The sequence below is a fragment of the Sapajus apella genome, unplaced genomic scaffold (genome assembly GCF_009761245.1).
Source record: "Sapajus apella isolate SASKATOON/1434 unplaced genomic scaffold, GSC_monkey_1.0 scaffold43, whole genome shotgun sequence".
Classification (NCBI taxonomy): Eukaryota; Metazoa; Chordata; class Mammalia; order Primates; family Cebidae; genus Sapajus; species Sapajus apella.
This window is the reverse complement of record NW_022436983.1, coordinates 15,059,688-15,126,706: the sequence shown is the minus strand read 5'-3', so window position 1 is coordinate 15,126,706 and position 67,019 is coordinate 15,059,688. Positions and strand designations below refer to the sequence as shown.

General features: G+C 49.4%; 1 protein-coding gene and 3 non-coding genes across 4 annotated transcripts; 2 read left to right on the top strand and 2 right to left on the bottom strand.

Annotated features, from left to right (window-relative positions):
• Window positions 1-22,505: 22,505 nt before the first annotated feature.
• LOC116566420 (chymotrypsin-like elastase family member 3B) lies at window positions 22,506-34,259 on the bottom strand. Its single transcript, XM_032300722.1, has 8 exons — window positions 34,082-34,259; window positions 32,718-32,803; window positions 29,729-29,826; window positions 29,478-29,612; window positions 27,444-27,580; window positions 26,950-27,092; window positions 24,904-25,056; window positions 22,506-22,593 (listed from the first exon to the last, which is right to left on the bottom strand). Exons 1-8 carry the CDS (start codon window positions 34,206-34,208, stop codon window positions 22,576-22,578), a joined length of 897 nt encoding a protein of 298 aa, XP_032156613.1. The 5' UTR covers window positions 34,209-34,259; the 3' UTR covers window positions 22,506-22,575.
• LOC116566710 lies at window positions 23,705-23,812 on the bottom strand. The gene has a single exon (XR_004275988.1). It is a non-coding gene; the product is annotated as a U6 spliceosomal RNA (small nuclear RNA).
• LOC116566694 lies at window positions 31,491-31,600 on the top strand. The gene has a single exon (XR_004275976.1). It is a non-coding gene; the product is annotated as a U6 spliceosomal RNA (small nuclear RNA).
• Window positions 34,260-44,752: 10,493 nt separating the features above from the next.
• LOC116566679 lies at window positions 44,753-44,893 on the top strand. The gene has a single exon (XR_004275962.1). It is a non-coding gene; the product is annotated as a U4 spliceosomal RNA (small nuclear RNA).
• The last annotated feature ends 22,126 nt before the right edge of the window (window positions 44,894-67,019 follow it).

Genomic DNA, 67,019 nt, shown 5'->3' with positions numbered 1-67,019 from the left:
TAGTAGAGACGGGGTTTTACCATGTTGGCCAGGCTGGTCTAGAACTCCTGACCTCAAGTGATCCGCCCACCTTGGCCTCCCAAAGTGCTGGGATGACAAGCGTGAGCCACCGTGCCCGGCCACATAATGGGAATTTTAAAGACCAATTTAATATATATACCACTCTTCCTACAGCATTCTTAGTTCAATGTTAAGCCTAAGGCCAGGGATAAGAGGGCTGAGCTCCATGACCCACCAAATGGCCATGATGAACTCTCCTACATAATCAGTGGTTCTTGACCAGGGGCAATTTTGCGCACTCCCTCTCATGCCGACCCCCAGGACATTTGGCAATGTCCGGAAACATATTTGGTTGTCACATCCAGACAGGTGCTACTGGCATCTAGCAGGTAGAGGGTAGGGATGCTGCTGAACATCCTTCAATGCACAGGGCATGCCCCCAAACAAAGTTATCTGGCCCAAAATGTCAATAGTGCCAAGGCTGAGGAACCCTGTGCTAGAGTCACTCAATTCAAGAAACCTCTGCTGACCAGGTGTGGTAGCTCGTGCCTATAATCCTAGCACTTTGGGAGGCCGAGGTAGGAAGACCATTTGAGCACAGGATTTCGAGACAAGTCTGGGCAACATAACAAGGTCCTGTCTCTACAAAAAAAATTAAAAATTAGTTGGGTTTGGTGGCATATGCCTGTAGTCCTAGCTACTTGTGAGGCTGAGGTAGAAGACTGCCTGAGCCCAGGAAGTCGAGGCTGCAGTGGGCAGTAATCCTACCCTTGAACTCCAGCTTGAGTGACAGAGTAAGACCCTGTCTCAAAAAAAAAAAAAAAAAAAAAAAGGCCCAGCTCAATATCTCATGCCTATACTCCCAGCACTTAGGGAAGCCAAGGCAGGTGGATCACCTGAGGTCAGGAGATCGAGACCAGCCTGGCCAATATGGTGAAACCCTGTCTCTACTAAAAATACAAAAATTTGCCAGGCGTGGTGGCATGCCTGTGATCTCAGCTACTTGGGAAGCTGAGGCAGGAGAATCATTTGATCCTGAGAGTCAGAGGTTGCAGTGAGCCAAGATCGTGCCATTGAACTCCAGCCTGGGTGACAAGAGCAAAACTCTATCTCAAAAAAAAAAGGAAAGAAATCTCAGCTGTTGTGCCATAAAATCCCTGAGGCGAAAACCTCTGAGTCCACCTATAAACCCAGGTCCTTTACTTGCATATCAAATCCTAAAGCAGCTGAGAAACTGATGGAGGCCAGGAAATTCCTGAACGCCAGGAGATCTGGATCCCTGCAAACTAAAGGAAATATCTTCAGAATGTTTCAAAATACTACAACCCTATCAGAGTTACCAATTCCTTTGCCAATGTTAAATTTTACTATTCAAATTAAGGATAGGAAAGCTTACCTTACAGTGGCCAGACATGGTGACTCATGCCTGTCATCCCAGCACTTTGGGAGGCCAAGGTGGGTGGATCACGAGGTCAGGAGTTCAAGATCAGTCTGGCCAACACAGTGAAACCCCATCTCTACTAAAAATGCAAAAAATTAGCCAGGTTTTGTGGCATGCACCTGTAATCCCAGCAACCCAGGAGGATGAGCCAGGATAATCGTGTGAACCTGGGAGGTGGAGGTTGCAGTGAGCCAAGGTTGTGCCATTACACTCCAACCTGGGTGATAGTGCGAGACTCCATCTCAAAAAGAAAGAAAAAAGCTTACCTTACAGTTAATAAAAGGCATAATTCATTCATCTTATGGTCACTATTCCCCAAACACTATAGACCTTTGCATTCCCATGCTTTTACCTTCTGTCCAAAGATCTCCTAATTCTCTTCCAAAATTCCATTAAAATGTCACTTCTCCACCTTGACTGTCCTCTCTCCTCTGCTTGTAATATTTTTAAAAATAGGAAATGTTTCTTCTTGGTGCTATTTCAAAACCAGATACCAAAAGCAAGGTTAGTTTTACTCTGACATTTCTAACAATATTTTTTTAATGCTTTTTCCTGTCTTCAAAAATGACACACTTCCTTAAAAGTAGGTTTTACATTTCTGTTCTAGAACAGTCACAGAAGCACAGGAAGTACTCAACAAACCCGAGCAGAATCAGCAAGAGTTCCAGCATGCAGCTGACCAGTCCCTGTACCAAAACCTGTTTCTGAAGTGGCACCAAGTTTGTCACAGGAGGAACAGAGCTACAAGTCCTGGAGCCAGGCCTCAAAAGCAGACAGGTTCCTCCAAACAGGGTCGTGCTGGGGAGCAGCTGCTGTCTGCTTGTCACAGATACAGCTACTGCGCTATCTCAGCTGTGAGCCACATAACAGGTCTCCACACACAGAAACAAGGATGACCTCTGTTGTGAGAAAACCAAGACACAATAGTGTCAGGGAGCTTTACACTAAGCTCTCTTGCAGAAAGGCAAGCTATAGAACAAACGTGATGGACATGGTGAAACAGTCAATCAAACAATTCTGTGTACGGGTTACTTACCTCTTATGACCCTGTTTTGACCCCATTCTCAGTTTTGTACAGTCTGCATCCTGACTTTGAAAACAAAGGCCAGGACTGTTCCTATTTCCCAGCGTAATAAACACCATAGCCATAGTTCGTATCTCTAGCTCATATCTACACCTGATCATTATCTCACCTGTCTCCAACTGCTGACTACTAAGAGCTAACCTGATTAACCACCACAGGATGTATTTATTGAGGCCCAAACTTTCACATTTCAAGGGCACCCCAAATGAGTTACTGGTGGGGCTACATAAGCTTTCATTCATGCCACCAAACCAAGATTCATGAATTCTGAAAGTTAAAGCTGATTACCTCTTTGGATCATAAAAGACTATACATAGTCTTTTTTATATGTGTGTGTGTATATATACACATAATATTTTTTTTTTTTGAGACAGAGTTTCACTCTTGTCGCCCAGGCGGGAGTGCCGTGGTGCAACCCCGGCTCACCGCAACCTCCGCCTCCTGGGTTCAAGTGATTCTCTTGCCTCAGCCTCCCAAGTAGCTGGGATTACAGGCATGTGCCACCATGCCTGGCTAATTTTTGTATTTTTAGTAAAGATGGGGTTTCTCCATGTTGGTCAGGCTGGTCTCAAACTCCCAACCTCAGGCAATCCGCCAGCCTCGGCCTCCCAAAGTGCTGGGATTACAGGCGTGACCCATGGTGCCCGGCCAAAAACAATATATTAAAGCATGTCACAAAGTGCCAAAAAAAAAAAAAAAAAAAGAGGCATCCAGCAGATGAAACACAGGCTCTTGGAAGAGCCCAAGGCAGCCGGATGATCATCCTAACAAGAGAACAGAGAAACTCTTTCTGTCCCAGGAACTAAAGTTGCCTCAGCCAAAAAGCGGTCCAGACATGGGTTTTGATGGATTCTTATTACAACCAGTCAAAAACAAGCCTGAAGAAAACGGAGGTTCAGATTTCCCATGGGCGCAGCTGGATCTTGATCCAAGAGAACCCCTGGTTGACTTCTCAGATGTAGGCTGAGCAAGAAGCAAGCAGCGAGACTTGGCCAGTGATTCTGATTCCAGCCTGACATCTCTGTGCTTGAGCTCTGAGCACCTTGGGCAGGACAGTCTGGAATTGCTCCTGCGCCAGCATTTCCACAATCTGCTCCTTTATGTGAATATCAGGTCTCAGCCACTGTCCAGCAAGGTCCTGGAGATGTCTGAGGCCATCCCTGGAGCCAGCTGCATCCTCATAGTGGAACTTCCTGAACCTGTGCCCAGAGGCTACAGAATTGGTAGGATTTCTTCCTGGCATGGTCTCAAGGTCTTCGACAGAGTCTTCATTGAGGCTCTCTGGTAGGAGCCCAGAATGCTTTCATGGAACCTGGACCTAAGAAGCAGACAGTGGAACAACTTCTGGCTCCTCAGCCAACATCTCATCAGGTAGTGGCCTCATTTGACCATTCTGGATCATTCTTTGTGTCTCTGGGTACACTTCAGTCTTCATTCCGGAACTGTAAGAAAAAACATTTCTGACTTTAAGGCACAAAGATAAAAGAAAGAATCAGCAAAAACAGACCACAAAAGCTGTTAAACCACTCTGATCTCATGGATCTGGTCCAGACCCAGATTCCATAAGCCTTCCAGTCTTAACAGAGTTTCTTAATGAAGCTACTAGAAATTTTATTTTTCTTTTCTTGCTGGATCCACTGACACAATTGAGAAAACATCCAGTGGGTTACCAAAATAAGAAATGTAGGTTCTCAAAGCAGATTGAATACTGGCCTTGCTAGAGAATCTGGCATCCATTTAGTCCCTCGCTATGAAGTATTTTACAGTATGTTGAAACAATAATTGTATATGCACATGATTTGCTTTGCAGAGGGCTTTAAAATCATAGGTGTTTGCTTCCACCAACCATTTTTTTTTTTCGAGATAGAGTTTCACTCTTGTTGCCCAGGCTGGAGTGCAGCGGCACGATCTCGGCTCATGGCAACCTCTACCTCCCAGGTTCAAGTGATTCTGCTGCCTCAGCCTTCCAAGTAGCTGGGATTACAGGCATGCGCCACCACACCCAGCTAACTGTATTTTTAGTAGAGACGAGGTTTCTCCATGTTGGTGAGGCAGGTCTTGAACTCCCGACCTCAGGTGATCCGCCCACCTCAGCCTCCCCAAAGTGCTGGGATTATAGGCATGAGCCACCGAGCCCAGCCCCACCAACCATTTTTATACAACATTTGCTATATCTACAAAACCATTTATGAAGAGATGCTAAAAGAGGAGAAAAAGGTCAGTTCGTTTACATCTACTCCACTGACTTTATACCGCCCTCCATCTCTTTCATCACGATTAAGGAATAGCAAACATTAAAAGTACTTCAAGGCAGCAGTGTGCTATGATTGCACCTGTGAATAGCCACTGCACACCAGCCTGAGCAATATAGCGAGATCTCTTTAAAAAAAAAATAGGTGGGTCACTTGAGCCCGGGAGTTTGAGACCAGCCTGGGTAACATGGCAAAACCCTGTCTCTACAAAAAATACAAAAAGTACTTGAGTGTGATGATGCATGTCTGTAGTCCCAGCTACTCAGGAGGCTGAGATGGGAGAACCACCTGACCCCAGGAGACAGAGGCTGCAGTGAGCCATGATCACGCCACTGCACTCCAGCATGGGTTGACAGAGGGAGTCCCTGTCTCAAAATAAGAAAAAAAAAATGATCCCAGGTTAACATCAAGAATGAAGCTCCTCTGATCGGTATATGGGACTTGTCAAAATCCCAGTAGAGGCCAGGCATGGTGGCTCATGCCAGTAATCCCAGCACTTTGAGAGGCCAAGGTGGGTGGATCACCTGAGGTCAGGAATTCGAGCCCAGCCTGGCCAACATGGTGAAACCCCACCTCTACTAAAAATACAAAAATTAACCACCCATGGTAGCAGGTTCCTATAATCCCAGCTACTCAGGAGGCTGAGGCAGAAGAATCGCTTGAACCCAGGAGGCAGAGATTGCAGTGAGCTGAGATCATGCCACTGCACTCAAGCCTAGGCAACAAGAGTGAAATTCCACCTCCAAAAAAAAAAAAAAAAAACCTAATAGAGTACACTTCCAACCCTTTTTATATTTGAGAGCTCTAGGATTATCAAACCAGCTGTAATGGGGATGCGGTAGCCAAATTAAATACCTGTAAAATGCCAGAAAAAAAAAAAGTCCTTACTTTATTTGGGCTCGGGCCCCAGTTCAAAAGAGGGTTTATTTACAGGAAAACACATCCTATGTTAATTAACTTAAAATGATGTAGTCACTTTTCAAGGATCATCTTTTTCTTTAACACCCTCTTCCCTCAAAGAGCTAATCCCTTCCTTATATGTAAGACATAGCAGGAGAGTTGACATTTAAAATCCTTCCCACCTCAGAGAATCTCTCAAATCTGTTTCCTGGGCAACAATTGACAAAAGCCAACAATCACTAACACTGACCAGCTGCCATGCACCTAGCACCTAGTCACCCCTCCTCTAAAGGTTCCCTGACACATTTCTTTTTTTTTTTCTTGAGATAGAGCTTCGCTGCATCACCCAGGCTGGAGTGCAGTGGCATGATCTCAGCTCACCACAACCTTTGCCTCCCGGGTTCAGGCAATTCTCTGCCTCAGCCTCCCAAATAGCTGGGATTACAGGTGCCTGCCACCACACCTAGCTAATTTTTTGTATTTTTAGTAGAGATGGGGTTTCACCATCTTGGCCAGGCTGGTCTTGAACTCCTGACCTTGTGGATCCACCCACCTCGGGCTCCCAAAGTGCTGGGATTACAGGCATGAGCCGCTGTGCCCAGTCAGCTCCCTGACCTATTTCTTAAGAGCCTTGAATTAATTCTAAACCCAGTAGCTCGGATATTCTTGGAGTACCTGAATTCTTCTCATATTATCTTGGTTTTTGCTCAGTTAAAACTGGTGTGTTCATCCCCCAGGGTGTGGTCATCCCCCAAAGTAAGCAGTTACTAACTTACGGTGGTGAGTAGGGAAAAGCAGAATCATTTAGAGGGTGCCTGGGACTAAAATATTTAGTCTGAGAAAGGTTGGGTGAAACCCTGTGGAAAAGCAAAATCTTGGGAACAACCTAAGTGACCATCAACAGGGAAATGACTGAAGTACAGTCAACTACTCAGTGCTGCCACCATGTAAAAAATGAAGCAGGCCTCTGAGTACAGAGAAGTAAAGCTGTCCATATCACAACATGACTAAGGTCCAGATCAATGTGTAGTATGACCCCCCATTCTGAGGAAATTAAAAATACATACATATAAACAAATATTACCTGATATATCCAAAGAATATATGGAAGGTTATCAAAGAAATTAATTGCATTTACTTCTGAAGAGCAGAAACAGTAGAAGGGGAAAACACTTTTCATTTTACATCTTTCTGTATTGTTTTTTTTTTTTTTTTTTGAGACGGAGTTTCGCTCATGTTACCCATGCTGGAGTGCAATGGTGCGATCTCAGCTCACCGCAACCTCCGCCTCCCAGGTTCAGGCAATTCTCCTGCCTCAGCCTCCTGAGTCGCTGTGATTACAGGCACGTGCCACCATGCCCAGCTAATTTTTTGTATTTTTAGTAGAGACGGGGTTTCACCATGTTGACCAGGATGGTCTCGATCTCTTGACCTCATGATCCACCCGCCTCGGCCTCCCACAGTGCTGGGATTACAGGTTTGAGCCACCGCGCCCGGCCTTCTGTATTGTTTTCTAACTACAAACATGTATTACTTTTACGACAACTCAAGAGGAAGAAAACTTTGCAGGCTTTCCCCTCCTGCCCAAAAACCTTTCCGAGTGAAAACCCCTAACCCACTTAGGAAAACACCCTTTTGTTACTTCTTCCAGCTCCCAGCACCCAAAGTCTTTACCACCAGGCTTCTAGGAACAGTCTGAGGCCGGGCGCGGTGGCTCAAGCCTGTAATCCCAGCACTTTGGGAGGCCGAGGCGGGTGGATCACGAGGTCAAGAGATCAAGACCATCCTGGTCAACATGGTGAAACCCCGTCTCTACTAAAAATACAAAAAATTAGCTGGGCATGGTGGTGTGTGCCTGTAATCCCAGCTACTCAGGAGGCTGAGGCAGGAGAATTGCCTGAACCCGGGAGGCGGAGGTTGCGGTGAGCCGAGATCGCGCCATTGCACTCCAGCCTGGGTAACAAGAGCGAAACTCCGTCTCAAAAAAAAAAAAAACAGTCTGTTGGTGAGCCAATTTTTTTTTTTTTTTTTTTGAGATGGTATCTTGCTCTGTCGCCCAGGCTGGAGTGCAGTGGTACGATCTCGGCTCAGTGCCACCTCCGCCTCCCAGGTTCAAGTGATTCTCCTGCCTCAGCTTCCCGAGTAGCTAGGATTCCAGGCACACACCATCACGCCCTACTAATTTTTGTATTTTTAGTAGAAATATAAATCCAAATTTAGTAGAAATACAAATACAAATCCTGGTGGATCAAAAACCAGGACTCCTTGCTCGGGCCCTAGTAGAGAAAGGGTTTCGCCATGTTGGTCGGGCTGGTCTCAAACTCCTGTCCTCTTTATCTGCCTGTCTCAGCCTCCCAGAGTGCTGGGATTGGGCCGGGCAGTGCCTAATACCACCGCGCCCGGCCATGGTGGGCCAATTCTTAAGGCTGGCTCTGAAAGACGGACCAGTACCACAATTTACCCGGCTTATAAATCCTATCAGCTTCAGAAGACGACTTGCCAAACACAGACTTATCCTCATCAGTTAATTACTCCAGTTTTCTCTTCTCAAAAACTCAACGTGAAAAAATAACTCCAGGCCAGATGCGGTGGCTCACACCTGTAATTCTAGCACTTTGGAAAGCTGAGTCGGGTGGATCACTTGAGGTCAGGAGTTCATGACCAGCGTGGCCAACATAGTGAAACCATCTCTACTAAAAATACAAAAAATTAGCCAGGCATGGTGGCACGCAACTGTAATCCCTGTTACTCAGGAGGCTGGGGCAGGAGAATCACTTGAACCCAGGTGGCAGAGGTTGTAGTGGGCTGAGATCATTCCACTGCTCTCCAGCCTGGGCAACACAGCAAGACTCCATCTCAAAAAAAGAAAAAATAACTCCAGTGTACTGCGCCCTTATTTCCTATCTGACATGGTGCTGAAAGTTATACACAGATCCTCCTCTGTATGATCCTCTTAGTTCAGGTTAAACTCTTGATAAATTACTGCCCTAGGAGCCTTCACTGGCAACAACCGCTGCTAGCATTTGTGGAATTCCGCCGGCCAGACAGCCCATGGCCAGACACCCCACGCTGCATTCCCTCACAGCTGATCCCCCGATAGCCCATGGGGTAGACACTGTTATTTCCATTTACAGATAAGCAAAGTGAGGTTCGGAGGGAGGGGACTTGCCCAGGGCCACAAGGCTGGAAGGTACTGCGATGACTCAACCTATAAAAAAAAAAAATCTCGGGGTCGGGCGCGGGGAGCTGAGCCGGACTCCTCCCACTATGCGGCCGCGGCTGTGAAGGCCTAGCCCAGTTCCGGAAATAGGCTTCTAGGGCTCCAGGACCAGGTCCACCTCCAGAGCTGAAGTGAGGTGCGAGCCAGCCCAAGGAGCCCGCAGGTCCCACATTTCAATCATTTCCCTACCCCATGGGCAGGGACTCCCGCTCCTGGAGCAGGCAGCCACCGTGGCCGCGAGTGTGAGCGAGATAGAAAAAAAGAAGGAAGGTGACAGAGAGGGAAGTTCACCTGCGCAGGTGCCACCTCGGAGGACTGGGGAGCGGGGGACGAGGGAGGATCAGGATAAGACTCTAACACCCACAACCGACTCCAGGAAAAGGAGACCACCGCTCTCTCCCAGAGCTTTGGAGCGCCCCGCGGGAACCGGAAGTCGCGTCCCGCCCGGAAGTTAAAAGGAGGAGCGTTGGTAGGGGGGCCGGGTTTCTCTAGGCCTCCGCGCTGCTCTGCAGCTTCATGATTTTAACCCTTGGTGGTGTTTTGACCTCATTCAGTCCTTACTGTGTGGAGTTTTGGATGCATTCTAAGCAGCTTTTTCGCTCCGGAGAAGTTCTTTGTCTTTTTGAGCCGCAGTTTGCGCAACTGGAAAATGGAAAGAGATGAGGCAGGAATTAAGATACTCCGGGAGCTCGCCCGCAGCTGAGTTAGGGCCCCATTCTGAGGTTGCACCCGTGAACCTTTGCACCACTCAAAGGAAGGAAACCAAGAGAGAGGGCTGGCTGGCTGCTGTCTGGAGGCAGTGGTCCTTTATGGGCGCCCCGCGGAATCCAGATGAGTCAGTGGACACGATCTATAGGCCCTGCCTCAGTGTATGCAGACAGCAGTGAGCGTATGGCCGTGGGGGTTTGATACAGGCTGTCCGGTATGGGACTCTGTGTATAGGAGGCTAAATCTCAGCAGGACTTTTCCAGTTGCTACCAGACTACGCACTGTCGCCTGATGTTTGAGAACCGAAGCTTTGAAGTCATTCTGATCTGGTTTGCGTCTGATCACACAGGTTCAATGACACAGCCGCCTACAGGAAACAGAGATGCTAACCACTGTAGCCGCGATCTTAACCCTGAGGGGGAGGGATTCAGCTGTTAGAGAGAGGTACTCAGTTGACTTATCCCTCTCTCTTTCCAATTGGCGTATCCGAATGGGCTGAGCTACGGGATTAAGAGGGACACCCCAAAGCCCCCAAAGCTGGGTTATTGCTCCAGAGCCATTGTCCTTAGGGAAAGGACAATGCCTACACTGCCACTGCTGGACTGTAGACTCCTAGACGGCCAGCTGGTGGTTCAAAAACCAGGACTCCTTGCTCGGGCCCTACTCCTACCTACCAGAACGACCGTGAATCCTTCCCCACTCACTCCTACAACCGGGTTTCCACCTCCTCTCTCAGCTTTGGTTTCTCCCTCTGTAAAATAAGAGGGTTGGAATAGATTAAGGACTTCGAACTGTTTCTCTCTCCCAGACTCTAAGGTTCTTAATGTTTCACAAAACAGTAGGGGCTTGGGGGAAGGATGCCGCTTGAATCCCAGAGCAACTCCAATTTTATAGATACATAAATGTATGTGAAAATATATATGTTTAGGCTTGTGTAAGATTATTTTAGGCCGGGCGTGGTGGCTCATGCCTGCAATACCAGCACTTTGGAAGGCCAAGGCAGGCAGATAACAAGGTCAGCAGTTTGAGACCAGCCGGGCCAATATGGTGAAACCCCATCTCTACTAAAAATACAAAAATTAGCAGGGCGTGGTGGTGGGCGCCTATAGTCCCAGCTACTCAGGAGGCTGAGACAGGAGAATTCCTTGAACTCAGGAGGTGGAGGTTGCAGTGAGCTGAGATCACTGCACTCCAGCCTTGGCGACAGAGTGAGATTCTGTCTCAAAAAAAAAAAAAAAAAAAAAAAAGATTATTTTATTATCCAAGATAAAATTAGGACTTTGTGCTTCATATTTCCCCACCCTCCCGCTCACTCAGTTTGCTCCAAGAACACTGGCCTTCTTGTTATTTTGCAAATCCAACAAGCTCTTCTTCATTTCTCTTTTTTTTTTTGAGACAGATTCTCACTCTGTCACTCAGGCTGGAATGCAATGGCATGATCTCAGCTCACTATAACTTCCACCTCCTGGGTTCAAGCATTTCTTATGCCTCAGCCTCCCGAGTAGCTGGGATTACAGGTATGCACCACCATGTCTGGCTAATTTTTGTATTTTCAGTAGAGACAGAGTTTTGCCATGTTGGCCAGGCTGGTCTGGAATTCCTGGCCTCAAGTGATCCACCCGCCTCGGCCTCCCAAAGTGCTGGGATTACAGGCATGAGCCACCACACCTGGCCTCATCTTCACTTCTTTTGCTGATCTCTGATTGCAGTGCTCTTTCCTGAGATCTGTTCACCCAGGTTCCAGTTCAATTGCAGCATCTCCTTTGCTGCCCATCTCCCCCAACCCCGCCAATCCTGGGTTCCCATCCAATCCCTTTATAACCCGTTACTTTGCTTTTGTGATTACCTGTTTATTTTCTATGTCATCCACTAGAGGCAGAGTCTACAAAGCCAAGAACCTTGTCTGCCCTGTCACCACCATGTCCCCAGTACTTATAACTGAGCATAGCGGCTGGGTGCGGTGGTCACTCCTATAATCCCAGCACTTTTCGAGGCCAAAACAGGCGGATCACCTGAGGTCAGGAGTTCGAGACCAGCCTGGCTTACATGGTGAAACCCTGTCTCTTCTAAAAATTAAATAAATTATCTGGGTGTGGTGGCAGGTGCCTGTAATCCTAGCTATTTGGAAGGCTGAGGTAGGAGAATCACTTGAACCTGGGAGATGGGAGGTTTCAGTGAGCCGAGATCGCACCACTGCACTCCAGCCTGGGCAACAGAGTGAGACTCCGTCTCAAAAGAAAAAAAAAAAAGAGAAGGCTTGAATTTTACAACAAAGCCAATCTAATAAAGACCACCAGGGATATAGATGTAGTTGAACAAAATTAGGCTCATTAACTTGATATAGCAAGAGAGACAACACACCAGAGAAACTGTGGAGGGTCTCACCAAACAAAGGAAGAAACAGGGTTATCATAGGATGGGGGGAGGGCGGAGTTTAGGCGAAATTGAAATACGCTGTGCTGGTAGGTCCAAAGCAAAGTCAGCACTGTGTAAAGGGGTTAACATCTGGCTTGGGCTGAGAATCAGACCCAGAGTCTTGTTTCCTTGGACACCACAAAAGTAAGATAAATATAGACCATTGTGTTCAAAAACCTTTCATATGAAGCTCTGTATCTGGGTAGAAAAATCCAGGCCGTGTCTCTGTGTCAAACCTGGCTCTTCTGACCCACCAGAGAAGAGTGAGATGTTCTGCTCTCACTGATGTGATTTCAAACAGCAAAGTTTCTAACAGTGTCTGATTTTAGAGAACAAGATTTCTTTCTTTTTAGACAGAGTTTTGCTCTTGTCGCCCAGGCTGGAGGGCAATGGTGTGATCTCAGCTCACTGCAACCTTCGCCTCCCAGGTTCAAGCAGTTCTCCTGCCTCAGTCTCCCAAGTAGCTGGGATTACAGGTGACAGCCACCACGACCAGAAAATTTTTGTATTTTAGTAGAGATGGGGTTTCACCATGTTGACCAGACAGAGAATGAGATTTCTCAGCACTGTCTTTTTTTCTTTTTCTTTTTTTGAGACAGAGTTTCACTCTCGTCACCCAGGCTGGAGTACAGTGGTGCAATCTTGTCTCATTGCAATCTCCACCCACCTGGTTCAAGCAATTCTCCTGCCTCAGCCTCCAGAGTAGCTGGGATTATAGGTGCCCACCACCATATCTGGCTAATTTTTATATTTTTAGTAGAGACAGGGTTTCACCAGGTTGGCCAGGCTGGTCTCGAGCTCTTGACCTAAGGTGATTCACCCTGCTCAGCCTCCCAAAGTGCTGGAATAGCACTATGTCTTTGATGTTAATTGACAAAAGAAGGTTTGAAAGATTCACTTTTTTTTTTTTTTTTTTGGACACAGAGCCTTGCTATGTGTCCCAGGCTGGAGTGCAGTGGCATGATCTCAGGTCATTGCAACTTTCTCCTCCTGGGTTCAAGCAATTCTCCTGCCTCAGCCTCCTGAGTAGCTGGGACTACAGGTGCTTGCCACCACATCCAGCTAATTTTTTTTTCTTAATTCACCTGGGTGCAGGTGGGCTGAGGTTGAAAACAGCATCAGCCAATTTTTGTATTTTTAATAGAGACAGGGTTTCACCATGTTGGCCAGGCTGGTCTCGAACTCCTGACCTCAAGTGATCCACCTGCCTCAGCATCCCAAAGTTCTGGGATTTTAGGTGCAAGCCACTGCACCCGACCCAGATTCACATTTGATAGAAAGTCCTTGATGCCTCAATTATCTGGATGTGAAGGCCCTCGAGAGTGCCAATCTTCCCCTCCCAGTGTGACCCCAGCTCCCTGGACCCCACATCAGCCTGACCTCCACTAGAAAACCACGAAACCGAGTCTTGATCCCTGCATAGAGGTACCCAGCTTCCCAGTAGGACTGTGGGCTTGGCTGATATTGGGTCATCTGCCTCTGCCCTATACCCGACATGGGATACCATAGGTGCTCGGGCCGTGTCCGTTGAATCCAACTGCTGATGGGTTTTCTGAATGCAAAGAAAAGGAAGTGGCAGGGATCATGGAAATGAGGCCCACTATGTAAGGTAAGTGGGAAATGAGGCCCGCTGCCTAAGGTAAGTAGGGAACGAGGCCTGCTGCCTAAGGTAAGTGGGGAACGAGGCCTGCTGCCTAAGGTAAGTTGGCATGTGGGTGATTTTTGAAAATCTGTTTCCCAAAGTGGAAATCTCTAAAATGTGGCCATTAGTGATGTTCCGAAAAAGGAAAATAGGAATTGTCGACTATTTTAAGGTTAAAAGAATAAACTATTGACATTTCAATGATTTTTTTTTTTCTGTTGCCGAGGCTGGAGTGCAGTGTTGCAATCTCAGCTCACCTCAACCTCTGCATCCCAGGTTCTAGCAATTCCCTGCCTCAGCCTCCTGAGTAACTGATACTACAGGCACACACCACTAGGCCTGGATAATTTTTTTGTATTTTAGTAAAGACGGGATTTCACCATTTGGCCCAGGCCGGTCTCGAACTCATGAGCTCAGGCAATCCACCTGCCTCAGCCTCCCAAAGTACTAGGATTACAGGCGTGAGCCACCACGCCCGGCCGACATTTTAATGATTTTAAAATGAGAATGAAATTGTTGATAAGTAATTAAAAAGCAAGAATTGCAATTAATCCTTTCTCTCCCTCCCTCCCTCCCTCCCTCTCTCTCTCTCTCTCTTCCCCTCTCTCTTTCTCTCTCTCTGTTTTTCTTTAAAGAGACAGGGTCTTGCTATGTGGGCTGGACTTGAATTCCTAGGCTCCAGCAATCCTGCCACTTCAGCCTGAGTAGCTGGAACTATAGGTGCTCACCAGCTTTGATTCTTTTTCTTTCTTTTTTGGGAGTGGGGGGAGGACAAGGTATTGCTCCGTCACCAAGGCTAGAGTGCAATGGAGTGATCTAGACTCACTGCAACCTCTGCCTTCCAGGCTCAAGTCATCCTCGCACCTTAGCCTCCCAAATAGCTGGGACCACAGGCTCACGCCACCGTATCCAGCTAATTTTTGTAAAGACAGGGTCTCTGTTGCCCAGGCTGGAGCCTAATGATAAAATGATAGCTTACTGCAGCCTCAAACTCCTAGCCTCAAGGGATCTTACCACCTCAGCCTCCTGAGTACCTAGGACTACAGGCATGTGTCACCACACCCAGCTAATTTTTCAATTTTTAGTAGAGATGGGTTTTTGCTGTGTTGCCCAGGCTGGTCTCAAACTCCTGGGCTCAAGTGATCCTCCTGCCTCAGCCTCCCAAAGTACTGGGCTTACAGGTATGAGCCCCAATGCCCAGCCTCTTTCATTTTTAAAAGGGAATTGAAGTATTGACATTGTGCCTTCTCAAAAAATGGATTGTTGACTTTTCATGATTTAGAAAACAAAAACTAAAAATTTTTGGCCTTGACATTCTAATCATTATTCAAAGAATTAAGTTATTGACTATATGGGTTTTAAAAGACTTGAATTCTTAAGACTTAGAGATTTGAACAAAGGAAAATCGAATTGTTGGCAGTTTTAGGCGAGATTCCCTGACTCTCTGCTGCCCATGTGTGGAGAGAACTGGGTCATCACAGCTCCCAGCCTCCCTTTGAGGATGAGTAGAGGTTCCCTGGGGGCCCACTGGCCAGCCACATTATGGAATTACACATATCCCACTGCCCTTTACTCTAAAATTATTTTGGAGAATTATCCAAGGGTTCTCCCCTGACTCATTGGGAGGAAGTGGACACTCAGCCTTTGTAACCCTACTGTGTCTTGGCAACGCCTGACAGTTACATGTCACCAGGCACTCTCTGTGTGACTCAATAAAAATGATTAATGTGTGTGGTTTCAGAACTTCTTCTCCACCTCCCCAGCGTCCCCATGATGCAGAAGTCTCTGCCCAGCTTCACTCTGTTTCTTCCCTGCTCTCACTCTGCCCTTGCCAGACCAGTTCTCAGGCTTTTTAAGAGCTGGAGTGAGGGTAAGGGCTGGAGGAGAGTTGTAGGGGAGGGCTGAGATCAAGAGTGGTTTAGGAGAAAAACGGGGGCAGTTTGGAATCTGTTGGGGCAGTGGATGGGAAAAGGATAAAAAAGAGAATTTGAAAAAATGTTGATGCAATAACTTTGGAGAGCAATTTGGCAATTGTTAAAGTTGAAAATGAGCATGTCCTCCCAGTCAGCAAGTCCATTTTTTGGAATATACCCTGGAGAAACCCTTCCACATGTGCACCTGGAGACACATCCAAGGACATCCACTGAAGCACTGTTTGTAGTCACAAAAAAATAGCTCTGCTTTAAGTATCCATGAGCAGGGAATAAATGATAATAAAACTTGAGGCAATGGTATATGCTATAAACAGCCGCAGTGAACTAGAGATATATACAACAGCATGGATAGACCTCAAAAACACATTACGGCTGGACAGGATGGTAATCCCAGCACTTTGGGAGGCTGAAGCAGGCGAATCACTTGAGGTTAGGAGTTCGAGACCCACCTGGCCAACATGTGAAACCCTGTCTCTACTGTAAAAAAAAAAAAAAAAAAATTAGCCAGGCATGGTGGTGGGTACCTGTAGTCCCAGCTACTCGGGAGGCTGTGGTAGAAGAATCACTTGAACCCGGGAGGTGGAGGTTACAGTGAGCTGAGATTGCACCATACACTCCAGCCTCGGTGACAGAATGAGACTCTGTCTCAAAAAAAAACCAACCAAACAAACAAAAATACCCCACAACATTGAGTGAAACAAGCAACTTGCAGGACAGTCCATACAGCAGGAAGCTATGCTTTTTGTGTGTGTGTGTGTGTGTGTGACTGAGTCTCGCTCTGTCACCCAGGCTGGAGTGCAATGACGTGATCTTGGCTCACTGCAACTTCTGCCTCCTGGATTCAAGCAATTCTCCTGCCTCAGCCCTAGTTAGCTGAGATTACAGGTGTCTGCCACCACATCTGGCTAATTTTTTGTATTTTTCATAGAGACAGGGTTTCACTATGTTAGCCAGGCTGGTCTTGAACTCCTGACCTCATGATCCACCCTCCTCAGCAGATCCAAAAGTGCTGGGATTACAGGCATGTGCCACTGTGCCTGGCCTAATTTTTGACTTTTTGTAGCAATGGAGTCTCACTCTGTTGCCCTGGCTGGTCTTTTTTTTTTTTTTTGAGACGGAGTTTCACTCATGTTACCCAGGCTGGAGTGCAATGGTGCGATCTCGGCTCACCGCAACCTCCGCCTCCTGGGTTCAGGCAATTCTCCTGCCTCAGCCTCCTGAGTAGCTGCGATTACAGGCACGCGCCACCATGCCCAGCTAATTTTTTGTATTTTTAGTAGAGACGGGGTTTCACCATGTTGACCAGGATGGTCTCGATCTCTTGGCCTCGTGATCCACCTGCCTCGGCCTACCAAAGTGCTGGGATTACAGGCTTGAGCCACCGCGCCCGGCCCAGCCCTGGCTGGTCTTGAACTCCCAGGCTCAAGTGATCCTCCCACCTTGGTCTCCCAAAGAGCTGGGATCATAGGTGTGAGCCACTGTGTCTGGCCCAAACCCAACTTTAAGAGGGCAGGAAAGAGATATCCTATTATGTGCCCAAAAGCAAAAGCAGTAATTAATGGATAAAACCCCCTATCCATCACGGTAATGACTTTTGGGAAGAGTACAAGGGGCTTCCACCTTAACTGTGAAAACTGAAAATAAAATCCTAAGCCTCCTCAACCACTGAATGGGCCTCCTCTTGGCCAAGGGGACCCCAAAGAAACCTTAAAATTTGAGTTCCCAGCCATGACAGGATGGGAGGTGAGACACACCTTGTTAGGTCTCCTTTTTGTGGTGTAGACACAGCTGAGCAGCATTAATGTTAAAAATTAAGCCAGGTGCCATGGCTTACACCTGTGATTCCAGCATTTTGGGAGCCCGAAGTGAACAGATCACCTGAGGTCAGGAGTTCAAGACCAGCCTAGCCAACATAGTGAAACCCTGTCTCTACTAAAAATACAAAAAATTAGCCAGGCATGGTGGCAGGCACCTGTAATCCCAGCTACTTAGGAGGCTGAGGCAGGAGAATCACTTGAACCCGGAGGCAGAGGTGGCAGTGAGCAGAGATGGCACCATTGCACTCCAGCCTGGGTGACAGAGTGAGACTCTGTCCCCAAAATAAAAAATAAATGTTAAAATAGAGATCATACAACTGACAGAACAGACTCTTTGTCTGTTGTAATTATAACAAGAGCTAAGATCATGCCAGATAAGGGTTAAGACACATACACATAGGCCGGGCGCGGTGGCTCAAGCCTGTAATCCCAGCACTTTGGGAGGCCGAGGCGGGTGGATCACGAGGTCAAGAGTTCGAGACCATCCTGGTCAACATGGTGAAACCCCGTCTCTACTAAAAATACAAAAACATTAGCTGGGCATGGTGGCGCGTGCCTGTAATCCCAGCTACTGAGGAGGCTGAGGCAGGAGAATTGCCTGAACCCAGGAGGCGGAGGTTGCGGTGAGCCGAGATCGCGCCATTGCACTCCAGCCTGGGTAACATGAGTGAAACTCCGTCTCAAAAAAAAAAAAAAAAGACACATACACTTGAAGAATAAACTATGTTCTAATTACCACAAGATTGATTTTTCTTTCTTTCTCTCTCTCTCTCTTTTTTTTTTTTGGAGACAAGGTCTCAATCTGTCACCCAGGCTGGAGTGGTACAGTGGTGCAATCACAGCTCACTGCAGCCTCAGCCTCTCAATCTCAAGTGATCCTCCCACCTCTTCCTCCTAAGTAGCTGGGACTACAGGCATATGGCACCCTGCCCAGCTAAGATGGGGTTTTGCCATGTTGCCCAAGCTGGTCTCAAACCCCTGGGTTCAAGAAGTCCTCCCCCCCTGGCCTCCCAAAGTGCTGGGATTACAGGCATGTAAATCCCCACTGCACCCAGCCATGTGAGATTTTCCTTTTCTCTAGCAGCTGAGCAAGCACTGGCCTTGAGATAAGTAATATTAAAACAACTGCGGCTCACCCACCACCAGACACTAACAGACCCTCTGCCCCTGCTCCACAGCCATAACTGCAGCTTTGAGTAGACAAGAAACAGATTTCAGTAACTTTCTCCTGATAAGACCACAGACCATGGACTGGTTCTGTCTGGTTTACAGAAGCTGCTCTTGCGTGCTTTCATGTCCCTGCTTCACATTTAGATGCACAGGGCCTGGTTTCCATACTTAAAAAAAAAAAGAGATGGGATCTCACTGTGTTGTCCAGGCTGGAGTGCAGTGGCTATTCACAGGTACAATCATAGTGCACTGCAGCCTTGAGCTCCTAGCTTCAAGCCATCCTCTGTTTCCACCACCTGAGTATTAGGGACTAGAGGCACAGGCCACCATACCCAGCAGTAATGCATTTAAATGTCAAGTGCCCCGCCCCACAGTGAACATGGGACACATGTAACATGCATGTTTGTTCAGTACATGTGTGCCAGGGCCCCCTTTGTTAATATTCAGGTCCTTCTATTACCTGTTGAATATGGTTTTTTGTTTGTTTGTTTTTTGAGACGGAGTCTTGCTCTGTTACCCAAGCACCCAGGCTGGAGTGCAAAGGCACAATCTCAGCTCACTGCAGCCTCCACCTCCTAGGTTCCAGCAATTCTCCTGCCTCAGCCTCCCAAGTAGCTGGGATTACAGGCATGTGCCACCACACCTAATTTTTTGTATTTTTAGTAGAGATGGGATTTCATCGTGTTAGCCAGGATGATCTTGATCTCCTGACCTTGTGATCTGCCCACCTCGGCCTCCTAAAGTGCTAGGATTATAGGCATGAGCCACCACATCCAGCCGCCTGTTGAATACGTATGTTTAGCCAACCCTTTAGCATAAAGCTCCTGCTCCAATCCCTCCTCCTTGGAAGTGCCTGTTTCTGGCCTCTGCTCTGCAGGAGGCTACACTTCCTAGCCTGTCAGCATGGCCACTGTACAGGTTGTAACCCTTTATAAGACATAAAATTTCCAAATTTATAGATCTTGACCAGGCATGGTGGCTCTTGCCTGTAATCCCAGCACTTTGGGAGGCCGAGGCGGGTGTGTCACTTGAAGCCAGGAGTTCAAGACCAGCCTGGCCAACATAGTGAACCCCCATCTTTATTAAAATACAAAAATCAGCCGGGCATGGTGGTGGGTGCCTGTAGTCCCAGATACTCGGGAGGCTGAGGTAGGAGAATTGCTTGAACCTGGGAGGCGGAGGTTGCAGTGAGCCAAGATTATACCACTGCACTCCAGCCTGGGCAACAGAGGGAGACTCTGTCTCAAAAGAAAAAAAAAATTTATAGATCTCATGATTTTTTTAGTGGATGATTATAATTATTATTTTTTTTAATGTGAAGCAAAAATGTGAACTTTGTTAATTCTGAAGGGAGGATCCTAGCTGGGTATATTATTCACTATGTTGCATCTTTTTCAGTTGTAGCTGAAAGTATACTTTTCAAGGGAGGCTACAAATGGGCCATTAATATTAAAAGTCAATTGTGTGTGTCCTTGCTGGGACAATGTTTTCTTTCATGCTATTCAAAGAGAAATACGAGCCAAGAGATTCCTTTGATTTTTTTTTTTTTTTTTTTGAAACAGTCTTGTTCTGAGCCCAAGCTGGAGTGCAGTGGCACAATCTCAGCTCAGCGCAGCCTCTGCCTCCTGGACTCAAGCGATTGTCCCACCTCAGCCTCCCAAGTAGCTGGGACTACAGGCATGCACCACCACACCTGGCTAACTTTTATATTTTTTGTAGAGAGAGGGTTTCACCATGTTTCCCAGGCTGGTCTCAAACTCCTGGGCTCAAGTGATCCACCCGCCTCAGCCTCTTAAAGTGCTGGGATGACAGGTATGGACCACCAGGCCCAGCCAGACTCCTAAGTTTTATGTTGCTTTTGTCTGTGTAACAGCTTCCTTCCTTCCGTCTGTCCATCCGTCCGTCCTGACGGAGTTTCGCTCTGTTGCTCAGGCTGGAGTACAATGGCGTGATCTCAGCTCACTGCAACCTCCGCCCCTCAGTTTCAAGCGATTCTTCCACCTCAGCCTCTGGAGTAGCTGGGATTACAGGCGCCTACCACCACGCCTGTCTAATTTTTTGTATTTTTAGTAGAGACGGGGTTTTGCCATGTTGGCCAAGCTGGTTTCAAACCCCTGACCTCAGGTGATCCACCCGCGTTGGCTTCCCAAAGTGCTAGGATTACTGCGCCCAGCCAGCATTCTTTCTTTCGAAACTCAGCAGTTTGCTGGGCTCTGGGCTCATGTGCAGCCCTGTGTGTACCTGTGTGTGTGTACCTGTGTGTGTGCCCTGTCTGTGTGTCTTCTCCCCCCTGCAGCAAGGGCTCTCCCTGGGGTTGCCTGACTTGGCTCTATTTTTCCAGCCCTGAACTTGCCACAAGGCAGGTACCTAATACATGTTTAACGAATGACCCTGATACGCTCATGACATGGTTAGGCTTTGTGTCCCCACCCAAATCTTATATCTTGAATTGTAATCCCCATAATCCCCACATGTCAAGGGAGAGACCAGGTGTAGGTAATTGAATCATGGGGGCAGTTTCCCCAATACTGTTCTCATGATGTGAGTTCTCACCAGATCGGAAGGTTTTATAAGGGGCTCTTCCCCCTTTGCTCAGCATTTCTCCCTCCTGCCGCCTTGTGAAGAAGGCGCCTTGCTTCTCCTTCGCCTTCTGCCATGATTGTAAGTTTCCTGAGGCCTCTCTAGCCATGCTGAACTGTGAGTCAGTTAAATCTCTTTCCTTTATAAATTACATAGTCTCGGGCAGTTCTTAATAGCAGTATGAAAACAGATGAATAGACCCAGTTCTCTTTAAATAATGAGCCACTTCAGGGCAGGAACCATGTCTCCTTACCCCTCTGAGTCCTGCCCTCCTCTAAAACAAGGAATAAGTGTTTGTTGAATGAATAACCAAAGGCCCTCATCTCCAGCCCATCAATGGAAGCAGAACACACACTGTCCTTCCCACTCTACCATGAGCCTCCTGAGGGGCTGGCAGGGTCTGGGGTCTGTTTATCTGCATTTTTATTTTTGAGACGGAGTTTTGCTCTTGTTGCCCAGGCTAGAGTACAATGGTGAGATCTTGGCTCACTGCAACCTCCACCACCTGGGTTCAAGCAATTCTCTTGTCTCAGCCCCCCAAGTAGCTGGGATTACAGGGGCGTGCCACCACACCCGCTAATTTATATATTTTTAGTAGAGACGGGGTTTCTCCATACTGGTCAGGCTGGTCTCGAACTCCTGACCTCAGACGATCCACCCACTTCGGCCTCCCAAAGTGCTGGGATTACACGCGTGAGCCACTGTGCCTGGCAAATAGCTTTGATTTTTTTCTTTTCTTTTTTTTTTTTTTTTTTGAGACGGAGTCTTGCTCTGTGGCCAGGCTAGGGTGCAGTGGCACCATCTCAACTCACTGCAACCTCCACCTCCCAGGTTCAAGTGATTCTCCTGCTTCAGCCTCCCAAGTAGCTGGAATTACAGGCACCCACCACCATGCCCGGCTAATTTTTGTATTTTTAGTAGAGATGGGGTTTCACCATATTGGCCAGGATAGTCTCGATCTCTTGACCTCATGATCTGCCCGCTTCGGCCTCCCAAAGTGTTGGGATTACAGGTATGAGCCACCACGCCCGGCCCTATCTGCAGACTTTTACCACGTTTATATGCCTGCATTGAAAAGCTTATGTGTGATTATATACTAAGGTGACCAACTTGTCCCAGTTTTAGCATTAAATTATCTGCATTTAGTACAGAACCTGATAGGAACTCCTGAAGTTGCAGGCAAACCAGGATGGTCAGGTGACTCCCTTCTCTCCCAGCTTAATTTCTTCCTCATCTTCATATGAAAGGGTTGAGCCTGGTCCTGTCCCTGCATATGAGATCTAAGATTTTACTAGCAGGCCAGAGGGAAAGAGGTGAGTCAACAAAGGAAGAAAGATTCACCTTGGAATTTTCTGAGAGATCTTTATTCTTTATTCAGATGTGGGATCAGCACTGCCATCTGGGCCTTGGTTCTAGTGGCTTGCCATGGTCTGGAAAAGTTGTTGGGGGAGGGAGGGACAGAATAGTTTATTTAGAAGCACAGGTTCTGGAGCTAGATGAAATTGGGTTCAATTTCCAGCACTGCTGTGTGATCCTGGGAGAGTAAGTGACCTCTCTGAGCCTCAGTTTCCTCCTCTATGTAGTAGGAGTAATGATATAACTTACCCCACCACAGAGGGGTTCTTGATTAAACTGTTAACTAAAGTTCTCCCTACAGTGCCTGGCACAAATTAAGATGGTATGTGCATATATATATATATATATTATTATTATTATTATTTAGGTGGGGGATGTTTTTTGAGACAGACCTTCACTCTGTTGCCCAGGCTGGAGTGCAGTGGTGTGATCGCAACTCACTGCAACCTCCGCCTTCCGGCTTCAAGCGATTCTCCTGCCTCAGCCTCCTGAGCAGCTGGGACTACAGGCATGCGCCACCACGCCTGGCTAATTTTTTGGTATTTTCAGTAGAGACGGGGTTTCACCACATTGGCCAGGCTGGTCTCCTGACTTCAAGTGATCTGCCCACCTCGGCCTCCCAAAGTGCTGGGATTACAGGCATCAGCCACCGTGCCTGACCTGTTTTTTTCTTTTCTTTTTATTTTTTAGAAATTTTTTGGGCTGGGCGTGGTGGCTCACGCCTGTAATCCAAGAACTTTGGAGGCCAAGGCAGGCGGAGCACCTGAGGTCAGGAGTTCAAGACCAGCCTGACCAACATGGTGAAACCCTGTCTTTAAAAAAAAAAAAGCCGGGCGCGGTGGCTCACGCCTGTAATCCCAGCACTTTGGGAGGCCGAGGCGGGTGGATCATGAGGTCAAAAGATCGAGACCATCCTGGTCAACATGGTGAAACCCCGTCTCTACTAAAAATACAAAAAATTAGCTGGGCATGGTGGCGCGTGCCTGTAATCCCAGCTACTCAGGAGGCTGAGGCGGGAGAATTGGAGGCTGAGGCGGGAGAATTGCCTGAACCCAGGAGGCGGAGGCTGCGGTGAGCCGAGATCGTGCCATTGCACTCCAGCCTGGGTAACAAGAGCAAAACTCCGTCTCAAAAAAAAATAAATAAATAAAAATAAAAATAAAATTAAAAAAAAGAAACAAAAAAATAAATTTTTTGTAATGGAAGCTTCATGAGTTTGCATGTTATCCTTCCTCAGGGCCATGCAAATCTCTATTGTTCCAATTTTAGTATATGTGCGGCCAAAGCGAGCACTACTGGTTTTTTGGTTTTTTTTTTAAGAGATGGGGTCTTGCTATGTTGCCCAGGCTGGAGTAGAATGGCTATTCACAGGTGTGATCCTACTACTAATCAGCATGGGAGTTTTGACCTGCTCCATCTCTGACCTGGACAGTTCACCTCTCTTTAGGCCACCCGGTGGTCCCCAATTCCAGGAGGTCAGCACATTGATGTCAAATTTAGTGCACAACCCGGTGGGCATAGCTCACTACAGCCCAGAACTCCTGGGCTCAAGCGATCCTCCTGCCTCAGCTTCCTGAGTAGCTGTGACTACAGGTGGGCATCACCTGAACATCACTGACCAGTTTTTTGTTTTTTTTTTTTTTTTGAGATGGAGTCTTGCCCTGTTGCCCAGGCTGGAGTGCAGTGGCTCAGTCGCAGCTCACTGCAACCTCCACCTCCCAGGTTCAAGCAATTATCTGCCTCACTCTCCGAGTAGCTGGGACTGCAGGTGCCCGCCACCACGCCCAGCTAATTTTTGTATTTTTAGTAGAGATGGGGTTTCACCATCTTGGCCAGGCTGGTCTTGAACTCCTGACCTCATGATCCACCCACTTCGGCCTCCCAAAGTGATGTGATTACAGGTGTGAGCCACTGCTCCTGGCTCTTACTCTTTTTTTCTTTTGGTTTAGCTATTACTGTTACCACGAGCACTATTAGTCCTCTCTGATCGCCCATCCCCAGATGAGGTCTGGGGCCTGAGCTCCCCGCTCTCGGCTCTCATCAGACTTCATCATTATCATTCATGTAATCGCCTGTCCCCCACCAGGCAGCCTCTTGTCTGGCATGTCTCTCTATCCTCCCTGACAAGAGAGGACAAGAGCAGAGGAGATACTTTATAAATACTTGCTGAAATAAGGAGGTTCAGCTGGAGTTCCTAGCTCCACGCAGAAGCCATCACACTGTAGCAGAAAACATCCCGAGCCCCTCTGGAATGCACCCAAGGGCCCTTCCCCACTGAGCTGCTAGGATCCTTTCAGGCCCCGCCCAGATCCAGTGTTTCTCACCTGTCACCTCTCAGGAGAGCCACCACCCTGGAGCCCTCCCAGCTGCCCTGACCTCCTCACCTCCTCAATCCAGTCGTTGAAGGCCGAGACTCGAGTGAACACCGTGGGCTTCCGGAGGGTGTTGCAGCCAAAGGCAGAAACAAAGCTGGTCACACCATGGACCTGCCAGGCGCCATCCTCCGTGGGGCAGTTGAGGGGTCCCCCAGAGTCACCCTGGAACCGTCCGAGAGGGGTGGGGGAATGAGCCTTGTCTGAGGTTTATGGAACTGGGTTTCTTTTTTTTTTTTTTTTTTTGAGACGGAGTTTTCGCTCTTGTTACCCAGGCTGGAGTGCAATGGCGCGATCTCGGCTCACCGCAACCTCCGTCTCCTGGGTTCAGGCAATTCTCCTGCCTCAGCCTCCTGGGTAGCTGGGATTACAGGCACGCGCCACCATGCCCAGCCAATTTTTTTTGTAATTTTAGTAGAGACGGGGTTTCACCATATTGACCAGGATGGTCTCGATCTCTTGACCTCGTGATCCACCCGCCTCGGCCTCCCAAAGTGCTGGGATTACAGGCTTGAGCCACCGCGCCCGGCATGGAACTGGTTTTGAACTTCAGGGACTTTGAGAAATTCCAACATTACTTGACCCCTCTGAGCTTGAGCTTGCTCATTTGTTTTTATTTTTTATTTTATTTTTAATTTGAGACGGAGTTTCGCTCTTATTGCCCAGGCTGGAGTGCAAGGGTGCAATCTCAGCTTGTCACAACCTCCTCCTCCCAGGTTCAAGAGATTTTCCGGCCTCAGCCTTCCAAGCAGCTGGGATTACAGGCACCTGCCACCACACCCAGATAATTTTTTTGTTTGGTTGGTTGTTTTGTGACAGTCTCGTTCTGTTGCCAGGCACCAGACCTCCCAGGTTCGAGCAATTCTCATGCCTCAGCCTCCCAAGTAGCTGGGATTACAGACTCGCACCACCACGCCCAGCTAATTTTTATATTTTTTAGTAGAAATGGGGTTTCACTATGTTGGCCAGGATGGTCTCGATCTCTTGACCTTGCAATCCATCTACCTTGGCCTCCCAAAATGCTGGGATTACAGGTGTGAGCCACCGTACCCTGCCTTATTGTTAATTCATACTCAATTATAACACAGTGAGGGTTTTTGATAGTATTCTTTTTTCGTCTTTAAGAGACAACGTCTTGGCTAGGCACAGTGGCTTGCATCTGTAAACACACCACTTTGGAAGGCCAAGGCAGGAGGATCACTTGAGCCCAAGAGCTAGAGACCAGCCTGGGCAACATGATGAGACCTCGTCTCTACAAAACATTTAAAAATTAGGCATTGTGGTGTGCACTTGTACTCCTGGCTACTCAGGAGGCTGACGTGGGAGGATTGCTTGAGCCCAGGAGGGCAAGGGTATGATGAACTGTGATGGCGCCACTGCACTCCAGCCTGGTCAACAGAGCAACATCGGTCTCAAAAAAAAATGATTTCTGGCTCTGTTGCCCAGGCTGGAGTGCACTGACAAAATCACAGCTCACTGTAAGCTTGAACTCCCAGACTCAAAAAATCCTCCCACCTCAGCCTCTCCAGTAGCTGGGACTACTAAAGAGTGCCACCATGCCTAATTTTAAAAAATTATTTTTGTAGATAGGCATCTCACGATGTTACCCAGGCTAATTGCAAACTCCTGGCCTCAAGCAGTCCTCCCGCCTCAGCCTCCCAAAGCACTTGGATTATAGGCACGAGCCATTGTGCCCAGCACAATGATAGTATTCTTAATGTTAATTATAACTTTAGAACCACAGAGTCGACTTGGCATTAAAGGTCATGGTACCAGTATCTCCTGCTGTGCTGATGGGGAAGCCTGAGGACCAGGTAGGGACGGTGACTTGTCCAAAGTCATGTCAGTGTGTGAGCTGAGACTGCAAACCAGGGATCCTGACTCCCACCGGGGCCTGAGCTCTGTGTCTGGACTACATTGACTTTCTCCACGTCCTGCCTGGCCTGGAGGCTGAATAGGGGAAGCGGGCGAGATCCTTTCTCCACCTTCCAGGCAGACGGCCCCATTCCAGGGTCCTGCACACCCAGCACCGCCTCGGGCAGGTAAGAGATGACTCACGTTGCAGCCGGAGCGGATGTCCCCTCCAGCACACACCATGGTCTTCTTCACAGAGGAACCCCACCAGTTCCACTTGGAGCAGTGCTCATAGTCCACCACGGGCAGCAGGGCCTGCTGCAGCTTGTCCGGGAGTGGCCCATTGGCTGCAGGGATAGAAAGCACTGAGTCAGGGGCGCGCATGGCCAGGAGCCCCGGAGGAAAGCGGCGTTCAAGCCGCACAGCTCTTCCGCCCTGATGAGGACTCTCCTCCCACCTGCTACATGGTCCCGCATGCTTTGTGCACCATGACATCCCCAGCACCTGGCACACAGGAGGCACCAAAACATGTGCAATTGAGCACATTCATGTTTTGGAGGCTGGTGGGAGAAGGCTGCGGCTGGAGAGAAACGGGAGGAAAGTACAAGGACCAGTCCTGGTGTTACCTTCAACCTGCAGCCCCACGCCCTGTCTTCCTGCTACTGGCCCTGCGGCCAGCTAGAGGAGTCAGCACGTACTATAGAGACGGCCCCAGCCGCTGATGTAGCAGGGTGTCTCGTTGGGAAGGATGTCACCAGCAGGAGGGAGGCAGGCAAGCTGGACGGCGTCTCCCAGCTGGGCGCTGCGTGAGAGCTTGATGAGGGCGATGTCATTGCTGGGGAGGAGGGAAGAGTCACGGGGGCTGGTCCTCCAGCCGGCCCAAGTCCTACCTCCCAGCTGTTGCTTCAGGCTGCTCTACCTCTGAGATGCCCCAGCTTCTTTACCTTCCAAATCCACTCTTTTATTATTATTATTATTATTATTGAGACAGAGTCTCACTCTGTTGCCCAGACTGGAGTGCAGTGCCGCGATCACAGCTCACTGCAGCCTCCTGGGCCCAAGGGATTCTCCTGTTTTTACCTCCCGAGGTGCTAGAATTATAGGCATGAGCCACTGGACCTGGCCCAAATGCATTCTTAAGGCCGAGCAATTTTTTTTTTTTTTTTTTTTTGAGATGGAGTCTTCTCTCTGTTGCCCAGGCTGGAGTGCAGTGGTGTGATCTCGGCTCACTACAACCTCCACCTCCTGGGTTCAAGTGATTCTCCTGCCTCAGCCTCCCGAGTAGCTGGGACTACAAGTGCATGTCACTATGCCTGGCGAATTTTTTTTATTTTTTATTTTTAGTAGAGACAGATTTCACCATATTGGCCAGACTGGTCTACAACTCCTGGCCTCAGGTGATCTGCCCCTCTTGGCCCCCCAAAGTTCTGGGATTACAGGTGTGAGCCACTGCGCCTGGCCAAGGCTGAGCAATTTTAAGAAGCCCTTCTAGCCCCTTGGCTCACTCTGACCCTTCGCCTTCAGAATTGTCCTTTCCTTTGACCCTCGAAGTTCGGCTGTCTCAGAATCCCCTGGAGGGCTTATTAAAACACAGACTGCTGCATCCCACCCCGTTTCTGATGCAGTGGATCTTGGCTAAGGCCCAATAATTCACAATTTTTTTTGTTGTTGAGATGGAGTCTCGCTCTGTCACCCAGGCTGGAATGCAATGGCGCGATCTCGGCTCACTGCAACCTCCGCCTCCTGGGTTCAAGTGATTCTCCTGCCTCAGCCTCCCAAGTAGCTAGGATTACAGGCATGTACCATCACGCTCGGCTAATTTTTGTATTTTTACTAGAGATGGAGTTTCACCATGTTGGCCAGGCTGGTCTGGAACTCCTGGCCTCAAGTGATCCACCTGCCTCGGCCTCCCAAAGTGCTAGGATTACTGTGTCCGGCCAATAATTCACATTTCTACAGGTTCACAGGTGATGTTGATACTGCCAGCCCAGGAGCCACACTTTGAGAACCACTGCCCTCTGTCTTCACCTGCCTGTGTGTCACTTCAGTCCTTTCGTCTGGGTCTCCCTTTTCTCTCTACTCACCCCAGAAGCCCTGTGAAGAGGGGCTGGGGTTTTCATCACATGGCACCTCATTCCTCCACTGCATTTGCAGTGGTTCTGCACCCTTCCTTGACCCTCTTGTCAGAAAAATCTGAGCCACTCAGACTTAAGAATTTTTCATACACTTGAAGGGCATAAGATTGTCTCCTTGGCCTTCACAACCACCCAGGAAGCCCAATTTCATGGTCACCTTTTGACAGATAGCAAAACAGAGGTGCAGAGAAGGCCAGTGACTTGCTTAGGCCACACAGAGAGTTAATGCTAGAGCCTGACTCTCAGCCCAATGCTCCTCCTTTTGCCCATAGTGCTGGGAGCCCAGGATGCACTGGGTGAGCCATCTGTTGGATGGAGAAGCCCTTGGATTTGGGAGAAGGGTGCCAGAGGAACCTTAGGCTCTGAAGCCAATAGCCAAGTGGCCCTGGGGTAGTTCCTGCCCCTCCCTGAGCTCTGCCACTCTTCTGTAGGAAGACAGGTTTGGTGTTGATGGCTCTTAAAGGCTCTGCTGGCTCCAACCCTCAGTGTGTGTGACCTGGGCACAGGCTGCTGGGCTCAGCACCCCTGTCCCTGCATCCCTACTCAGAGTTGGAGCCTAGAGGAGCCTCTGGGTTCCAGGCTGGAGCTTTCACTCACCCACAGGCCACGCAGTTGGAGTTCCAGAGCGGATGCACAAAGATGTCCTCAGAGTTGATGGGGATCACCTGCTCGGGGCCCTCCTTCTCAGCCCGGTCGTACTCGCCCAGCACCACCTGGTAGGTCCGGGAGCTCCTGCAGGCGGAGGTGAGGTCAGTCTGGGCCTGATGGGCTCGCCTCCCTCCTTCCCCATTGTCACCCACTCTCCACGGCTGCCTGGGCTTCAGGAAGGGACAGGGTAGAGAACTCACGAGATGCAGTGGCCTGCAGTCATAACCCAGTCGGGGGCGATGAGGCTGCCGCCGCAGGTGTGGTAGAAGCTTCCTTCTTTCTCATACTGCAGGGAAACCTGGTGGCCCAGGAGGAAAGGGCCTGAGTGGACTGGGCTCCACCATGAGAGTTGCCACCAATGACTGTATAGGTTGTGCACTGGGCAACTCTAGAGGGCACCATTTGCACAGAAAACAAGAGCACCCTCTGAAATGTGCAGTGCATAACCTGGGTAACTGCCCGTGGTGGCCCTATCACTTTTCCAGGGGTTCACATTCTGATTTTCCAAAGCCTCCCCTCACCAGGACTATGACCTTGCTGGGGAACCCAACACTCTCTACCTTCTGTCTCTTGAAAGCCCTCGAAGACCCTCTATCACGCACCCCTTACCCCATGACTTTTTTTTTTTTTAAATAGAGATGGGGTGTCACCGTGTTGGCCAGGCTGGTCTCGAACTCCTGACCTCAGGTGATCCACCCATCTCAGCCTCCCAAAGTTCTGGGATTACAGGCGTGAGCCACCGTGCCCAGCTGACCTTTTTTTTTTTTTTTTTTTGTTTGAGATGGAGTTTCCCTCTTGTTGCCCAGGCTGGAGTGCAATGGTGTGATCTTGGCTCACCACAACCTCTGCCTCCTGGGTTCAAGCTCTTCTCCTGCCTCAGCCTCCTGAGTAGCTGGGTTAACAGGCATTCGCCACCACACCTGGCTATTTTGTATTTTTAGTGGAGGCTGGGTTTCTCCATTTTGGTCAGTCTGGTCTCGAACTCCCGATCTCAGGTGATCTGCCTGCCTCAGCCTCCCATGGTGCTGGAATAACAGGCATGAGCCACTGTGCCCAGACAATTCATTTCTGTATTGTTTGTGACTGCTTTCATGCTACCATGGCATAGTCAAGTCATTACGATCCAAACCATCAAATGACCTAAAATATTTACTCTCTGGCCCTTTACAGAGCAAGCTTGCTGACTGTCTCCAACAGAACTCCCTGTGAGGATGGGAATGTTCTGTATCTTTGCTGTCCAATATGGTAGCCACTAGCCACATGTGACTATGGAACATTTGAAATGTGGCAAGCAGGCCAAGCATGGTGGCTCATGCCTATAATCCCAGCACTTTGGAAGGTCAAGACGGGAAGATCACTGGAGTTCAGAAGTTTGAGACCAGCTCGGGCAACAGAGCAAGACCCCATCTCTACAAAATATATAAAATTTATATATATATAAATTAGCTGGGTGTGGTGGCACATGCCTGTAGCCACAGCCACTCAGGAGGCTGAGGTGGGAGAACTGCTAAAACCTAGGAGGTCAAGGCTACAGTGAGCTGAGACGGCACCACTGCACTGTAGCCTGGGTGACAGGGCAAGACCCTGTCTCAAAAAAAAAAAAAAAAAAAAAAAGAAATATAGAATTTTCTGAACTGAATTATTAACATTAATTAAATTTCAGCTGGGTGAGGTGGCTCATGCCTGTAATTCCAGCACTTTGAAAGGCGGAGAAGGGTGGATCACCTGAGGTCAGGAGTTCCAGACCAGCCTGGCCAACATAGCGAAACCCCGTCTGTACTAAAAATACAAAATTAGCCGGGCATGGTGGCGTGCGCCTGTAATCCCAGCTACTTGGAAGGCTGACACTGGAGAATTGCTTGATCCCAGGAGGTGGAGGTTGCAGTGAGCCGAGATCAGACCATTTTACTCCAGCCTGGGCAACAAAGGTGAAATTCTGTCTCAATAATAATAATAATAATCGTGCTCGCTTCGGCAGCACATATACTAAAATTGGAACGATACAGAGAAGATTAGCATGGCCCCTGTGCAAGGATGACATGCAAGCGTTCCATATTTTATTTAAAATTTTTAAAATATTTAAAAAAATAATAATTACAATATTTATCCTGTTATTTATTTATTTTTATATATTTATTTTTTTTGAGACGGAGTTTCGCTCTTGTTACCCAGGCTGGAGTGCAATGGCGCGATCTCGGCTCACCGCAACCTCTGCCTCCTGGGTTCAGGCAATTCTCCTGCCTCAGCCTCCTGAGTAGCTGGGATTACAGGCACGCACCACCATGCCCAGCTAATGTTTTGTATTTTTAGTAGAGACGGGGTTTCACCATGTTGACCGGATGGTCTCGATCTCTTGACCTCGTGATCCACCCGCCTCGGCCTCCCAAAGTGCTGGGATTACAGGCTTGAGCCACCGCACCCGGCCCAATAATAATTTAAAGTTAATTAAATTTAAATAGCCACAGCACATCAAGTCCAGCCTTCCCTCCACTGGCCTTACAAAGCCCCTGACTCCCTTATTGCTTTCAGACTTCATAGCCCTGTTGTATCATCCTAGGAATGTAGAAATGAGTCCTTCAAAATCTTACTTCTTCAACACAGTGTCTGAAAGTCCACCACCAGTGTGCCAACTCCTTGAGTTAAGCATTACCTTTATGCCCGATTTCACTTTTTTTTTTTTTTGAGACAGAGTCTTGCTCTGTTGCCAGGCACCAGGCTGGAGTGCAGTGGTGCAATCTCAGCTCACTGCAATCTCCACCTCCTGGGTTCAAGCAATTCTGCTGCCTCAGCCTCCCGAGTAGCTGGGACTACAGGCGCACACCACCATGCCCAGCTAATTTTTTGTATTTTTTAGTAGATACAGGGTTTCACCATGTTGGCCAGGAGGGTCTTGATCTCTTGATCTCGTGATCCTCCCACCTCGGCCTCCCAATGTGCTGGGATTACAGGCGTGAGCTGCCATGCCCGGCCCCTGATTCCACTTTTAAGTTGCAAATCGCCCAGTGAGGGTTACAGACGGAATGGGCAAAACCTCCATGTAAAGTAGAAGGTCCAGGGGCTTCCTGGTCTTTGGAAGCTGAAGTGGATATTGCAAAGGGATCAATGGTGTCAAGGCTGGATGCCTTGGCACATCATTAGAGATTAGGCTCCAGAGCCCATGGTGGGAATTAATGCAGCTGGTGCTCTTACCTGCCAGGGCCAGCTGTAGGGGACCGCGTCCTCACCATTGACAACGCGGCTAGAAGGGTGAGAGGAAGGTCGGCCACAGCCTAAGGCTAGAGGGGAGAGGAGAGCTGTCAATCAGCTGGAGGGTCCCCAAAAGCAAAGAGGAGACCAGTGTCCCAGTCCAAGCTGTGGCTTCAACTGGCTGTGTGACCCCATGCAAGCCCCTGTCACTTCTGGACCTCAGTAACCACGTATGAACAGTGAACATTTAAACTAGAGTAGGAATTTCCAGAATCCCAGGAGTCCAGGGATAGAGATTAAAATGTGGCCTCCTTCACTTGGAGGATTGAAGAGATTGATACACTTTGAACAATGCCTGGCCCTCAATGGAGCCCTCAAAGAGTGATAGCTATTGTCATACAGAGTGGAGGCTTTAAAGGACTTCCTGGGTTCAAAGTGCAGCTCTGGGCTGTGTGTGGTAGCTGACACCTGTAATCCTTGTGCTTTGGGAGGCCAAGCATGGAGGATCGCTTGAGCCCAGGAGTTTGAGACCAGCCTGAGCAACAAAGCAAGACCTCATCTCTACAGAAATAAAGTAAAATAAAATAAAATAGCCAGATACAGTGGCAAGTGCCTGTAATCTCAGCTACTCAGGAGGCCAAGTTGGTAGGATTGCTTGAGGCCAGGATTTTGAGACCAGCCTGGGCAACAAAGCAAGACCCCATCTCTACAAAACAAAGCAAACAATAAAAAAATTAGGCGCAGCTCTGCCTTATGTTCTATGATAAGCTACTTTACTTCCCTGAGGGTCAGTAAAATTGGATAATGATAGTTCTGATCTCATGAGGCTGTTGTGAGAATTATGAGAAAATATAGGAAACACCCTGAACATTCTGCCTGGCACATAGTAAGCACTCAACCAGTGTTATCTATTACCAATATTGTCAGTCAAGGGAGGCTGCTTGGAAGAGGTGGCACTGAGCTGGAATGCAATATGGCAGAGAGACCAGGAAAAGGCTAGCCCATAGTATCTGGGGCTAGGTAGGGGGAGTGTGAGAGGAGAGTTGGAGTGGTAAGCGGAACAGTGGAAATTCCAACCCAAGATGTCCAACCACAGAGCCCAAACTCTTAACCATTTGACTTTGTTTACGGCCCCCATCAAGGACTTCCACCACAGTCCTTTGGAGTCTTTCTCCACCCATGGCCTCCCCTCCCCTCTCCTGCTCCATCATGAGCTAAAAGCCCCCACAGTCATGCCCCCAGGTACAAGCGGAGACCCCCTCCTGTGGCACCAGGCGTTGGTGTCATGGGACTCAGAGCGGGTGGTAGATTTCAAGGATTCCTAGTCCAGGGAGCCCAGGGAGCACACACACAGGCTGGGGTCTTACCAGCGGCCACAAGGAGGAGGGAACTGAGCAGCTGGAGCATCGTGTGTTTCTGGATGATGGGAAAAGGGCACAGAGCCCGGGGCTCTAATATAGGCAGAAGGTGAGTGGGGGACAGAGTAGGCCCCATTCCCAGAACAGATGGTGGAACTCCAAGTCTCCCATGGTCCAAGGCCACAGTCCTCACCCACTGCAGCTGGAGGAGTGCCAGCCAAGGGAAGGACCCAGGGTTCCCTGCAACAGGTGGCTGCACAGGTGGCGTGGAATGGCCAGCTGATAACAGGGGAGCAGGAGGAAAAGTTTATGTCAGGACAAGACCTCATCCTTCCAAAAGAACAGGGACACTGGAACTGGTCAGACTAGGGCTCAGTCCTGGTTCTGCCACCTCCAAGCTCTGTGACCTTGGACACACGGTTTACCCTCCCTGAGTCTCAGTTTTCTCATCTCTAACATGAGATTTAGATTAGTACCCACCTCCACAAAAATTTTTTGTTGAGCACTTTTTGTCTATATATCAGGCACTGTTCTAGGTGATACAGCTGTAAAAAAACAAAAAACAAACAAACAAAAAAAAAAACAAATACATGGTCTCAGCCTTTCTAGAGTTTGAGTCCAGGCTGGGAGCAGTGGCTCACACTTGTGATCCCAGCACTTTGGGAGGCTGAGGCAGGAGGATCACTTGAGGTTGAAGATAGAGGTCAGCCTGGCCAAAGTGGTGAAACAGTGTCTCTACTAAAACTACAAAAATTAGCCTGGCGTGGTGGTGGATGCCTGTAATCCCAGCTACTGGGGAGGCTGAGGAAGGAGAATCAATTGAACCCAGGAGACGGGGAGGCAACGGTTGCAGTGAGCTGAGATCATGCCACTGCACTCCAGCCTAGGGGACAGAGCAAGAATATCTCATTAAAAAAAAATAATAAAAGAAATAAAAGAAAAGAAATGAAACACGGGTGATTGGGGCAGGAATGGGAGTAAGTCATTTAGATGGGGGGACAGGCAAAGTGACATTTGGGCTGAGGAGGTCACAGCTGATGAAGTCCTGAGGATAAGTAAAAGCCAGTTATGGGAATCCCAGAAAGAAACACACTCTGAAGGGAAGGGTTGTGGGTGCAAAGTTCTGGAGGCTGTGATGGGTTTGCCTTGTTCAAGGAAAGGGAGGCTGGTGTCGCTGCAGCTTGGTAGTCAAAGTAGAGAGGAGAGGGAGATGAGGTCAAAGAGGAGGCGATCCCGAAAGTTGAACTCACACGTGACCCTGCAGTTCCACTCCTGGGTCCATACCGTGGGAAAATCTTACACACGCACTCCAGGAGATGTGGATGAGAATGTTTGCTGCAGCCTCTGTTCTCAAACCCAGAAACAACTCCCACGTCCATCAAGGCTAATAGGTGAATATATGTAGCATATTCACACAATAGATTATTATTTTTTTATAGTGGTGCAATCTCGGCCCACTGCAACCTCTGCCTCACGGGTTCAAGCGATTCTCCTCCCTCAGCCTCCCGAGTAGCTGGGATTAGAAGCACGCACCACTGCTTCCAGCTAATTTTTGTAATTTTAGTAGAGACAGGGTTTCACCATGCTGGCCAGGCTGGTCTTGAACTCCTGAGCTCAAGCAATCCACCTACCTCAGCCTCCCAAAGTGCTGGGATTACAGGCCTGAGCCACCGCACACCCAGTCCCCATATTACTTTCAGAAAATTTCTTCCTGTGTGCTGCATGAAGAAGGGTTGTAGGAGTCAGGGTGAGGGGGACCAGATGGGACGATTTTGGTCACCTGGGTCAGGAATCAGTGGAAGAGCTTGGCCTGGGATGGTGGGGTCAGAAATGGAGCTATATGGGTGGGATCAGTGTAGTCTGGAGGTGGAACAGCACCTGAGGTCATCTCTGCAGAGGGTGAGTACAGTGCCTGGCACTAAATCAGTGAACTTTATTCACATTAATCTGTAGGAAAGACTGCTGGCAAAAGCCTCCCAGCCCCGGGCCTGCCGTGTGTAGGTCCACCATGTTTGCGAATGCGAACCAGCCCCCGGGACTTTCCTGAGTCACCCCTCATCGTTTATACCCAATACCCTGAGAATTGCCAGGCTCCTTCCCGCCAGAGTGTTTCTGACTCAGCGTCTGCTCTTCCTTCGGGGTTCCTACATTTGGGAAGCCTAAGATGAGACAATTTTTTTTTTTTTTTTTTTTAAGGACGGGGTTTCACCATGTTGATCAGGCTGGTCTTGAACTCCTGACCTCAGGCGATCCGCCCGCCTTGGCCTCCAAAGTGTTTGGATTACAGGCATGAGCCGCTACGCCCGGCCAATTTTTCTTTTTTTTTTTTTTTGAGACACAGTCTTGCTCTGTTGCCCAGGCTGTAATGCAGTGGCACAATCTCGGCCCACTGCAACCTCTGCCTCCCAGGTTCAAGCAATTCTCCTGCCTCAGCCTCCCAAGTAGCTGGGACTACAGGCTTGCGCCACCACGCTCAGATAATGTTTGTATTTTTAGTAGAGTTGGGGTTTCACCATTTTGGCCAGGCGGCTGGTCTCAAACTCCTGACCTCCTGCAATCCACCTGCCACGGCCTCCCTAATATGCTGGCTTTACAGGCGTGAGCCACCACACCCGGCCTGGAAGGGGCAATTTAAATGAATCCCTACGGGGGAGAGTCAGGCATCTCACTGGGAAGGTTTTCTCTCAGGAGTGAACCCCCTCCAATCACACCCTAGCCCCTCCAATAGCCTGAGTTTGTGGAACGTGTGTGAACACAGCAGAAGCAGCTGTGAAAATCCTTCATTCTGTGATAAAAATAGCCATGCCTTCCCCAGCCCCCTGCTCCCTATGGGCCTGGACACGTTTATTTGCTCAGCTTGAAAGCTCTGAGCCATTCCCCAGAATCTAAGCCAAGGAAGAAGGCGGGAGGGGGGGGCCAGGAGATGGCTGGGGAGAGGGAGAGGGGTAGGTCAGATACGCCCAGATTCCACTCTAGAGTGTCTGAAACCTACAGGGCCTAAAAGATAATCTAATCCAACCACTTCTATCTGACAGAAGGGAAAATGACCCAGAGAAAACCCAGGACTTGCTCAAGTCTCCCTGGTTTGTCACTGCTTGGCCTGGTGAATGGCAGCCCAAGGGCACAGGGAGGGTCCACTCTCCCTCCCCCAACTTCAAACAAGAAGCCTTCCCAGCTACTTCTTTTTTTTTTTTTTTTTTTTTTTTTTGAGACAGAGTCTCTCACTGTTGCCCGGCTGAAGTGCAGTGGCACAATCTCCGCTCACTGTGACCTCCGCCTCTCGGGTTCAAACGATTCTTCTTTCTCAGCCTCCCGAGTAGCTGGGATTACAGACACCCACCACCATGCCCAGCTAATTTTTTGTATTTTTTTTAGGAGAGATGGGGTTTCACTATGTTGGCCAGGCTGGTCTCAAACTCCTGACCTCATGATCTGCCCGCCTTAGCCTCACAAAATGCTGGGATTATGGGCGTGAGCCACCACACCCAATCAGCTGCATCTTCCCAGCTTCTTTCCCAGGTGACCTTGAGATCACTGTCATCGCCATCTTGGTTTTGGTGGGTTTTAGCCGGCTTCTTTACTGCAAGCTGTTTTATCAGTAAGATCTTTATGACCTGTGTCTTATGCTGACCTCCTGTCTCATCCTGTGACTTAGAATGCCTTAACCTTAACCTGGGTCCCCAGGAAGAGGGGCTCCCTGAGGCCGTTGAGGCCAACTGTCCCATCACAGCCCCTGACTGGTTGGCACTTCGAGGCCTTATGGACGGACACTGTCAGTTGCATGGCTGATGAAATCTCTGAGGGTTTTCTGGCCTAGGAGTAGTCTGAGTAAAATCCCTAAAGAGGAACCTCCTCCCAACCCCTGCCCCCGAGAGGGAAGATGGAGGGGTTAGATCCACTTTAGGTTGCAGCCTGAAGCCAAGCAAGCCATTTCCTGAATGGGAGGTGGAGGTTGGGTAGGAGGGTATGGAGAATTAGGAGAGGGAGGGCAGGAAAGCTGGGGAGGGCGGGAGGGGAAGCTGGTGAGCCTTTTTATTGGGACCAGGGGAGTTCCATTATTTCTAGTGGGAACTAGTTACCACCTGATGGGAAGCTCTTTGAGGGTCAAAACTTGATCTTATTCGTCTTCAGATTCCCGGTGCCTAGAAGGGAGCTTGGCACACAGTAGGTTTTCAACAGCATTTATTAAAGGAGGCAATAAAGGAATGAAGGAAGCAGAGGATTCTTCAAATGCCTTCCTCTTCCTGCCCTGAAAGCACGGTTGGCCCTGACATTCACACAGGGTGCACCTGGAGGGTGTCCCTTCTGTGTGGCCGGGAAAAACGCAGCAGTATCTGGATGGTGTCCTGATGGGTAGCATTCTAGAGGATATTAATAGATGTTTGATGATAAATGGACCCACTAGAATGGAGCCCCCATGGGGCAGGGGGCGTGTGTGCTTTGTTTCACTGCCATGGCCTCAGCTTTCAGAATATAACCCAGTGGGCACTCAATAAAGTACTAAAGGTCAGGTGGGATTAGGAAATACGAGGTAAAATGAAGTTCAAGTTGTAATTTCCTGCAGGACTTCTCAGAGACTTTGATATGCCAGTGTTTATGGTGAATCACACACAGTGGTCTTAAGTCCAGGACTCTGGTGTCTTATTGCCCTGTAGTTTCTGTGAAAATAAGTAACTCAAAATCTAAGCTGTTGGAACTTTAAAATACCTTAGACTTAAGGGAATGAGATTATGGGAGCTGAGTCATGTAAACAGGCAGCCATAACTTGCGTTTGTTTTAGATCAGCTTTTCCTTACCCACATTGTTTGTGAAATGTTGTAAATGACTAAAGGGTGGCCGGGCAGGCTTTCCCTTTTAACTGTCAATCTTCATTATAGATTAACTTCTTTCTTTTCTCTATCACACAAAGACTTCCTGACTATTACATTATCTAAGATAGAATGTTAAATACACAAATTGGAAAGGAAAATAAAACCAACTGTATGGAAAAGAAGAAAAATTGTAACCAGCTATATTGTAACTCATAAGCCAGCCTGCTATAGAAAATGTTATAGTCCTACTAAATTTTTTTGTTTTCCACCTATATGAGCAAGATCTTTTTTTTTTTTTTTTTTTTTTTTTTTTTTGAGACGGAGTTTCGCTCTTATTACCCAGGCTGGAGTGCAATGGCGCGATCTCGGCTCACCGCAACCTCCGCGTCCTGGGTTCGGGCAATTCTCCTGCCTCAGCCTCCTGAGTAGCTGGGATTACAGGCATGCGACACCATGCCCAGCTGATTTTTTGTATTTTTAGTAGAGACGAGGTTTCACCATGTTGACCAGGATGATCTCGATCTCTTGACCTCGTGATCCACCCGCCTCGGCCTCCCAAAGTACTGGGATTACAGGCGTGAGCCACCGCGCCCAGCCTATGAGCAAGATCTTAATTATTATTATTATTATTATTATTTTTTGAGATGGAGTTTTGCTCTTGTTGCCCAGGCTGGAGTGCAGTGGCACCACATCAGCTCACCGCAACCTCCACCTCCCCGGTTCAAGCAATTCTCCTTCCTTAGTCTCCCGAGTAGCTGGGATTACAGGCATGCGCCACCACACCCAGCTAATTTTGTATTTTTAGTAGAGATGGGTTTCTCCATATTAGTCACGCTAATCTCAAACTGCTGACCTCAGGTGATCCGCCCACCTCAGCCTCCCAAAGTGCTGGGATTACAGGCCTGAGTCACAGTGCCTGGCCATTTTTTTTTTTTTTTTAAGAGAGACAGTTTCTCGCTCTGTAGCCTAGGCTGGAGTGCAGTGGTATGGTGATAGCTCAGAGCAGTCCCCAACTCTTGGGTTCATGCTGTCCTCCCGCCTTAGCCTCCTGAATAGCTGGGTCTTCAGTTTCACGCCACACCACCTGGCTCCAAGACCTTAGCTTTTAATTTTGGAGCACTGACTCCATTTCTCTGGAGCCCATGTTTCTGGATGGCTATTCCCAGATTTTTGCTTGGATAAACTCTTTAAAACTGGATTCTGATCTTTTTGATGATTACTGGTCAACATTCCCCAGCTACCAGGCCTGCCTGTTTCTGATTGGACAGCTATGCCAGGGATGGGGAAGGAGGCCCTGCAGGTGCCCCACTTGTACAAAGAAGCCACCACAGGAACCCAGGGCTAGGACAGTACACAGGTATCTCTTGTCCCAGGGAAGGCATCGCCCCAGCTGGGACACAAGGAGGTCGTTGGGCAATAGCAGTGGGGACAGGTACAGCCCTTTTCCCCGGGTCACAGGAAAGGGGTCCCAGTCCAGACACCCAGGCAGGATTCTTGGATCTTGTGCTTAAAAGAATTCAGGGCAAGTTCGTAAAGTGAAAGCAAGTTTATTAGCAAGCTTATTAAGAAAGTGCCAGGCGCGCTGGTGCGTGCCTGTAGCCCCAGCTACTCAGGAGGCTGAGGTGGGAGGATCACTTGAGCCCAGGAGTTCTGGGCTGTAGTACGCTATGCCAATCGGGTGTCCGTACTAAGTTCAGCATCAATATGGTGACCTCCCGGGAGCAGGGGACCACCAGGTTGCCGAAGGAGGGGTGAACCGGCCCAGGTTGGAAACGGAGCAGGTCAAAACTCCCGTGCTGATCAGTAGTGGGATCGCGCCTGTCAGTAGCCACTGCACTCCAGCCTGGGCAACATAGCAAGACCCCGTCTCTTAAAAAAAAAAAAAGAAAGAAAGTAAAGGTGGGGTGGCAGGGTTAAAAGAAGTAAAAAAAAAGAAAAAGAAAAAGAAAAGAAAGAAAGCAAAGGAATAGCCAGGCACGGTAGCTCATGCCTGTAATCCTAGCACTTTGGGAGGTTGAGGTGGGTGGATCACCTGAGATCAGGAGTTTGAGACCAGCCTGACCAACTTGGAGAAACCCCACCTCTACTAAAAATACAAAAAATTAGCTGGGCATGGTGGCACATGCCTGCAATCCCAGCTACTTGGGAGGCTGAGGCAGGAGAATCTTGAACCCAGGAGGCAGAAGTTGCAGTGAACCAAGATTGTGCCATTGTACTCCAGCCTGGGCAACAAGAGCAAAACTCTGTCTCAAAAAAAAAAAGCAAGTAAAGGAATAAAAAATGGCTACTTCATAGACATGCTCATTTTTATGGTAATTTCTTAATGATATGCTAAACCATGGTGGATTATTCATGCCTCCCCGTTTTAGACAATATAGGGTAACTTCCTGACGTTGCCATGACATTTGTAAATTGTCATGGTGCTGATGGGATTGTAGCAGGGAGGATGACCAGAGGTCACTCTCGTGGCCATCTTGGTTTTGGTGGCTTTGACCGGCTTCTTTATTGCAATCAGCAAGGTCTTTATGACCTGTATCTTGTGCCGACCTCCTATCTCATCCTGTGACTTAGAATGCCTTAATCTTAATTGCCTGGGAATGCAGCCCAGTAGGTCTCAGTCTCATTTTATCTAGCTCTGTGGCTCAGGCTGGAGTGCAGTGGCACAATCTCAGCTCACCGCAGCCTCCACCTCCCAGGTTCAAGCAATTTTTGTGCCTCAGCCTCCCCAGTAGCTGGGACTATAGGCACGAACCACCATGCCTGGCTAATTTTACTATTTCTGTAGAGACCTGGTTCCCCCATGTCGATCAGGCTGCTCTTGAACTCCTGACCTCAGGTGATCTGTCCACCTCAGCCTCCCAAAGTGCTGGGATTACAGGCTGAGCCACCATGCCCGGCATGAGACTGGGACACAGAGAAACCTTGTAGAGGAAAGGTGGCCATCTGCAAGCCAAGGTGAGGGAACAGAACCTTCGCTCGGAAGGAAACAAGCTGCTAATCCCCTGACTTGCTTCTTCTGGCCTCCTGGATTGTGAGACAATCGGTTTCTGTTGTTTAAGCCATCCAGTTTGTGACACTGTGTTCCAGCTTCCCTGCTATTAAAAGCGACGGCAAAAACTGCAATTATGCTTTTGCACCAACCTAATGACAAAGCATGCGCTGGCTCCTCCAGGACAACCACATTCCAGATGAAAAAAGGGAAAGGGCAAGCTTCACCTTTACGTGGTCAACCTGAAATTTGCACACATCTTTTCTGCCACAGCCAGAACAGCCTCATCTGGCTTCCTGGGAGACAGGCAAGTGTGGTTTCCATTCTGCACGGCCCCTGGACATAATAAAAAGTCTTCTTCTTTTTTTTTTTTTTTTGAGATGGAGTTTCGCTCTTGTTACCCAGGCTGGAGTGCAATGGCACGATCTCGGCTCACCGCAACCTCCGCCTCCCGGGTTCAGGCAATTCTCCTGCCTCAGCCTCCTGCGTCGCTGGGATTACAGGCACGCACCACCATGCCCAGCTAATGTTTTGTATTTTTTTTTTTATTATTATTGAGACGGAGTTTCACTCTTGTTACCCAGGCTGGAGTGCAATGGCGTGATCTCGGCTCACCGCAACCTCCGCCTCCTGGGTTCAGGCAATTCTCCAGCCTCAGCCTCCTGAGTAGCTGGGATTACAGGCACGCACCACCATGCCCAGCTACTTTTTTGTATTTTTAGTAGAGATGGGGTTTCACCATGTTGACCAGGATGGTCTCGATCTCTTGACCTCGTGATCCACCCGCCTCGGCCTCCCAAAGTGCTGGGATTACAGGCTTGAGCCACCGCGCCTGGCCTGTTTTGTATTTTTAGTAGAGACGGGGTTTCACCATGTTGACCAAGATGGTCTCGATCTCCTGACCTCGTGATCCACCCGCCTCAGCCTCCCAAAGTGCTGGGATTACAGGCTTGAGCCACCACGCCTGGCCAATAAAAAGTCTTCTTATCAAACTGGGTGCAGTGGCTCATGGCTGTAATCTCAGCACTTTGGGAGGCTGAGGTAGGTGGATCATGAGGTCAGGAGTTAGAGACCAGCCTAGCTAACATGGTGAAACTCCATTTCTACTAAAAATACAAAAATTAGCCAGGTGTGGTGGTAAACACCTGTAGTCCCAGCTACTCAGGAGGCTGGGGCAGGAGACTTGCTTGAACGTGGGAGGTGGAGGTTGCAGCAAGGTTGTGCCGTTGCACTCAAGCCTGGGCAACAGAGTGAGACTCCATCTCAAAAAATAATAATAATAAAAGGAAAAGAAAGGGAGAGCCAATATTGGGCACCTACAGGTCTCTGCCACAAAATACAAATGTTTTCAGATGCAAACATTAGGACACCCAGCCTAAGTGAAACAATTAGAATTTTTTTTTTTTTTTGGAGACAGGTCTCCCTTCGTCACCTATGCTTGGGTGCAGTGGCATGATGAGAGCTCACTGCAGCCTCAACCTTCCTGACTCAGGCGATCCTCCCACCTCAGCCTCCAGCGTAGCTGGGACTACAGATACAACCACCGTGCCCCACTAATTTTAAAATATTTTTCGTAGAGATAAGGTTTTGCCATGTTGCCCAGGCTGGTCTTGAACTATTGAGCTCAAGCCATCTGCCTGACTCAGCCTCCCAAAGTGCTGGGATTACAGATGTGAGCCACCACGCTCAGCCACAAATAGGAAATTGACAATCTCACAGGATTTGACCTTAAGTGGAGAGGCAGGGGAGCCGAAGCAAGGTGGATCACGGCTCAGGCTTAGGATTTTGCCGTTCTTCTGGCTCTGCCTCACACAGGCTGCTGGCTTCCTCCTCAGGCTGGAAGGCTGCCTGTGTAAGTCATAGTCAAACCAGAAAACAGAAATCTCAAGTATTTGAAGTACAGGGAATTTAATCTGGGGAATTGGCTGCCTAGGTGAGGGAGGTGCAGAGAAAGCAGCAGGGAAGACATGGGAACCCAGAGATGAGCACAGCTCCCTCCCAGGAGGGTGGGACAAAGAGAGGAGATGCTGGCAGCTGGAGCCGAGGAGCAGAGGTCACCTCACCAAAGCTGGGCCCAGCCCAGGCAGATCTGGTGGGAGCCGTGGAGGAAGTATGTAGGGTGAGAAGTACCTTTTGGAGGACAGGAGGGAGTCTCTCTCTCCTCTTGCCTTCCAATCTCCCACTGGAACCCTGCTATCATCGGTGCCTGGGAAATCCAGCCTGCCCCTGCCCAGCCACGATACAGCGAGGAATAAATCTAAGGGCTGGAGCTCCTATGGGACGGGAATGGGGAGATGGGGCTGGAGATTCCTGTAGGGCAGGCACACACGGCCCCAGGCGGCCTTTGAAGGGTTTTCCACAGGAAAACATGAACCAGCTTACATCTTGAAGCGTATCTCTGGCTGCTGAATGGGAAACAGTTTGAAGAAGAGCCAGAATGCCATCAGGGAGGCTAGAGTGGGTTCTGCAGAGGTTGTCCAGGTAACCAGGCTGGGGGCAGTAGAGGAGCAGATGGGCTGAGGTCAAGGGAGGCTTTCAAGAAAGACAAAATCTGAGTCCAGGAACAGTGGCTCACATCTGTAATGCCAGAGCTTTGGGAGGCTGAGGTAGGTGGATCACTTGAGCCTAGGAGTTCAAGACCAGCCTGGGCAACAGGGTGAAACCCCATCTCTACAAAAAAAAAAAAAAAAAAAAAAACAAAAGGAAGAAAAAAAAAAAAAGCAAAAATTAGCTGGGGGTGGAGCTACTCGGGAGGTTGAGGTGGGAGGATCACTTGAGCCCGGGAGGTCGAGGCTGCAGTGAGCCGTGATGGGGCCACTGTACTCCAGCCTGGACGACAGAGCGAGACTGTCTAGAAAAATAAAATAACAAATAAAAACAAGCTTTGAACAGTGGCAGTATCGTAGCCAATGAGGTTTATCCGAGGCATGATTATTGCTAATTGAAAACTTTTCCCAATACCCCACCACGATGACTTGAAAAATAGTCGGCATTGGCAATTTTTGACAGTCTCTACGGAGACTGAATTAAAAACAACTAAATGAATAAATAAAAATAAAAACAAAAATTTTTAAAGAATTTCAGAAGTATTTGGCTTTGAAATAAAAGCTGGGCGTAGTGGCTCGTGCCTATAATCCCGGCACTTTGGGAGGGTGAGGTGGGCAGATCATGAGGTCAGGAGATCGAGACCGTCCTAGTTAACACAGTGAAACCCCATCTCTACTAAAAATATTAAATATATATATATATAAGGCCGGGCGCGGTGGCTCAAGCCTGTAATCCCAGCACTTTGGGAGGCCGAGATGGGTGGATCACGAGGTCAAGAGATCGAGACCATCCTGGTCAACATGGTGAAACCCCGTCTCTACTAAAAATACAAAAAATTAGCTGGGCATGGTGGCGCGTGCCTGTAATCCCAGCTACTCAGGAGGCTGAGGCAGGAGAATTGCCTGAACCCAGGAGGCGGAGGTTGCGGTGAGCCGAGATTGCGCCATTGCACTCCAGCCTGGGCAACAAGAGCGAAACTCCGTCTCAAAAAAAAGAAAAAAAAAAAAAATAGCCAGGTGTGGTGGCACGTGCCTGTAGTCCCAGCTACTTGGGAGGCTGAGGCAGGAGAATTGCTTGAACCTGGGAGGCAGAGGTTGCAGTGAGCCAAGATTGTGCTATTGCACTCCAGCCTGGGCAACAGAGTGACTTCATCTTGAAAATTTAATTAATTAAAATAAATTAAAAATATGATTTTTTTTTTGAAATGCGGCCCTTTCTCCTGTGTAGGTTGGAGAGCAGTGGTGCAATCTCACCTCACTGCAAACTCTGCATCCCAGATTCAAGCAATTCTCCCACCTCAGCCACCCGAGGGACTACAGGCATGCACCACCAAGCTCAGCTGATTTTTTGTATTTTTATTAGAGATGGGATTTCACCATGTTGGCCAGGCTGGTCTTGAACTCCTGGCCTTGGTGATCCATCTGCCTCGACCTCCCAAAGTGCTGGGATTACAGCATGAACCACAGTGCCTAGCCATAAGTACCATAATTATTTTTTAAAGAAAATTTAGTGCTTCATTGATTTAAAGAAAATTATCCTTGGTATTTTAGTGTGGGAATGCATCAAAGCATGGCTATAGCTATCTTAAAAGCAGATACTGTTTTGTGATATCAGCACATCTAGACATCCTGCCATCCTAAGAGTTGCCTTGCAGGCATTACTAAACTGCTTCCTTAGCCAAAAGCATCCCATGACCATGAGTCGTGACTGGCAAGGAATGTGTCTTGCTAGTTTGAAGATGCAGTTGATTTTATTATTTTATTTTATTTTATTTTATTTTTTGAGATGGAGTGTCACTCTGTCACCCAAGCTGGAGTGCAGTGGCACGATCTCAGCTCACTGCAAACTCTGCCTCCCAGGTTCATGCGATTCACCAGCCTCAGCTTACTGAGTAGCTGGGATTACAGGCACCCACCACTATGCCCAACTAATTTTTGTATTTTTAGTAGAGACGGGCTTTCTCCATGTTGGTCAGGCTGGTCTCAACTTCCTGACCTCAGGTGACCAGCCCGCCTCAGCCTCCCAAAGTGGTGGGATTACAGGCATGAGCCACCACACCTGGCCACAGTTAATCTTAAAATGGTGTCACCCTGACTCTCTTATGCTCCTGTTTCCCTAACAGTGTCACCATGGACCCGGACCCAGGCTCTTGCCGTCTTTGCACTCTGCTAACCTCAGTGTGTTGCCCTCTTCCTCCTGCCCCCCACCCAGCGGGCTGCCTCCTTCATCTCCCTGGAGAAGACTCTGAGACAGGATTTGAGTGCAGGTAATCTACGTGGGAGGAGATCCCAAGAAAGACGAGTGCGGCAGTGGGGAAGTGTGACTGGGAGGAGAAGGAAGCCAGAACAGGGGATGTTCATGGACAACTGGCACCCGATCCCACTAGGGAGCTCAGAGTGAAATCCTCAAAGTTGCTCCATCTAAGGTGAGAATGCTGCCCATGCACCTTCCATGCATATACCCAGAGAACATCTAGTGTGCAGAGGTAAGCACTTCTCCGTAGCACCAGAGCAGGCTTGTAGGCGAACAGCCTGTTGCAGGGCTAGAGTGACGTCATCATGAAATGAAACTGCCAAGATGACCAATGTCTGATTCCTGCATACCACAGTGTTTTGCAGCAATTTTATTTTTTTAAGATAAGGTCTCTCTCTGTCACCCGGCTGGAATGCAGTGACCCAATCACTGCAGCCTTGGCCCCTAGACTTAAGTGATCCTCTTGCCTTAGCCTCCCAAGTAGAGGGGAATATAGATGCACACCAGCACACCCAGCCAGTTAAAAAAATTTTTTTTGCACGTACAGGGTGTTACTGTGTCCCCCTGGCTGGATTCAAGCAATCATTCCACCTCAGTCTCCCAAAGTGCTGGGAATATAGGTGTGAGTCACTGTGCCTGGCCAGCAAGTTCTTGAATTCTGCAACAAGTTCTTAAGACAATGACCGTAGCATGGATAATTCTTCATAAAAATGCTAATCTGGACTCCCCAGTTGTCAAGAGCTTCAGAATATCTGAGGCATGACCAGTTGCACATGTCTTTACCCTAAAAGCTTGCTATAGAAAGGGTGTTTTCTGCCGGTGCAGTGGCTCATGCCTGTAATCCCAGCACTTTGGGAGGCTGAGGCAGGCAGATCACCTGAAGTCAGGAGTTCGAGACCAGCCTAGGCAACATGGTGAAACCCCATCTCTACTAAAAATACAAAATTAGCTGGGTGTGGTGGCACATGCCTGTAATCCCAGCTACTCAGGAGGCCGAGCCAGGAGAATTACTTGAACCCAGGAGGTGGAGGTTGCAGTGAGCCGAGATCGCGCCATTGCACTCCAGCCTGGGCAACAAGAGTGAAACTCTGTCTCAAAAAGAAAAAAAAGAAGCCGGGCGCGGTGGCTCAAGCCTGTAATCCCAGCACTTTGGGAGGCCGAGGCGGGTGGATCACGAGGTCAAGAGATCGAGACCATCCTGGTCAACATGGTGAAACCCCGTCTCTACTAAAAATACAAAAAATAAGCTGGGCATGGTGGCACGTGCCTGTAATCCCAGCTCCTCAGGAGGCTGGGGCAGGAGAATTGCCTGAACCCAGGAGGCGGAGGTTGCAGTGAGCCGAGATCGCGCCATTGCACTCCAGCCTGGGTAACAAGAGCGAAACTCCGTCTCAAAAAAAAAAAAAAAAAAAGAAAAAGACAGGACATTTTCTGGAGGCAGGAACAGGGATGCACCATCTTGCAATTGCTCGAGACCTCACTTCAGTTTGCAAGTCCCCATTTTCTTTCCAAGAAACCAGAGTCGTCAGCCGTTCTTTGTCCTGTCAGGTCCCTCGGGCTTCCGTGGTGGTTTGCATAGGCCGGCTCACCGCAGGACAATGATACACGAGCACAAACTCAGAATGACACCTGGACACCACGGTGTACACACCCCTCCCGCGTACAGCACTGGAGCACACACATCCATGATGCACATACGCATTCCAGAGCACACATCCCGTTCCCCTTCCCAGTAGAACAAACATACATCTGTAACGGCTTCTTACTCTTGTCCTTGGCTTGGGCCTGACAAAGGCTAGGGCATTAGGCCAGCCATGGTGGCTCATGCCTGTCCTCCCAGCACTTTGGGAGGGTGAGGCAGGTGGATCATCTGAGGTCAGGAGTTCAAGACCAGCCTAGCCAATATGGTGAAACCCCATCCCTACTAAAAAATACAAAAATTAGCCAGGCATGGTGGCACACACCTGCAGTCCCAGCTACTGGGGAGGCTGAGGCAGGAGAATCCCTTGAACCAGGGAGGCAGAAGTTACAGTGAGCTGAGATTGTGCCACTGCACTCTGACGGGGGCAACAGAATGAGACTCGGTCTCAAAAAAACAAACAACACCAACAAAAAGGCTAGGGCATTAAGCGTTTATGACAGTAACTGTACTCTTAGAAGCCCCTAGAATGGAATCGCTGGCAGAAGTTGCAGTACACCGGGAGTTAGTGGGGAGTCAGGACAGCCCCCTTCCCGGAATCACACTTGGACTCTCCAGCCCAGGATGCAACATCCCAAATTACCAGCAAGGGGCACCCGAGAGCCATGACTGTCTCCAGCTGTTTTCCAGGCAGTTGCCAGGTGGGAGAGTGTTCATCTCTGGGTGCGTCTAAAGGAGAGGACAGATCCCAGGGCCTCCTCTTAGGGGTTGAGTTGAGTGTAGTGGACACACTCACCACCAGTTCTAGGGACTGCCTCACTCAGGCTCCAATGCCCTGGCACAGAGCTGGTGCTCAGTTCCTTCCTGTTAGAGTGGATGGATGAATTAACAATGAATGAACAGATGCATGGATGATCAGGAAATGAAGAGGGAGGAGAGAACTCAAGAGAAAGAAGGTAAAAAGAGAAGGGTGGACTCCAGAGATCAGAGGGGATTGGAGGAAAGAAATACAGGCAATGGCAGGGAGGAGTCAAGGAGTTAGTGAGTGACTGGGGGCAGGGACTGTCTACCAGCCTCCAGGCCTTGGCCTGAATGTCTCCCTCCCAGATGCCTCCCACTGCTGCCCTCTGCAATGTTCATCTTTCTAGATCGGTTGACACTGGTACCTCCTCCAGGAAGCCCTCTCTGAGCACTTCCCCATGGGGACCAGTCCTTCTTGACTTTGTGCTTCTAAAGCTCTGTGGGATCATAGCAGGGGCTCTCTGCTCTGGACGAAATGTGGGCATTTGTATCAGACAGACCCAGATTTTATTTGAATTCCTGCTCATGATTGTGTGATCTTTGTCAAGACGCCTAACCTCTCTCTCTCTTTTTTTAGACTAAGTCTCATTCTCATTCTGTCACCCAGGCTGGAGTGTAGTGGCACCATCTCTGCTCACTGCAACCTCCGCCTCTTGGGTTCTCACAATTCTCCTGCCTCAGCCTCCTGAGTAGCTGACATTACAGGTGTGCACCACCATGCCTGGCTAATTTTTGTATTTTTATTAGAGATGGGGTTTCACCATGTTGGCCAGGCTGGTCTCGAACTCCTGGCCTCAAGTGATCCACCTTGATCTCCCAAAGTGCTGGGATTACAGGCGTGAGCCACGGCACCCGGCCTGAGACGCCTAAACTCTCTGTGCCTCCGTTTTTTCACCTAGGGTAACACTAATAGCTCCTTACAAGGTTTTTGGGGGAATTCAAGGAGATAAAGCACTGGGCACTGGGCTTGGCCCATAGGAATCACTGAACAGAGGGCAGCCATGATTCCTCTTCTGTCCCAGAGACTCCCAACCTCAAGTGGTCCATCTCATTGTCAAGTCATTTGCTGTAGTTAGGGGTTAAAACATATTGTCAACAGAGTGTGTAGTGAACACCACTGCTCAGTGAATGCATGCTCCCTGATAACACTCATCTGTAATTCATTTCTTGACATGTACGAGAATATTTATTTCTGTGTTGCTTGAAATAATGAAACATAATTGGAAATAACTTAAAAGCATACATATTGACAGGAGAATGGATGAATTGTGGCGTATATAAAACGCCATGTTAAGCGGTGAAAATGATTAGAGTCACATGTGTGGCTATGGATAGATCTCAAAACCATTTTATTGAGTAAAAAGCAAATCACAGAATAATGCGTTCAGTGTAGGAATAGGATAAATACGCATATTAAAGATAATCAGGGATTAGAGAGTGCCACCCTCCGAGAAGAAAGGGAGTGAGGTTGGCGAGGGCTTCCGCTGTCTCTGGAAGCTTAACTTGTTTTGAGCTCCTTGAATATGGTAAAGGAAGAGAATTCATGTGAGGCCTTCTCTACTTTAATCCCTAAGTGTGAAATAGGATGAAGCAACTGAGGCTCAGGGAGGCGTGGCAAAGTGCCCACGCTTTCCCAGCCATTGAGAAGTAGAGGTAGGAACTGAACCCAGATCTCCTGACCCCAGCTGCTTTCCCTGCCAGAGCAGGCTGCTTGGAACTGCTGGTGGTGGTTTCAGAGGCAAGGAATGTGCCCACATTGGTACAGCAGATCAGCTCTGCCAGGCTGAGCAAGAAGGGTGGGCTTTTTGGTCCACTGGCTCCAGGGCTCAGCCTATGCCTGGTAGGAGCTTGGGCCCAGGCCAAGCCCAAGGGAGGTTTCCGGCCTTAAGGTCTGTTTCCTGGCACTCTCCTGGTGAAGTCAGAGGTCAGGGCTGGAGCCAGACTTGGGCAGGGTCTCCATTGCAGGAAGCGGAGGCCTCTGAGCCTCCGAGCCTCTGAGCAATCCAGCTTCCCTTTTACTCCTGGCACCCCCCACACCTCTCAGGGCATCCAGGGGCACAGGCAGGAGGAGGTGCATGAGTGGGCACCAGTCCCAAGGAGATGCAAGACTTCCTGTCCAGGAACCCCAAACACTTCATGAGTGGAGATGTTTTGGGACACAGGCTGGCCCTCATTCATCTGTCCTCTCCTCCGTCCATAAACCCACTAAGTGCCAACAGGCTGTGGGAAGACAGCCCCTGACCTCCAGGGGCTCAGGGGCTGGCGAGAGGAGATTTGATATGTAAATAAACAGACACCTAGTAGACAATACGTGTGTAGATTGAAGTCAGTGAAAACTATCCAATAAAGTATGACCTCTGGCCGGGTGCGGTGGCTCACGCCAGTAATGCCAGCACTTTGGGAGGCTGAGGTGTGTGGATCACGAGGTCAGGAGTTCCAGACCAGTCTGGCCAAGATAGTGAAACCCCATCTCTACTAAAAGTACAAAAAATTAGCCGGGTGTGGTGGTGTGCGCCTGTAATCCCAGCTGCTCAGAAGGCTGAAGCAGAAGAATCAAGTGAACCTGGGAGGCGGAGGTTGCAGTGAGCCGAGATCGCGCCACTGCACTCTAGCCCGGGCGACAGTGTGAGACTTCATCTCAAAAAAAAAAAAAGTAAATAAAGTATGAGCTCTGGAAGGGCCACTGGAGACTGGCTAGTGTGGCCCAGAGAAGGGCTGGTATTGCTCAACGTCATAGAATGGGTTTGATGGCATAGCACTGACCATAGAAGCCAGGACGCCAGGCACCGTCCAGAGCCCTTTCTGCTGCACCCTGCCCCTGCATTTTCTTTCCAAGTGTATCACTGTGAAACATTTCAAGTGAGCAGAAAAGTGTAAATGGAACCACGTCCCTTGGGAAGCCACCAACAGCTTTGTCACATCCTCTCAGTGACCACAGCGGTGGCTCCCCTTCCCAGTCTGAACAGGATGCCCTCCTCGTTTCCTGGGATGTATTTCATTTTGTGGGTAGGCGCTTCTTTCATTCGTTTTATTACTATTATTATTTTTTTTTCTCACTCAGGCTGGAGTGCAGTGGTGCGATCTTGGCTCACTGTAGCCTCCGCCTGCTGGGTTCAAGCGATTTTCCTGTCTCAGCCTCCTGAGCCTCTGGGACTACAGGCACGCACCACCACACCCGGCTAATTTTATATTTTTTGGTAGAGACGGAGTTTCACTGTGTTGGCCAGGAAGTTCTCGAACTCCTGACTTCAGGTGATCCACCTGCCTTCGTCTCCCATAGTGCTGGGATTATAGGCGTGAACCACTGCGCCTGGCCTTCTTTCATTAATTTTAATTTTAATTTTTTAAAGTGTTATTTTTTGTTTGTTTGAGATGGAGTCTCACTCCGTCACGCAGGCTGGAGTGCAGTGGGGCAATCTGGGCTCACTGCAATCTCCACCTCCCAGGTTCAAGTGATTCTCATGCCTCAGCCTCCTGAGTAGCTACAATTACTTGCAGGCAACATCACACCCAGCTAATTTTTAAAATTTTTAGTAGAGATGGGGTTTCACCATGTTGGCCAGGCTGGTCTCAAACTCCTGACCTCAAGTGATCTGCCCACCTCGGCCTTCCAAAGTGCTGGGATTACAGGTGTGAGCCACTGCACCCAGCCTAAAAGTATCGTTTTTGTTTTTGTTTTAATTTTTGTAGAGACAAGGTCTCAATCTGTTGCTCAGGCTGGAGTGCAATGGCACAATCATGACTCACTTGCAGCTTTGAACCCCTCAAGTGATCCTCCTGCCTCAGCCTCCCAGGGGAAATACCTCTTACCTCACAATGTTATCGGAAGGGTGTGTTTATCTAAAGTATCCTCCCGTCTTGGCCTCCTGAAGTGCTGGGATTACAGGCACGGGCCACCACGTGTAGCCAAGAGCTTCTTTAAATGGAGGCTGGGAGGTGTTTTCTACACCAACCACTTTTTCAATTATTTGACACCAACTGGATATGCAACAATTCAATTTTAGTCTACCTGATGTTAGCATCAGATCCTACAAGTTAAAGGGCTCAGGGCTCAGCCCCACAAGACTGCCCCCCTTCAGACACCATTTGAAAGTCCCAGGGCCACCTCACTCCCCATAATTCTGGCCAACCAGCTATAAATTGGAGACTCCCACAACTCCCTCCTCAGGATTAATCATTTGCCATTAATAACAGCTCACAGAACCCAGGAAAGTGATTCACTTACATCTACTGGTTTATGATAAAGAATACAAATGGCCAGGCATGGTGGCTCATGTCTGTAATCCCAGCACTTTGGGAGGCAGGAGGATCACTTGAGGCAGGAGGATCACTTGACTCCAGGAGTTCAAGACCAGGCTGGCCAACATAGTGAGACCCCCATCTCTACAAAAAAGAAACAAAATTAGTCGGGTGTGGTGGTGTGCACCCATAGTCCCAGCTACTCTGGCTGCTAAGGTGGGATAGGATGGCTTGAGCCTGGGAGTTTGAGGCTGCAGGGAGCTCTGATCATGCCACTGCACTCCAGCCTGGGCAACGGAGCAACACTTTGTCTCAAAGCAAACAAGCAAGCAAACAAACAAAAAAGGCACAACGAACAGCCAGTTGCAGAGGTTGGGAAGGGTCCCGAGACTGGAGGATGCCGTTACTGAGAACAATAGTCCTGGAACAGGCTTTGGAGACCATTTGGTTCCCCATCTGTTCCTCTAAACTCATCCTTCTCCAGTTGGGCAAACTGAGACCCAGCTCATTCAGCAAATTAATAACAGAGCCGGGTCTGGAACCCAGTTTCCTCGACTGTCAAATAATGGTGTCAACAGCTAGTATTGCTTGAGAGCCTACTATATCGGGGCTCAACCTCGTGGGGCAGATATTATCTCAGATAAGGAATTTGAGTGTCAGAAAAGAGAAATAGGACATCTGCGCGCCCGCGCCATCTGGCCAGACGCCCAAGGCTTCCGCGAGATTTTCGTAACTTTATGTAAAATAAAACATCTTCAAAAGAAAAAAGAAAAAAACAATAAAAAAAAAAAAAGAAAAGAGAAATAACTTGCCCACGGTCTTCCAGTGGTACAACTGGAACAAAGAACCTCAATGCTAAATTCCTCTCTTGGGAACATGATTCTTTTGTTTTTGATACAGTCTTGCTCTGTCCTCCAGGCTGGAGGGAAGTGACATGATCCCAGCTCACCGAAGCCTCGACCTCCTGGGCTCAAGCGATCCTCCCACCTCAGCCTCCCGGGGGAAATAGCTTTTGCCTCACAATGTTATTGAAAGGATGTGATCGTCTAAAGCATATCTGCAGGAAGGAAAACGTTGTCATCGGTTGCTCCCACATCTCTGTGGGGCTGGCAGAAGGAAGTCTGCTCTTTTGTCAAGGAAACCCCCCATCCCCACCCCAGCTGAGAATCAAGAGAGGCAGGAGCCACTCCACTGGCTACAAGGAAGAACGGGAAATGTTGGCTTTTCTAGTCAACAGCTGAAAGCCATCCATTTTTTGAGCTCAGCAGCCAGAGGATGGGAGGCTCAAAGGGGCGATGGGAGCCCCGCAAGAAGGGCAAGGGGAAGAGAGAAGCTGGAGAAAGGTCTCCTGGGGGAGTGACAGTCACAGAGCAGTGTGGCAGGGGCTGCGACTTTGCTGACAGAACGTGACAGTCACAGAAGATACGGTGGCAGGAGGGGCTGAGCATGGATCCAGGAGCAGAGATTCAAAGTAAGGGGTGACAAAAGGCCGTAACAGCCCCCTGGGCTCCCTGAGAAATAGCAGGGAAGGCTCTGGACTTCCCACAGCCCAAGGGATGGAGACTTGAGCCATTATATCTGACTATTAAAGGCAAGGGGCTGGGCATGGCGGCTCACACCTGTAATCCCAGCACCTGGGGAGGCCGGGGCAGGCAGATCATTTGAGGTCAGAAGTTTGAGACCGGCCTGGTCAACATAGTGAAGCCCCATCTCTATTTAAAAAAAAAAAAAAATAGGGCCGGGCGCGGTGGCTCAAGCCTGTAATCCCAGCACTTTGGGAGGCCGAGGCGGGTGGATCACGAGGTCAAGAGATCGAGACCATCCTGGTCAACATGGTGAAACCCCGTCTCTACTAAAAATACAAAAACATTAGCTGGGCATGGTGGTGCGTGCCTGTAATCCCAGCTACTCAGGAGGCTGAGGCAGGAGAATTGCTTGAACCCAGGAGGCGGAGGTTGCGGTGAGCCAAGATCGCGCCATTGCACTCCAGCCTGGGTAACAAGAGCGAAACTCCATCTCAAAAAAAAAAAAAAAAAAGACCAGATGCAGTGGCTCACAACTGTAATCCTAGCACTTTGGGAGGCAGAGGCAGGTGGATCGCTTGACGTTGGGAGTTTGAGACCAGCTGGCTAACACGGCGAAACCCCATCTAATATAAAAATTAGCCAGGCATGGTAGCACATACCTATAATCCCAGCTACTCCAGAGGCTGAGGCAGGAGAATCACTTGAACCTGGGAGGCGGAGGTTGCAGTGAGCTGAGATCATGCCATTGCACTCCAGCCTGGGCGACACAGCGAGACTCTGTCTCAACAAAACACAACGCCAACAACAAAAAGTCCTGATGTGTCATATATGCCAATTCCTGTAGTCTAAATATTTTCCTCATGGCTAATTTCAAGCTCCCAGTGGTTTAACAATCATTCCCCAAATTTCAGAACATTTAACACCTGGCTCTTGTGGGCCAGCACACGGCTGCAGCCACTTGTAAGGTAATCAAGTACCTAGAATGTGCTTGGGCCACGGGGAGCACTTTGCGAACACTTGCTGTGTTGGCAAGCCAGTCAAGTCAACAGTGTTCAGGAAGTCCCCGCCCTCCCCCCACTTCACAGAATAGGAGATTGTGGTTTGGAGAAGCTCACCTGTTTGCCCCAGGTCACAGCACAAGCCACTTACTTGCCATCCTACCTTCCATGGGCACTGTTCTCTCAGCAAGGTTGTACATAAGCCTACATGTGACCGTAATCCTGCACCCTCCCTACAGGAGATTTCCCAGGCCCCATAAAGATGGAAGCCCTGCCGCCTCGCAGATTGGCTGCTATATCCCCAAAGCCTTCAGGTAGCTTGGCAGGCAGGAATCTCTCACTGGCAGGTACTCCTGCCAAGCCACTCCTGCCCCAGTGCTCCTGAGCTCAGATCTGCCCCGGCTTGTGCCTGCCATATGGGGAAGCGCTGTTTTTGGCAGCTGATGAGCAGGGGCCCCTTATCCCTGAGGATGTTAGGTGATGAGGATCCGTGACTCACTGTGCTCTAGTGGGTGTGAGGCTGCTGCCAGGGGAGGGCCAGATCCTGGGGCAGGAGAGATTTTTCAGTCCTGCAGGCAAGTTGGCTCAACTAGGTAAAGGCTCGGGCCACAGCACCATAGTTGCCTGAGGCTGGACACAGGTGCCCTTCAGGCAGGGTGGGGGGCTCTTGGTGCTAGCTGTCCCCTGGACTGAGCTGGTTGTCACACACATGTGGCTGCTGAGCTGGGCTTATAAGAGCCACGTGGCTGAAGGGATAAAGGGACAATTCCCAGGGCAGGAGAGAAACTGCTGAGTGGCAGGTGAGGGGTTAATGAGCAGCATCTGCACTGAGGCGGGGTCCTAAGGTCTCTGGAGAAGGGAGCTGCTCCTCCTACCCAGGGGAGCCCAGGAAATGAAATACACTGGAACTTTTGTGCTTGGGGTTGGGGAAGAGCCCCTAGTTGTCTTGGTGAGCATAGCATGGGGAGAGATGGTGGTGGGATTGTGGCCCCTGGGAGGTGGGAGGGGGGATAGGTGAGAAGGGAAAGAGCACGTGGGAGGGGTAGGGGGAGGGTGAGGGAGGTGCAGGGCTACTTTCAGCTACTTTGGCAGTGAAGCCAAGGGCCCAATGCTGGATGTGGCAGAGAGGGGCCAGGTGGGGCAGGGAGGGGGTGGCATTGTGGCTGGAGACTGCAGGACAAGGCACCTCACCACCCAGGACCTTCTGAGACTCTGGCCTCTTCTCTGCAGTGCTGCAAGTGGGGGCAGTGGGCTGGGCTGGGGACTGGAGGATGGGGCGAGTGGGGGGTAGGACTGTAGCTGCCCACCTTCCTGTGTCTCCACGCTGGACCCCTCCCAGTGCTGCTCAGTTCACAGGGCCACTTCCTGAGTCCTCATTGAGTGAGAGGGACAGCCTACCCTCTTTTGCACTTAAGAAGGCCAGATTCTCATCCAAGCCTGCTGGGCAAGCTTGGGCAAGTCTCTAGCCCTCTCTGAGCCTCAATTACCTCATCTGGAAAACAAAATACCTCTTAGGGGTGCCATGAGGATGAAATGGGAGGGAATGAGGCTGGGAAGGGCCTGGGACCCACAGTGTCAGGTTCTATGGCACATGGCATGTGCCCCACCAATGTCAGCATCTCAGGGATGAGCCTAGGAAAGAGGTGGGGCAGACCTCTTCCTCATATCCTCCCCATCATGTGCCCTGGGCTTGGAGTCAGCTGGACTGCAGCCGGCCCAGCCTAACTCCAGGCAGTGCTCTAAGAACCCAGGATGGAAGGCCAGCACCTCCCATCCCCCACCTGGAAAAGGGGCTCCCGCTTCCCACTCTTGACTACCAGTCCCTTCTGGCTCTGAAGGCCCCTGTGACCCTCCATGGGCCTGGAGGTTCCCCAGAGGTGGGAGGCTGCAGAGGGACTGTCCCGATCTAGAACACAGCCTGGCTTTCTGGGAAGATGGAGGAATATCACATTCTTCCTGAAATAATTGTCCTAGAGCTATTTCTAGCACCTCTTAGTGCCCAGGCCAGAAATGGGTAGTGATCTCGATGCCTGGGACCTTCAGGACAAACAGCCCAGAGAGGCCCAGCCCTCTCGCTGGGTGCCTGCCCACCCAGCCCCCTGCCCAGAGCTGAGCCAAGCCCTGACTCAGGCCCTGCAAGGGAACTGTGGACACTTCCCTGGTCCACTGAGCTCCCTCACACTCCTCTTCTGCCTGCTTCGGGCAGCCCATCTGATCCCTCCTCCTGGCTCCCTGTTTCAGCAGTTGTAACTACCAAGCCCAGGCAAAAGAGCCTTCACCCCTAGTGACGTGGACTGTGGACTGTCACGGGCCCACACAGGAGCTTATATTACTAAAGAACTTTGTAATCTTGGATCTGATCATTAGCAAACATCAGATAAACCCAAACTGGAAAACATTCTCTGGAATAACTGGCATGTGCTCTTCAAATATGTCAAGGTTATAAGAGTCAAAGAAAGGCAACGATTCCAGGTTGAAGGAGTCCAAAGAGTCATAAGAAGTCAACACAATGCCTGATCCTGAAATGAATCCTGGATCAGAAACATAATCGCCACCAAAAACATTAGAGGGACAACCGGCGAAATTTGAATAAGGGCTGTATACTGGATAATAGTACTGTAGCAAAGTTAAATGTCTTGACTTTGACGATTACAGGGTGCATATGTTAGAAAGTGTCTTTGTTGGGCCGGCGTGGTGGCGCACACCTGTAATCCCAGCACTTCGGGGGGCCGAGGTAGGTGGATTACCTGAAGTCAGGAGTTTGAGACCAGTCTGGACAACATGGTGAAACCGCATCTCTACTAAAAATACAAAAATTAGCTGGGTGTGGTGGCTTGTGCCTGTAGTCCCAGCTACTAGGGAGGTTGAGGCAGGAGAATTGCTTGAACCTGGGAGGCAGAGGTTGCCATGAGCCAAGATCATGCCACTGCACTCCAGCCTGAGCAACAGAGTAAGACTCTGTCTCAAAAAAAAAAAAAAAAAGTCTTTGTTCTTCCAGCATGAAATACACATGGAAGTAATTGGGGTGAGAGATCCTGTTGTCTGCAACTTAATCTCAAAATAAGTATGTGTGTAAGGGAGGGGGTGATAAATATGCCAAAAGTGTTCATGATTAGGGGATTTGGATGAAGAGTATAGGGGAGTTCATTGTCTTATAAGTTTTCAGTAAGTCAACATGTTTCAAAATAAAAAGTACAACTGTAGATATTCAACATCTGAGGGAATAAAATCATGGTGAGTGTCTTTTCCTGGCACCTACCACGAGACCTCAAAGGAGAATGTTGTTCATTCATTCAACAAATATATACTGGATGCCTTTTATAGACCAGGCCTCAGTGAGGGCCACTGGGTTTTGAAAGGTTCTGAAATTTGCTCCCGGAAGGGTCCAGAGATCAAGGCTGACCACCGCAAGCCGGAATTATATTTGAGCTAGCATATAGATCTTCCTGGCTTTCACTGTAATTAAACACGAGAAAACCAAGGGCAAAGGCTGGAAAACAGCCACCCCAGCCTTGTTTCAAAAATAGGGCCCATCTGTCCTGGCAGGCTTAAAGTGGCTCTGGCCCTGAGGCAGGAGCTTGACCACGATGACCTCAAAGGCTCCTCCCACCTCTAGGATTCCATGATTCTATGACATGGTCAGCAGTCCAGAGTGGCAACATGAGGGCATCCCTCGAGGACAGCAACAGGAGGTCTAAATCATCTACCTCCTAAAACACAGAGTGAGAAGGGAGAGGCCCCCGGTGGCAGGCTGGGGCCAGGCAGCCAGAGAGGGAAGGGAGGGGCCCTGCGGGGATTAGTCCTCCCTGGCCTCTTACTTTTCCAGAGGAGGAGATGGGGTGGGGTTGGACCAGGCAGGAAAGAGGCAAGGGTCTGGACATTCCACCCATATCAGACCCAAAAGACAAGGGCAGCTGGGGGCCCAGGCTGGGAGGAAGGCAGGCAGCTGTTTTATGGGTGGAATGTGCTTAAACACTGCTCTGTTTTCACCAGGCAGACGTGGAAAATTCACTTTGAGCTGGTAGCAGTAGGGGAGAGAAGTCAAAGCCTTCCTTCCGGCCAGGGGAGGGGTGGAGTGAGTCTTGGGGAGCCAAGGAACAATGGGGCCCATGGAGACTGGCACTGTTCCTGGCTGGGCCCGGGGACAGGAGGTGGGGTTAAGTGGATGGGACATCTCTTTGGCCTGGTCAGGTCTCCATCTCTGAGAAGTGCCCACGTTCGGGCCAGGAAGAGTAGGAACCTCTCCCCTGCGGCGTGGGTGAGGAGAGTCTATACCCAAATCCCACAAAAAGTTCTGATCTCATAGTCCAGCGCCATCAGCGGGCTTATCACACCACCTGGCCCTCAACCTCATTTGGGGTTTTTAAAGTCAGGATCCACTTAGTACAGGGATACTAGAGCCCCTGCTTCTCACCAAGGCCCCATCTAGGCAGGCAGAGCAGGTGTGGTGAGAATTCAGCCTTAGCAGGCTACAGCGGAGGCCAAATTCATCCTGACGACGTGGCCTTGTCTGTTAAGGGTCAACAGACACACCCAAGATGCCACCCTGACCCCACCCACTTACAAGCTGTGTGGTCTTAGGCAAGTCACGTCATCTCTCTGAGTCTCAGTTTCCCCAACAACTAGGAATAGAATAGTAACTACCTCCTTGATTTGTAACAGGAATTAAAGGAGTTAGCCCACAGGGGACACCCAGTGAGGACTGGGCACACAGTGAGAGTGTGTATAATGTTGCATCCATGCTAAGATACAGTTTTTAGTATCAGGGTGCATTGGACAATTGATGGTTAGCTTTTTTATATGACCTCAAAAGAAGATGTGTCTCTCCTTGGAATTTCACCGTTAGAGATTCAGTCATTGGCCTCTGTGGTCTTCTGGAGTCCCTGCTTCAAGGAGGAATGGGAATTTCCAAATGTGGGCTAAAGCTGAAAGTAAAAGAAGGCATTGCCCCACTTCCTCTAGGGGGGCTCCTGGTCTCAGTCATCCACGTGGTCTGGTCTGTGCCCCCCTGTCTTATGCTTCCCTGGTACATTCGGAAGAAGAGGCTGTCAGTTTTCCAGTGTGAGAATCCCTGGGCCTGGGAGGAGGACGGGGAGAGGAGCAGGGCATTGACCCCTGGGAGCAGAGGGAACACCTGGAGAGGAAGCCTGGAGGGTGGAGGCAGGGAGCCCAGCTAAGGTGAACTAACTCTGTCTTTGCCAGGCCCAGGTAGCCAGTAACCAACGTCCAGACGCTCTCGCCACTCAGCCACGAAGCTTTGTCCACCCAGCCAGGACGATGTCTGGATACCAGGCGAGCCATTCCAGCCCTCACAGCCACCCGGGCCATCCCAACAGTACATCCTTTCGAGCCCAAACTCCAGGCTGGACCAAATGCACTGGCCGGAACGAGGCGAAGAGCCTCAAGCGCCACCACACCCTGAGTGGCTCTGGCTCAGAGTCCGGCAGCTACAGCAGCTGCTCTGAGCAGCCCTTCAGCCTCGGCTCCAGTAGGCTTCCACTGGGCAGAATCTGCATGGGCCGGCCCTACTACTCCGAGTATGTAGAAACAAGTCACCTGGTGAAGCCCAAGGTGGCCAGAAGGCCTGCTTGCCAGGAGAGCCCCTGCTGCCCGCTCTGTATGGATCGCCTCTCAGACCCTTGCAGCCACACCTTCCTGGACCAGCTCATCCAAGGCATCAACTACCTGGACCGATCCACCAATGCCTTTAACAGCTGCGACAGGACACTCCAGAGCTTGCCAAAGCTTGCAGCCAACTACCTGGAAAGGGCTGCCAACTCCCTCGACCTAGACCACCAGGACCACCCCTTGCCCCGAAGCTACTCCAGCCCCAGCACCAGCGTGGCCATCTCCAACAGCTCCACCACCAGCACGTGCCTGGTGCCACCCCTCAGGGGTGCCAATGCCCTGCAGTGCCTGGATGACTCCACCAACACAAGTTACCCGCGCAGATCTCACTGCCAGAACTTCACGCGTACAAAGCTGCCCGAGCTCCCTTTGCTTGGCAATGGCCTCTTTGCCTTAAGTCGCCTGCCCAAGGTCTGGGAAGCAATCCGCTCAGGCTGGAGTGCCCCCGAGTCCATCTCCAAACCCCCAAGCTGGTGGTGATGCTGACACCAACTGTGAAATGGGCATGTGCCCCTCAGGCTACAGTTGTGGAAAATAAATTGTCTGTGGCAAAATACTTCTTCCAAGATTTTGTTGGAGGGGAATGGCCATTTAGGTCAGGGTTATAAGCTCAAGGGTCTCTGGGGCCAGGCAGGGAAAAGTGAACTGAGAGAATTAGGCTGGGCAGTAGCAGGGGGTGAAAGAGGCTGCGGCTGGGTGGAGAGGGACTGCCTAGTCTAAACCCGCCTCTCGGATGGGTTGAGGCCTTTACAAGAGCATCCAGGGACCTGGTTTTTATAAGTCAGCGACAAATTCAAAAATATCATGATGATCTGTGGGCTGAGCAAAAATACTTGCAGGCTAAATGTGAAGCCACAGGTCTCAGCTTGGAATCTCTGGTTTAGATCTTGAATGGATCACTGGGGAGGTTGCTAGCCTCCCTTAGCCTCAGTTTCCTCATGTGAAGAAACAGACTGGCTGTCCATTCCCAACTCTTATGTGTATTTCTCTCTTTTCAGGATTGTTGATTTAGCACAGTCCAGTGTGAGCGGAAATGTAGAATCAATACTAATTATAAGAAGAACAGAAAAAAAAAAGAATAACAAACACTCAAAGAGTACTTATTATATAGCAGGAATTGTTCTAAGTACTTGATACATTTTTATTCTTTTTTTTTTTTTTGGGGGAAAATCTTTTTTTTTTTTTTTTTTTTTTTTTGAGACGGAGTTTCGCTCTTGTTACCCAGGCTGGAGTGCAATGGCGCGATCTCGGCTCACCGCAACCTCCGCCTCCCGGGTTCAGGCAATTCTCCTGCCTCAGCCTCCTGAGTAGCTGGGATTACAGGCACGCACCACCATGCCCAGCTAATTTTTTGTAGCTTTAGTAGAGACGGGGTTTCACCATGTTGACCAGGATGGTCTCGATCTCTTGACCTTGTGATCCACCCGCCTCGGCCTCCCAAAGTGCTGGGATTACAGGCTTGAGCCACCGCGCCCGGCCTTTTTTTTTTTTTTTTAAATGGGGTTTCACCATGTTGACCAGGCTGGTCTTGAACTCCTGACCTCAGATGATCTGCCCGCCTTGGCCTCCAAAGTTCTTGGATTACAGGCATGAGCCACCACGCCCGGCCTTTGAGACAGAATCTTGCTCTGTCACCCAGTCTGGAGTGCAGTGGTGTAATCTTTGCTCACTGCAACCTCCACCTCCCAGGTTCAAGCAATTCTTCTGCCTCAGCCCCACGAGTCGCTGGGATTACAGGTGTGCACCACCACATCCTGCTAATTTTTGTATTTTTAGTAGAGACAGGGTTTCACCATGTTGGTCAGGTTTCACCATGTTGGTCTCCAACTCCTCACCTCCTGATCTGTCCGCCTCGGCCTCTCAAGGTGCTGGGATTACAGGTGTGAGCCACTGCACCCGGCTCGTATTTATTCTTTTAAAGGTGTGATTTTAATAATCAGGGCCTAGGTTACACATAGAGTAAAGCTTCCTGGTGGCTAGCGGGAGAGGCATTGGAACAGGCCTCCAGGGATAGTAGCAGGTAGTGGGATGGCCCTTTTTGGGAAATCTCTGCAGAGTGGTTCTGTCTGTGCCAGGGGTGGACTGGAAGGGTCAAAATGAGCTGGTCCCCTTTTCCCACTGTGCTGAATTTCTTGCTGGGAATATCTGGGAAAATGTTCCCTGGGCTACCTGGGCCAAGGGAACTTGGTGCTGGAACATAGGGTGTCCAGCAACCCACCATCCCGCTGGCTGAAGGACCCTGGGGATGGGGATTCCAGCCTAGTCCCACCAGTAGCCTGCCCTGAGATCCTGGATATATCATATCACTCCTCATTCTGGCCCTCTGATTCCCCATCTGTAACAAGAGTGCAGTAGCTTTGATGATCGCTAAGGGTCCTTAGACTCCGATGTTTCTGAGTGTCTCCTCTTGGTCCTAGGCCAGGCCTGGAGCCTCTCAGCTTGAGGATTGAGAGTGCGTGCACCCACGAACTCAGGCCTCCTGTATTCTGAGCCATCTTCCCAGGCTACCCAGGGGCCGTTTCAGGCCTCAGCGCCCTTTTCGAAATGGTAATAAATTTCAGTCTTCAGGTCTCTTACTGCTTGAGCTCTCCTCGTCACCTTGGCAACGTGAAGGCCAATAGCAGCTGAGACTTCAGAATGGGGCTGACCTTGAGATAATGCAGAACCTGGGGGCCCACCAGGTTCCGTGGCATTTAGAGGCAGTGGCCAGGCAGAGAAAGTGACAAACCTGAGTATCCCCACCATGAGATCACCACAGCGGTCCCAGGGCAGGAGGAGGGAAGGGGTGCCCAACTCCTGGCCCACTTAATTCCCCCCACTTCTGTTCCATCTCTGGAGGACAAAAGGGAACCTCCCTGGGCCCATAGTGTGGCCTACTCCTTCCTCTGTGGACCCCTTCCCTCCTCAGGGAGAAGACTGGCCCTGGTCTGGTGGGTCCTCATCTTAGCAGTGACCCATTCCCCAGGCAAACATTCACAGGAACACAGCTTGTTAGAATCCATTTGGCCTGGTTCAAGAGATGGTTCAAGGGTGTCCTGACTTCCAAAACTTCTGTCTGTCCATCCAAAGTCACCCCTTCCCATTCCAGGACTGTATTTTCGCAGAGCGGTCTGTCTCTGACTCTCCTGGAGATGCTCACCTACAAAACCTTGCATTTTCTCCCAGTTAGAGTGTAAGATCCTCGCCTAGGGTGCTGCTCTTAAGGTCTCCAGTATCTAGCCCATTCTGGCTCATGACAGGGACTTAAATATTAGATTAACCTTGATTACACGGACTTGCGCTCAATAGGTGCTCAGTAATAATAAGTACTATTATCCAAAGGATGATTACAGGGTCTCATGCAATGGATGTTCCATAATTAACAATAGTAATGATGACAACTAACATTAATTAAGCTCTTGTTTTTTTGTTTTTCTCTTTCTGTTTTTTTTGAGACAGAGCCTCGCTCTGTTGCCCAGGCTGGAGTGCAGTGGTGCGATCTTGGCTCACTGCAACCTCCACCTCCTGGGTTCAAGCAATTCTTCTGCCTCAGCCTCCAGAGTAGCTGAGGTTACAGACATCCATCATATCAGCTAATTTTTGTATTTTTAGTAGAGACTGGGTTTCACCATGTTGGCCAGGCTGGTCTTGAATTCCTGGCCTCAAGCGATCCATCTGCCTTGGCGTCCCAAATTGCTAGGGTTACAGGCCCAAGCCACCCCACCTTGTTTGTTTTTTTTTTTTTTTTTTTTTTGAGATGATGTCTCACTCTGTCGCCCAGGCTGGAGTGCACTGGTGCAATCTTGGCTCACTGCAACGTCTGCTTTCCGAGTTCAAGTGATTCTCCTGCCTCAGCCTCTTGAGTAGCTGGGATTACAGGTGCCCACCACTACGTCTGGCTAATTTTTGTATTTTTAGTAGAGATGGGGTTTCACCATATTGGTCAGGCTGGACTTGAACTCTTGACCTCAAGTGATCCGGCTGCCTCGGCTTCCCGACGTGCTGGGATTACAGGGTGTAAGTCACTGTCCCCGGTCACACATCAACACTTTAAGGATCGTACTATTATCCTTATTTTACAGATGAGCAAACTGAGGCACAGAGTGACCAGGTATAAATGATCATGATAAAGATGATTAAAGTGCACAGAACACAGTGGCTTTTCAGAAAATGGTTGGTATTAACACTACAGAGCACTATATACAGAATAGGTGCACAATAATATAATTATCTTCACAGGGACAACATCTTGCAAGCAGGTGTTCTGTAAATGCACACAGTAGGTGCTCAGTGAATGGTAGATGTCATTATAGAGCTCTGTACCCAGTAGGTGCTCAAATGAGGTTTTCCCATTGGCTGGGGATTGGATTGTATCCCAGAGAGACAGGATTTCTGCCCTTGGACCAAATGCTTCTCGGGATAGATACTCACTGTTCACAAATCCCTTCCCCAGGTTATTCAGCCGGAGTCCGGGGAAAATAAGCCTGTTGGGGAAGGTCCTCTGCTCCATATGGCCATGCAGAGGCCACAGGAAGTCTCCTGGGTCTACAGTTCAAGCCATGCATCTGCAGGGTCCATGTAAACAGGAAGCAGCATGCTGACTGCAGACAATGCCACAGCCTGCTGTGCTGTGTCCCTTGTGTTCAGGAGTAGCCTTGGTGTCCCCGTGGCTGGGAGGGGCCGAGGAAAGTCTTTCACACCTGCTGAAGTATGTCACCATTGAGCACTCACACTGTGTGCCAGGCATGCTGCCGAGGCCTGAAACATAGGCGCTCAACCCTCCCCAGCCTGTCAGCTAGGTTTCAGTGCCCCATTTTGCAGAGAGGGAAACCGAGGCTTAGTGAGGGGAAGTGACTTGCCCAAGCGTCTGCAGCTGGTAGCAGAGTTAGAATTTCAACCCAGGGTTCTAACCCCCAACCAATGTCCTTTTCATACAAAATGCAGTTCCTTTTTGTTTATTTATTTTTATTTCAATAGTTTTGGGGAAGAGGTGGTGTTTGCTTAGCTGGGTAAGTTCTTTAGTGGCGATTTCTGAGATTTTGGTGCACTCATCACCTGAGCAGTGTACACTGTACCCAGTGTGTGGTCTTTTATCCCTCACCTGCATCCCATCCTTCCCCCAACCAAGTCCCCAAAGTCCATTATAAAATTCTTATGCCTCTGCATCCTTAATTCCCCCTTATAAGTGAAAATATATGATGCTTGATTTTTCCATTCCTGAGTTACTTCACTTAGAATAATGGTCTCCGGCCGGGTGCGGTGGCTCAAGCCTGTAATCCCAGCACTTTGGGAGGCCGAGGCGGGTGGATCACGAGGTCAAGAGATCGAGACGATCCTGGTCAACATGGTGAAACCCCGTCTCTATTAAAACTACAAAAAATTAGCTGGGCATGGTGGCACATGCCTGTAATCCCAGCTACTCAGGAGGCTGAGGCAGGAGAATTGCCTGAACCCAGGAGGCGGAGGTTGCGGTGAGCCGAGATCGCGCCATTGCACTCCAGCCTGGGTAATAAGAGCGAAACTCCGTCTCCAAAAAA

Excerpts from the sequence above, each read along its gene's own strand:
- LOC116566420 (XM_032300722.1), bottom strand. The coding sequence starts at position 34,208 with ATGGGGCCTACTCTGTCCCCCACTCACCTTCTGCCTATATTAGAGCCC. Across the intron at positions 29,613-29,728 it reads ACTGCAGGCCACTGCATCTC|GAGCTCCCGGACCTACCAGG; the intron begins GTGAGTTCTCTA and ends CTCCGCCTGCAG. Across the intron at positions 27,093-27,443 it reads CGGCTGGGGCCGTCTCTATA|CCAATGGGCCACTCCCGGAC; the intron begins GTACGTGCTGAC and ends CTATCCCTGCAG.